This window comes from Tamandua tetradactyla, chromosome 16, assembly GCF_023851605.1.
Source record: "Tamandua tetradactyla isolate mTamTet1 chromosome 16, mTamTet1.pri, whole genome shotgun sequence".
In the NCBI taxonomy this organism is placed as follows: Eukaryota; Metazoa; Chordata; class Mammalia; order Pilosa; family Myrmecophagidae; genus Tamandua; species Tamandua tetradactyla.
The window spans coordinates 44,690,566-44,762,654 of record NC_135342.1 but is presented as its reverse complement, the minus strand read 5'-3'; the positions used below and the strand labels follow the sequence as shown (position 1 = coordinate 44,762,654).

The following is a 72,089-nucleotide window of genomic DNA, read 5'->3' as shown; positions in this document are numbered from 1 at the left end:
AGAAGGTGAGTTGGAAGCTGGCAGGCCGCTTAACAGGCTGTGACCACAGCGTGGACATGGAAAGAGCAGTGGCAGAGGTGGCAGGTGGCTGCATTCTGGATGCATTGTGAAGAAAGAGCTGACAGAATTCCCTAAGGGATGAGACGTCATGGGTAAGGGTAAGAAATAATTGTTAGGAAGACTCTTTGGGTTTTTATCTGAGTATCTGGGTAGAATTGTGTGGTCATTCACTGAGACAGTGACCAAAGGGGCAGGGGCAGGCTGTGGTGGAGTGAAGAGAAGTTATTAAGAATCCTGTTTGACACAAGTCAAGTCTGAGTGCTTGCTAGACATCAAGTGGAGACATCACGTAGTGTTAGACCCACAAACTCAATGTGTCAAAAACCCTACCCATTGCCTCCTGGTCTTCAACCTGCAACTCCAATTTCTACATCTCAGTTAGTGGTCCCACCACCCACCCAGATGCCCAGAATTCTGGGAGACATCCCAGCCTGCAGTGTGTCAACACATCTTGGGGATTCAGCCCAGCCAACAAGCCTCAAACTCACCTGCGTCTCTCCACCTCCCCCTCCTCACCCGGCCGCCTCCTCTTGTGCCAGGACGAGGGCAGTGCTTCCTTGCTGCTCTCACTCTCTCCGGCCTCACTGTCTTCTAAGCCACTACCTATCCTGCAGCTGGAGGCTTGGTTATTAAAGATAAAAGGGGACATTTCAAGGTATCATCCTTCAGCTGATGGTGTCAGATGGGCGTTTTCGAGGAAGATAAGGTGGTATTGCTGTACCCTCACACAGCTCAGAGGGTGTTTTTCCATTGCCACTTCTCACTTGTGTAATGCAGAAACCCCAGATCTTGAAAGCAAGGCCCCAGGTTTGAATCCTAACTCCCAGACTTCTTGGCTGAGTGACTGTGTTTGGCGCGGGGGTGGGGGGGGGCGGGTATGGAATATACCTTCGCGACTGGTAGAAGGGAAAGTATATTATATTATTGATGATGAAGACAAGACAATAGGCAGAAAGTGCCTTGATGCAGGCTGACCACAAGGACGTATGGTTTTGCCCTAGATTTGAGGGGCGTTGTCTAGTCTCGCTGGGCCTCAGTTTCCTCCGGGGTAGAACGGGGATTACTATCTCTAACAAGCGGGATTGTCTGCGGGTGAGATGAGGTAACGTGCCCACACTTAGCAGAGAACCTGATCGCAAAGGGATGCTCACAGCCTCACCCGGCACGGAGCATCCCTGCAAATGCCAAGGGCATACGCAGCTCTGCCAACTACTCCTTCTACATTTTTTGATTGGGAGAAGAGCAATTTTGAGAAACTACAGTCATTTGAAGTCCTCCTTCATTATTAATTTTATAGAGAGTTATTTTGTGGTTCTGGCTTGTTTTTTTTTTTTTTTTGGTAATTAGATGCTGTAAAAAAATTTTAGTGATTTTCTCTTCTTTGTAATTAGAAATAGCGATTAGAGTATCTTTTATATTACATGGCATTTTTCCTTTAAACAATTGTATACATTTTGTATTCTTTGCTTTTCTCCATACAGACTTTAATGAGAATGGATTCATTGTGTACCATAATTTGCTATTATTATAGTGTGTCATGAAAATGAGTTATTTCTGTCACTGAAATATAATGCCCAGTGTAATGTATTTTTTGCGTTGTTGGTGGTGGATTTTTATTTTTTCCCTCTAGGGACAGGGGAAACGTGTTTGCCAAGTTTACAGCCCACTCGAACCTGAAAGGCTGGGGAATGGCAAAGCAAATTCAGGCTTTTTGGAGTCTGGAATTGCTTCCCCACCTCTTTTACCACGAGGGTAAAGCATGAGGCAGTGGAGAGGTGATTTTCCACGTTTCATGGAAAAGCACACATGATTCTGAACAGTTGATTCTTGCAAATGGCACTTGCTCAAATGGCATGGGGAGACCAGAAGCAGGTCGCTTCTAAAGACTGGAAGAAGTTGCAATTGCTGAGGTTTGTGAGGGGACCAAAGTATATCTGGGGTCTGCCTTGCTTCTCCCTGCAGCCAAATGTAACCTCTGCACAGAGTGCACCCACACTGGGGACCACGTGGCGGAGCGCGGCCTCTCCAAGGAGCTTCCTGTGGGCTTTGAGCCCGAGTCACGGCCTGCCTCCTCCCGCTGCCAGCTGCAAAGGGGCAGACATCATCCCACAACTCACATGAGACATGTGCCAGGTGCCTGGGCTCTCCCTAAAACAGCCATCCACACCCCATCCTCCAGTTCGCGCATGCTCTACTCCAGTCCTTGTCAGGGATAAAGATGCAATTTGAACATTGTGTCCAGGTTCTAGGAAGGTGAAGGCCGACAGGAAAACACTGGTACTAGGACGTTCTCTGGGCTGTGACCTCTCGCTGCCTTGGTTAGTGTCCACGGGGTGAGGGGGTGGGCAATGGAAACAGATGATGCCCTCCAAGGGTGTGGGCACCAGCAGTTCAGGGACCACCCCAACCTCCAAGTGTGTCGGTGAAGCACCTGGGCCCACAGGAGCGCTGCCCACTGGAGCTGGCCTCTTTCCACCTGTGCATGAGGGAACTTGCCTTTCCTCAGAGGGCAGATGCCGGGCATCCAGGATGGCAACCAACAACTGCCCTGCCTCTGTCCTGCGGTCTCTCTTTGCAGAGTCTGGCAGCTCAACTCCTTCAACTCTCCTGACCACCCCAGGAGGCAGCCTTTCAGGGAAAATGGGAGAATGGCTGGCCTGAAGCCAGAGTGACATGGCCCCATGAGGATGGGGGTACGTTCCTGGGGGAGTGGGGAGCCTGCTAGGGATGGTAGGAAGGGGTGGGGGCAGTGTGCAGAGCGGACGCTCACCTCTGCCTCCTTAATACATTTGCCCACAGCCAGCCCTGACCCAGCAAGGAAATCAAAGTGTTGGGTTAAGAACCCAGAATCAACAGCAAATTTTGAATCCCAGCTTGCTGAGTGCTGGTCATAATCTTGGGCAAGTTCTGTACTTTGGGGTTATGGTGAGGATAACTGAGCTCACTCAGGGAAAACACCGTGGGTCGGTACTGACAGGCTGTCGTGTACGGGTGCTCAGTGTTGTGATGTGCACATGGGGTAAGTGACTGCCATCCACCAAAACTTGGTTTGCCGCATCCTGGACCTTCAAGGCTAATTCTTCCCGAAGGGGCATCGCCTTCTAAGGAGAGTTTGTATTGGCGAAGATCGTCATGGTCCTAGAGTGCCTACACAGCCAAAGTAGTCAACGAGTGCTAATTCTTCATCTCCTCCTCTCCTCCTGTTCAAGCTACCTTTGCACAAAGCCAAGCTCGGTTACGAAGCTAGATAGAAAGGGTGTGTTGTGTGCTCATGTGTGGTCTCCAAGTATGGTACCTTCCAGTATAATCCCACAGATAGTCGGGACCTGGGACCTGTGCTCCAAGACTCCCGGCCTCCTCAGGCTGGCCCACAGGAGGTCCTGAGCTCCCCCACCCCACCCTTCTCTGCAAGACCCCAGAGCCGATAAGCAGATGAGCAGGGCCCGAGCCCAACCCCCCCAGGGGAAGATTCTCTTAGACCTTTCTCTTCTTGCTTCCCCCAGGCAGATTTGCATCTCTCTCCCCAGCTGAGGACACATATTTAAGCAGGGCCAAAGTGACATTTCATCATTAATACCTAATGCAGTTGCATTGAGTTGTGTAAACACGCTTCCCAGCACAGAACCCCCTCGCGCCCCCTCCCCATTATAATTGTTTTTACTCCCCTAAATTCAGATGTAATTCAAGTCGGAGGAATTGTGGCTAGATTACATCTGCAGCCAGGGAATTATTAGTATGACTTTTTGGCGGTGTGACAGTGATGTTTCGACAATCTATACATATTGATTTAGGTCGATAATAAACAATTTGATTAGCTTCCCCATCCATGGGCTGTCATTTCAATCACTGACAGGGGCCTGGCAGAGTGGAAGAGAGGCTGCACACACAAGTGGCAAGAATTCTCAAAATAAGAAACTCGGTCCTGATTAGGGGCCTGGCTTCAGTGAATTGGACAAGACAGCTCAGCTGCCACGTTATTAACTCCCTGGGAAAATACTCGGCTGGTCCCCAGGGCCAGCCGCATATTCTGATGTGGATCGATAAGCAATCTCCGGTGTATATGGAATTCAGGCTCGAATCATTTGTCTCCGACTCCTTGCTCCAAAGGGAGCCCCGTGGTCCAGGCCTGGCCTGCCACCCCACCCCCCACCCCACCCCACCCCCACACTCCCCTTTTAACAAATGACCCGCCATGGAGAAGGCCAGAGAACTGCTCCTCTTCCATCATGGAGAGAGGCTCTCTCAGGTGGGCCTAATGATGGTAATGGCCTCCGTTCAATGTTTTAGAAACGATGCCCGCCCTGATGCCCTGGGGGTGAGTTTGTGTAAGTGATGGGCACGCCCCTCGATGACAGATGGACACATGTCCTGGTAATGGACACCCCCCCCCAAGCTGAGTGTTCACATGATCTGGCAACGCTTGGATGCATCAGGAGAGGGACCCTTGGGCAGAGGCCTCTGTGGGGAAGAGGGAAGGATGGCTACCACCCTGGGGTGCTGGGACTGGGGCTGGTTCAGGAGGAAGAGGTGACATCAGGGCAGGCCCCAGGCTTCCCCTGGAGCTGGTTTCTTCCTTCTCTGTTCCCCAACTGACGAAGTTACAGAGGGCTGCAGCAAGCCTTAGAGACCATGGGGCATCACCACTTTGGGTTATAAGATCTGAGGGGTGCTGAAGGCAACGGGCCTGTAAGACCACACAGCAAATCCACTCTAGGCAGGGAGCCAGGTCTCTAACTCGCTACAGTAGAGCGGGGAGTATCTCTCACAGGTGGGAAGCGCTTTGGATCAGGCAAACCCGGGAATCACATTGGGGAAGTGAGTTTACCTTTCTCAATCTCAGTTTCTCCGTGTGACAACTGAGGCTAATAAGATCTACTTGACTATCTGTGGTGAGAAGCTAATGAAATAATACAGGCAGACACCCTAGCACAGTTTCCATAGCACAGTGGTTATTCAATAAATAGCTATGTTTAGCATCAGCATGGAATAGTGAGGTGCCGTACACTTTACACATGAAGACGAGGATGGTTTTGTTGTCAGAACCTGCTTTTTAAGAAATGAAATCTTAGAAATCCAATACATGACATGGACAGAAACAGCTGCTCTGCTTTAAGTGGAGGCTGGAGACCCTGCCCACCTGGCCACGCCCCTCCCCCACCCCATCTCCTCCAAATCACGCGAGGGCTCCCTGGGAGCATTCCGGAAACTAGTGGTACAGCGGGAAGCTGATGATACCAGGAGGCTTGAGAACCTGGTTCTGGCCCCAGCTCCAGGACACCCCACCTATTCCTCTCAGTTTCCCCAACCGTATATAATGGGGAGAGGGGTAGGCAGGGCCGTAACTGCGGGCACTTGAGGGCTCAGATTCTGTGTGTCCTTGGAGGAAACGGCTCTGTGATCTGTAGAGTCCCCTCGAACCAATAGTCCTGACCCCAATGCCAGGGGAGCAGAGCTCTCCATCCGGGCTTTAAGGGGAAGTGCCTCCAGGGCCCCAGGGGTGGAGGGAAGCACGTGGGCAGGGCCCGGGGCCCCCATCCCCACAAAGCAGCCTGGATCTCCACCCAGGAGACCTGGCTCCAAATAAAAACAAGCAATATCAGTTAGGATTGGATTTGGCTGTGAGAACCAAAGACTTAAAATAACAGGACTTAGACAAAAGCGGACTTTATCTCTCTTTTACATAAAAGCAGGGAAGTCGGCTGTCCAGGCCTGGCGAGGCCACTCAGCTGCAGCAAGTCCCTGGGGACCCACGTTCCTTCCTGCTGACACCCCAGCATCCTTAGGATCACAGGTGCTGACCTGTGCTCCTGTTCCAAGGTGAAAAAAAGCCAACAGACCCGGGCTCCAGGAAGCAAGATGGAGGAAGGGACGAAACGGACTGGACAAAGGGTTGACACCAACACTTTTTTTTTTAATTAATAAAATTTAAATTTTGGAATAGTTTTTAGATTTACAGAAAAATTGCAAAGAGAGTTCCCGTAACCCTCACAACTGGTTTATCTTATTATTAATCCCTTACATTAATATGATACATTTATCACAACCAATGAACTAATTCTCATGCACTAAAGTCCATACTTTTTTCAGGTTTCCTTAGTTTTTACCTAAGTCCTTCTCTGTTCCAGTTTCCCATGCAGGACGCCACATCTAGTCATCATGTCTTGGCTGTGATAGTTTCTCAGACGACTTTGACTTTGACTTTTTCTCAGTCATCTTTGATGACCTTGACCATTTGAGGAGTACTGGTCAGATATTTTGCTGAATGTCCCTCGAATGGGATTTGTCTGATGTTCATCTCCTGATTAGACCGGGGAAGAAAACCACGGAAGCAAAAGAGCCTGTCTCATCACATTGTAAGCACACCATGGTTATTTTCAGTTTTTGACAATTATGAATAAAGCTGTTATAAAGAACTGCATGCAGGTTTTTGCTATACCAACTTTTTAAAAAAGCTTCCCTGAAACAGCCTTGCAAAATTTCACCTTTATCTCATAAACGGAATTTAGTCACCTGACCATACCTACCTGCAAGTGAGGCAGGAAAATGTAGTCCTTGTTCTGTGTCAGCTAAATGTCAAGGGTCTGTTTCAATGAAAGAATGGGAAGAAAGGATATCGCAGACGACAGACATCTTGGCCATATGGACGTACCAGAGAAGGAAGGAGGTTGCCTGGGGGAAGTTGGAAGGAAAAGAGTGAACTTGAGGTACTGAACCTTCCGTTTTGAGGGGTGCACTTATTTCCTGGGGCTGTTGTAGCAAACGATTATGAACTGGGGAGCTTAAAACAACAAAAAGTCAGAAGTGTGAAGTTTGCAATTAAGGTGTCAGCAAGGCCATGCTACCTCCAAAGCCTTTAAGATGGAATCTGTGCCTTATGTCTCTCCTGGCTTCTAGTGGTTGCCAGCCAGCCCTGGTCTTCCTTGGCTTACAGCTACATCATGGAATCTTTGTCTCTATCACTACATGACATTCTTCCCTGTGTGTCTCCTATGTGTCTCTGTGTCTTCAAATTTCCCTCTCCTCATAAGGTCATCAGTCACTTAGAGTCCACTCAAATCTAGTATAACTTCATCATAATTTAATTTCAACCTCAAAGACCTTTTTTCCAAATAATGTCACATCCACAGGTATCAGTAGGTAGGACATCAACATATCCTTTTGGGAGACACAATTCAACCCACTAGAGGGAGTAGCCAAGAAAGGGTTGGTCAACTGTTACTGAGACCATAAAACAGAACCTTGCGGTAGGGAGATGGGGAAATGTTCAACTCATTAACCCATTCATTCAAAAATAGATATTTTCGAAGATATCTGCTTTGGACCAGACATTTCTTAGGGGGAAAGGTGGGAGTGGTCTGGGGTGCTTCTGAGGTTTACTGCCCAGTAGAAAGATTTTTGTGATGCTCTAAGATATCTAATGGTCTAATGGGACAGGGTGGGAAACTGCTGAGGTTTCTACAAATCCCAAGATCTACAAATGATTCACTTCAGCTTAGCTTTTTAACTGCAAGGTAGCTGGCTCTTTTTGAACTAAAACACAGGACAACTGGATTATGGGGCTGTCCCATTGACATCAGATTTTCCTGCCTATGAAGCCATATCCTTGAGCCATCGTTGAGATGACCACCGGCTGATTTGAGCAGCTTTGTGGGTTTGGGGAGGGCCTCTGATGGAGGCAGCAGTTCAAGTTGAGATTCTACTTGTTGCTTCCCTGACTCTCAAGAACTCCCAAAAATTGTCTTTTTTTGACACAGATTCTCAGGCAGCTGGTGATCACTTAAAATTGCCTCCAAGTGTGGGCTTTAAGTTTCACTTAAAGTAAAATTAAGCACTTTGGAATATTTATTTGTATTAATTTATAAAGCTCTTTACAGATACCAAGTCTTCCTAAATTACCATCTTCAGAGGCTTTCTAAAGTTTTTTTATAACCTCAGAGGTGTTTCCTCCAAAAGTTCATGGTCTGGGGTTAAAGGTGCTCACCAGTATGAAGAGCCAGGCTTAGCACACATACTTCTGGACATTGCTTAGAGCCAGTAAATGCAGAGAGGGAAGCCAGAGCAAGTTACCAGACTGTGGTTCTGAAAGGGATTGGGAGTTCAGCCATGTCGCATTTCAGTACATGTAAAGATTTTACTCTATCCGTCCTTGCTGGAGAGTCTACATTTTTTTTTCCACTGGGACCCAATCATCCCTAGATAGTCCTAAGTAAATAAAGAAAGAACAGGCTATTTCTGACTCTTCAGTGTCTAGGCTAAAATGTATTGTTTCTGCTTCCTTCGTGTTCCATAAGCTCCCTATTAGTACGATAATTAAAGCACCTATATCATTGTGCTTTGTCTTAGTGAATTGTGTATGGGGTTGGCTCCCAACTAAATATAAGCAACTCAAGGGTCTTGAATTTGGTTCCCTTTTGCCTTCTCCATCATGTCCTGCATATAGCACATGGTACAGCGCAGCCCCAAGCCCCAGCTTTCCTGCTGAACAGGTACATGATCCAGGCAAGCTGTTTGACTCACCTGAGCCTTGGTTCCATCTCTGTCCAATGGTGCGAAAGCCCTCCCAGGGTTTGTGTGAGTACTAAATGTTGTTACAGATCAAAATGCACTGCACAAGAAAACATTGATTAAAAATAAAAAGACATCCGTTGAGCATCGAGGGGATGGATTAACAAATGTATGCACGACTATCCCTCTCTGAGACAGCACAGGCCATGAACAAGAAAAGTCTGGAGTTCCGTTGATTTCCATTAATATCCTCAGAGTGTGTAGGGAAAGAAGATGGACAAGCGAGCGTTGAAACGCTATCAGATCCTGTTTTCAGCTCATTTGCTACAGCTTTATTGAAATATGTTCACTTTAGCAGAGGGTGATCGCCCCAAACAGACAACACAAGGGACATGAGATGGGGGCGGGAGTCTTCGGTGGGTGTCTGCTCTGGACGCCGGGCCCTCGAGCGCGTTGGTTCACTCTGGTATTGGAACCGCCCGCAGATCTGATTACGCACGCCCAGCCTACTGATGGATACTTGCCGCCGTACGGCTGCATTGGACTCAATTTATCCCCCAGCACTCATTGTTGCTATTGATTGATTTTTAAATTAGATGAAGGCAATCAGTAAATACCACCCAATCAAGTTCTAAAAACATACAGGAGATTAGACAATTTAAGGTAATCAATGGAAATATTCCTTGATTTGCTACCACTCAATTTTGACCATAAATTACAACCATAACTTGCAAGTTAGTAAGCTATAAAGCAAGTGGATGTGACAAGAAAAACTATAAGAAATGAATAAAGGGGATGAAGCAGAGCTGCTGGTGTTGTCCTATAATGAGACAAAATTACTCTTCCTTCATATTTTGCATTTGTTGCTGGGCCTTGTCTGCAGTTCAGGACATGGAAGAAAACAGATTTGTCTGCCCTTTCTGCCCTTCAAAAAAAAAATTGTTTTTGGTGGGCAGAAAATTCATCGGTGTGGGGGTAAAACATACTAACCATTCTTCTCCCTAACAGATAAGTTTCAACAATAACTGATCAACCTAATTTTGTGGCTGCAAATAAATGTCATGTAATTTTAGGCTCAAAACCCCACAGTTTGTTAAAACCCTCACCTACCTCACAGACACTTTCAAATGCTAATTTGAAAGTCACACTTCTCTACTGTTATTTCCTACAAAGTCTAAAATGTAACAATAATTAAATGTAATTTTAGACCAGAACTTCATACTTTTCAAAAGCTATATTTGACTGATTGTACAATCTGCCCATCTTCCATATTTTCAAGAGAAGCACATTCAGACCATGAACTTATTTTTATTTCCCCACCCAAAGGGCAAGTGATTTAGAGAAAACAGATTTGCTTTCAGGAGCTTACTTTGCAAAGGCAAAGATCCCCTCAGCAGCCTTTACTCATTCATCTGTTCATTCATTCACAGGTGCACATGAACATTGAAAAAGAGACAGAAGGTTTCAGGTTTTCTGATCTCTTTCCTTTTTTGTCACTCCTGAAAGTGCTGTAAAAGCAGGAAATGAATAATCAGACAGTACTGCCCTGCCTATGCCATCAGATCGGAGCTCCAGGGGAGACCAGTTCTTCTGCTTCTCCCTGGGGCAATGAGCAGGATAGGCCTGTGATAGGTCTGTGATGGGTCTCCTCTCCTTCCTGGCTTCCTATGGGGGGCTGGGGGTTTTGGGGGGAAATGACTGCTGGGACAGACAGCGCCTTGTCCTGGTGGGACCTACAGGTAGCCAAGAGTGATGGAATTGGGGCCCGGATCATGTAAGCTCCTGATCCAGACCCCAAAACAGAACTTAAAAGATATCCCACTCCCTAGGGACCATGGAGAGAACGGTACCCAGGAGTCTATCTTTGGGACAGCCTCAGGAATTTGAGATGGTGGTGGGGAGGTCGAGGGGACACACTTCTGAACACAGGCGGATCCATGGAAAGTACTTGGCTGGGTAGAGAGGGAAAGGTTAAAGTTTAAATTTTTTCTGGAGCTTGGGAACTGAATTTTTAAAAGTAAATTATCCTGTCCTCGTTTTTAAATTAATACATGACTGTAGAAAATTTAGAAAATTCAGAAAATTATAAGGTAGAAAATTAAAATCACACGTAATCCTAGTACTCAAAATAATTGCCGTTCTGAGGCATCTCCCTTCATATTTCTTTCCAGCCTTTGGCCTATGTCTATAAAAATAAAGTTAACATGTCTGGCTAGTGCCTGCTTTTTTCATTTAACTATGCATAATAGACATCATCTCATACCATTAAATTTTCCAAATAACACAGTTTCCGAAGATGGAAAATTCTCTGTGGTAATTGCAATACTCGTTAAGTACCCACTAGGAACCAAGTCTGACATGCCTCATTGTGGTCAATCTCCACTCACAGCCCTGTGATATAGTTACTATTATCATCACTGCCATTTTGCAGAAGAAGAAACTATATGCACCAATTTGGCAGTGTTGTGTACCCCAGAAAAGCCATGTCATTTAATCCTGATTTAATAGTGAATGGTGGAAACTCTGATTAGATTGTTTCCATGGAGATGTGATGCACCCAATTATGGGTATGAACTTTTGATTCAATAGAGATGTGACTCCACCCATTCAAGGTGGGTCTTGATTAGTTTATTGGAGTCCTTTAAAGGGGGAAACATTTTGGAGTTGCTTCAGAGCCCACACAGACAGAGATCTTGGAAGATGCAGAAAGAAAATGCCCCAGGGAAGCTGTTTGAAACCAGAAGCCAAAGACCTCAGCAGACACCAGCCACATACCTTCCGGGCTGGCAGAGGTGTTCGGATGCCATCAACCTTTCTTGAGTCAAGATATCTTTCTCTGGATGCTTTAGTTTGGACATTTTTTATGGCCTCAGAATTGTAAACTTGTAACTTAATAAATTCCCCTTTTGAAAGCCGTTCCATTTCTAGTAGATTGCATTCTGGCAGCTCTAGCAAACCAAAACACTGTGGCTGGCAGAATTTGAGAACCATGCTCATGGCAGCACAGCAGAGGCAGGATTGAAAGTCAGGCAGTGAAGCTCTGGAGCCCTTGTCCCAAACCAACCAACATGTGCAGCCACTGGGGCTTTATGTTCAGGACTTTCACACAGATGGAGAGAGCAACCCTTTACAATAGAAAAAGGAATCTAACTTCTGGTCCCAGCTCCTTCCTCGCTACTCACACCACGTTTGAGTTGCTACCTTCTCTGAGCTTCATTTGCCAAATATGCCTTTGCCTAAGAGAATTCTAGGAGATAGCTGGAATTCTAGCAGATACCTGGATCAGACTCATTGAGGGAGCAACTGGTGACAGTCTTGCTCCCAGGAGTGTTGTGATCACCAAGTGAGGTCTTCTCTGCAAAAGTGCTGCACAAACCAGTACCATAAAACTCCTAAAAGAAAATATAGGAAAGCATTTTCAAGATCTAGTGATAGGCAGTAGTTTCTTAGACTTCACACCAAAAGCACAAGCAACAAAAGAAAAAGATAAATGGAAATTCCTCAAAATTAAATACTCCCCTGCTTCAAAGGACTTTGTCAAAAGGGTACAAAGGCAATTAACTCAATGGGAGAAAATATATATCTGATAAGAGTTTGATATCCAAAATACATAAAGAAATCCTACAACTCAGCAATAAGACAAGCAACCCAAATAAAAAATGGGCACAAGACATGAATAGACATTTTTCCAAAGAGGAAATACAAATGACTAAAAAGCACATGAAAAGATGCTCAGCTTCACTAGCTATTAGGGAAATGCAAATCAAAACCACAATGAGATAGCATCTCACACCTACTAGAATGGACACTATTAAACAAACAGGAAACTGCAAGTGTTGGAGAGGATGTGGAGAAACTGGAACACATTCCTTGCTGGTAGAAATGTGTAATGGTACAGCCACTGTGGAAGATGGTTTGGCAGTTCCTCAGGAAGCTAAGTCTAGAGTTGTCTTACAACCTGGCAATCCCGCTTCTTGGTATGTACCCAGAAGACCTGAATGCAGGGACACAAACAGACATCTGCACACTGATATTCATTATTCAGCAGTATTATTCAAAATTGCCCAAAGATGGAAGCAACCCAAGTGTCCATCAACAGATGAATGGATAAACAAAATGTAGCATATACATACAAAGGAATATTATTCAGCAGTAAGAAAGAGTGAAGCCCTGAAGTATGTGAAAACATGGAAGAACCTTGAGGACAGTATGTTGAGTGAAATAAGTCAGACACTAAAGCACAAATATTGTATGGACTCACTGATATGAGCTAATCATAATATGCAAACTCATAGACTTAAAGTATAGAATATAGGTTACCAGGATGTAGAATGAGGCTAAAGAATGGAGAATGGCTGCTTAATATGTGCATAAAGGGGAAGTTTAGAGTCATGTGTGTCAGCAAAAGGAAAGTTGGAGGCTAAAACATGGGAATATATAGCACCGTGGTTCTTGTGATGGACAGTATCTGTGATTAATCGTACAAATATTAAAAAGTTCTTTCATGAACTAGAACAAACGTATGGCACTATTATAAGGAGTTAATAATAGGGGGGTATATGGGAAAATAGTACCTATTGCAAATTATGAAGTAGTGTTAACAGTAATATTTTAATATACTTTCATCAACAGTTACAAATATACCATACCAATACAATAGGTTGATAATAGGAGGAATAGGCAAGGCTAAGAGAAGGATTCGGGTTTTTTTACATTTATTTTTTTCTTTTCTGGAGTAATCAAAGTGTTCTAAAATTGCTCATGGGTACGGGTTCTAGTTTGCTAGCTGCTGGAATGCAATATACCAGAAACAGAATGGCTTTTAACAAGGGGAATTTAATAAGTTGCTAGCTTACAGTTCTAAGGCCGAGAAAATGTCCCAATTAAAACAAGTCTACAGAAATGTTCAATCTAAGGCATCTATGGAAAGATACCTTGGTTCAAGAAGGCTGATGAAGTTCAGGGTTTCTCTCTCAAGTGGAAGGGCACATGGTGAACACAGTCAGAGTTTCTCTCTCATCTGGAAAGGCACACGGTGAACACGGTCAGGGTTCCTCTCTCATCTAGGAGGGCATATGGCGAACACGGTATCATCTGCTAGCTTCTTCTCCTGGCTTCCTGCTTCATGAAGCTCCCCGGGAGGCATTTTCTTCTTCATCCCCAAAGGTCGCTGGCTGGCAGACTCTGCTTCTCGTGGCTACCTCATTCTGCTCTGCTTTCTCTGAATCTTTCTTTCTCCAAAATGTTTCCTCTTTTATAGGACTTCAGAAACTAATCAAGACCCACCCAAATGGGTGGAGACATGTCATCACCTAATCCAGTTAACAACCACTCTTGATTAAATTACATCTCCAGGGAAATGATCTGATTACAGTTTCAAACATACAGTATTGAATAGGGATTATTCTGCCTTTATGAAATGGGATGAAATGGGATTTAGATTAAAACATGGCTTTTCTAGGGAATGTACATCCTTTCAAACCAGCACAGTATGCATGCACAACTATGTGATGATACTGTGAGCCAGTGATTATATACTCAGAATGGCTTGTATGTGAATTCAGAATGTGGGACTTTATCTCAATAAAACATTTAGAATGTGAATTTAGAATGTGTGTGAATTTACCTCAATAAAATTACATGTTAAAAAAAAAAGTACTGCACACACTTTAAAGTGCTGTGCACAAGTGAAGGGTCCAGACAAGCAGCTCACAATGATGTGTGACAATGCTGTAAATCAGAGGTTGCCACCTGGCAGGCTGTGGTCCAGATATGACTAGCAGATGGCTTTCATTTGTCCTGCACAGAATTAAAGTGCTTTGTTAATATTTAGAAGTCAGGAAGTTTCACATAAAAATCCAGATTTCCAGATTCTCTGGGAAAACCAGGAGATATGGCCATCTGGGCCTACATCCCACATGGTGGCCATTGGCTAGAGCTAACTAGTGGCCACCCCCTTTAGATGGGAATGTGCTCTCTGGTGCCAAAGTCCTCACCCCTCCCTTTTGCTTCACACCTGACCTGCTTCATTATTTACCACTACCTGCCCAGCCACAGGGGGATCTGAGTTCACAAGCTTCACAGTAAGTATTTCCTAGAGGTAGAAGTCAATTCCTATCTTTCTAAATAAGCCAAAACTTATGGCTTGGCTGTTTACTTAACACAAGGAAGAGGTCGGCTATGCTGTAACCCTTGCTGCATCCCAGCTGGCCCAAGGTGTAGAAGCTACTTGCATAACAAGAAGGCCAAAAAGCTCAGTAAGATGCAGGTGGTTTCAGGCAACGCAGGTGATTAGTCTGATGAATCAACCTGTGTGGGCATCCAGCAGGCATAGTTATCTGCACAAAGGTACCTGTGGATACCAGTCAGGTAGGCTGGGAGCTAGCCTGGGAAACCCCAAGTGGAAGAGAGATTGGCCAGGAGCTTGTTGCCTCCCATGGCCTCCACCCTCAGAATGAATTTCTACTAGTCCTTCTGCAGTAGAAGGAAAGGTGACTAGACTGCAGTCAAGGCTCATGGTTAGGGCAGGGATGATCAGTCCTACCTGGTATCTGTGTTTCCCTGGCAGATTCTGAAGCATCCTCCTCCCTTGTCTTTCTAATGCCTCACCCCAACCTGGGAGGATGAATAAACTCTGCAGGTGGCTTTCTTGGTGCCTCAGAGTGAGTAAGTGGTCAGCCGAGCCTCCCTCCTGGGTCTCTGGCTCTGGGCTGGCCCTGTGATATATCACAGCTGTGACACAACAGCTGGCTCCACAAGTTGGGGTCTGTGGAGGTGGAACTGACCTCCTCACAGCTTTTCTAAGGAAAAATGCAACATCTAGCAAGGGAATGTCAGCATGCAGGTCCCGAGGCAACTCCTGCCTCAGGTCTGGAGTTGCTGTAACCACTAAGCAGAACCAGAATAGCCATTTCCTCCTTAAGGAGATGAAAAGGCAGGGAGAGAAGCCTGCAAGGAAAGGCTCAAAGACTAGCCTGTCTGCATCAAACCCTGGCCCTGCCCTTGACTCGGAGATACAGCAATTTCCTAACTCTTTGTACCTCCACTTTTCCTACCTGTGGAATAGGTCTGCAGAGACCCATCAACACAGATGGTACGGCAAGAACTAATACTTCCTGAGCATGCCCAGGACACACATTCCCAGTGCCTGGCATGTAGTAAACACCATTTGAGCACTTGTTCAATAAGTTACCTCCTTAGAACCCCATGAGATGGGTTTATTATCACCCCCATTTTATAGAGGAGGAAACTGAGGCATAAAGAGAACTTGCCCAAGATCATGCAGACCATTGGTAGAGTAGCTGAGACCCACACCAGCCAGCATTGCCAAGGGGCTCTGATGAGAATGAACCATGTGAAAATACCGTCTTTGTCGAATCACAATTGGCCGACTATCAGCAATCTCATATGGTTCATCCCACCCAGTGCTCAATAAACTCTCCTGATGAAGATGATGCTGATGATGGAATGAGGGTGTGTCCGAGGCAGCAGGTCTGGACACTCTCAGACTGGCCTCCGCAGGGCTCCTTGGAGGGTCAGGGAGCTTTAGAGGGATTGCCTGGGAGGTGACCAAGAGAAGTGAGCTTTACTTTATCATGGTACGGAACCAAAAGGGCAGACCAATTAATCATGCAAGTTTCTAAAAGTGCTTTTATTTTGCCATTTAGTATGCCAGAGAGATCATTTCCCTTAATGTATACTCCTGGTATTAACACGCCTTAATCCATCACTGGCTGTATTATGAAATTAACCCAACTCTTCTCGGGGCCATACATCATCAGAGGGATTACCTCATGGGTCCAGAGACCCCTCTCCCTGGGCTGGGCGGTGGGACTGCCCCCATCATTTTTTCTCGCCTTCCCTGACAGACAGGCTGGTTGCATTAGTGAGCAGATGGGTCCTGGGTGAAGTGAGCGTCCCCTCCCCTCGCACCTCTCTCTCCAGTAACCCAGGTTTCCAGGGGACACAAAAGAGAGGGAGGTGGTGTCTGCCCAAAGCCATCCTCCCCTCCTCCCCAGATGCCTTCAGGCAAGCCAGGGGCCCTGTCCTCTCACCCTTAAGGCAGGCAGCGACGTTTGGCTGTGGAATCTCACCATTCTGTGACTCATCTTCTCGGATTCCAGGGGCAGGGGGGCGGGGGTGGAAGGCAGCAGAGACATCCCCACATTAACCAGCTAGAGGGACCACTGTGCTATCCATCTGGAGTGTCCCACGCCTGCCCCCAGCATGTCTGTCCCCTGAGTGCACCACGGTCCACCCCATTTTTGCCCCGGGGTGACATGTCTTCTTGAGTTCTCTCTCACTCTTACCCATCCCAGTCTACACACAAGCAATTCTCATTGGCTCTACCAACAAAAAGCATCTCGAGTCCATCATTTCTGCTTCAGCTGCTTCCACCCTAATCCAAGCCAAGATGACAGAGTCGCCCCTGATGGTCTCCCTTTATCATTTCTCGCGCCCCTGCACCACCGTCTCCACAGAGCAGCCAGAGGAATCCAGTAGGGTTCTCGAAATGCCCAGCACTTTGGCCTGGGTGGAGTCACACACATGCGTCATACGTGCACACTTAAGGCACAGACGTGCAGGAACGTTCATGGAGATGTCCTCTACAATGAGTGCACTTGGCTGCTCCCTGAGTGTAGTTAATAGCGCAATTTAAAGAAATAAAAGTGGAAAACCCAAATCAGACCGTGTCGTTATCACTCCCCTGATGAAAATTCCCTAACGACTTCTCTTTGCTTAGATGTGAAACAGAACCCCTTATCGCAGCCCATGTGACCTGACCTGCTGATCTTGCTCAGACCACTTCTGTCCGTACCCCTGGGTCCCTCTTCACCCTCCAGCTACCGCCCTACCAGCTGGGTCTGGGACACACTGAGCCCAGGCCCCATCAAAGCCGCTGCCCTGGGCTGAGCCTCCTGCTCAGGACGCTGCTCGAGCCCTTCAACTGGCCGACTCTTCCTGACGTTCTGGTTACGGCTCAAAAGCCACCTGCTCAGAAGGACCTCCCCACTGAAGTGTCCCTCCCCTCACCCATCACCATCTTCTGTATCACCCTAGTTTATTTTCTTCACTGCACCCAAAGCTATCTGAAATTATCTGCACATTTGCTTATCTGTTATTTGTGCATCCGTCTGTAAGCTCCACGAGAGCTTGTCTGTCTGTTCATCCCTGTCTCCCCAGGGCCCTGCCCCTCTCCTCCTGGACACGCTTTGGCCATCCTGTGTCCAAGGGAATGTAATGTTACATCCCGCTCAGAGGGAAAGAGGAAGGTCAGGGTCGGCCATGGAAATGAACTTGGAGCTGGGACCAGAGCCACAGATGTTTACAATCTCTGCACGTGTTGAAATGAAAAACCCTTTTCAATTCTAGACCCCTTCGTTTTTGGAGGGTAATTCCTAACACACTGCCTGAAGGCTGTGAAACAGACAGATGATGAAGAGGCAGTTGGACTATGGGGCAGCTCTGTGTGCTTTGCAAAGCTTCACGGCTCATGGCTGTCATCTAGAAACCCAGGAATTTAGGCTCCTGGGAACCCTTGTCTTTACATGGAAAGAGGTAGGAAAACGGCACCAGCACCACTGGGACTGGGCCGAGCCTTGAGCTTTCACCCTTCCTCTCCTGGTGAGGCAGCAGGAGGGGGATAGAAGACACACCTCCCACTGAGGCCCTGCCGACACATAAACCAACCCTGGGATTCAGCTGACCCACAGTCTGGCCTTGGTCTCTGCAACACCCATAGAGATGTGGGGCCTGGACTGGGCGAGAGGTGCTGTCTTCAAAATGCAGGTGTGGAGGGATGACGAGCTCGGGCCTCCTCAGAAGAACCCTTAGAGCTTTCAGCAACACACAGAGCTCAAGATGGCCAGTTGGGAGCTCTAAGCTGTGGCATTGGGGGCACTGAGCCCTGGAAGCTGGGGCAGACATTTTGGGTCTTAGTTTAGACTCCCCTAGAAGCAGATCTTAATTGGATGCAGCAGTTTATTTGGTGGTGGTGGTGGGGTGATCTTTGAAGACTAAATGAGGCAATGGGGAAAGCACATCAAGGGGGGAAACCAGCATAGTGCATGTCAGTGAGCAGGTACAGCTGTGGGCAGATACAGCTATGAGCCGCTGGGGTGCCATCCCAGTGGGACCCTCTGAGGGGTCAACAAAAGATGCCTCAGAATCACTCCCAGGAGAACAGGGAAGCTGGATCATGTGTCCACTCACTCCCGCCTCCATCAGCCAAGGGTGTCTGCATGCATAATACACTACCTGGTCATGCCAGGGTTTACCCAAGCAAGCTCCCTTGGTGCTTGAGAAGCAGAGAAAGAGAGGCAGATGCAGGGGCAGGCTGCTGCCTGCCAGGAGCTGTCTGCAGCTGCAGGTAAATTCACATGGGCTGTTATGGATTGAGTTGGGTGGCCCAACAAAGACAGGTTCAAGTCCTAACCCCTAGTCCTGTGATTGTGAACCTATTTGCAAAGGGACTCTGTGAAGATGCCATTAGTTAAGGTGAGGACAAACTGAGTTCGGGTGGGTCCTGATCCCATGTGATCAATGTCCTCTTAAGGAGAGGAAATGTAGACAGAAACAGAAAGAGACAGAGAGTGAGGGGGCCACGGGAGGGGGGCAGAGATTGATTTGTGTCAGCACAAACCAAGGACCTTTGTGGATTGCCAGCCATGCAGCAGAGGCCAGAGGAGAGGCAGGGAATGGACTCTCCCCTCTGAGAGGAAACATAGCCCTGCCCAAACTTTGACTTTGGACTTCTAGCCTCCCAAACCCTCAGACAGTAAATTTCTGGGTTTTAAGCCAACTAATCTGTGGTGTTTTGTTAGTAGGACATGGGCCAAGAGGACCCAGGACGTGGCATCACAGCATCTGCCCCCTCTGTGGTCATGGGCTCAGGGCACTTAGCCGGAACCCATCTCTCTGGGTCAGTTGCGGCTACAGATGCGTCCCATGGCAGTCTTCCTGTGTCCTCCAGATGACTCCATGAGTCCAGAGCCAAAGGTAACTGGCAGCAGCCAGGCTCAGTGGCCCTCCCCACCTGCCTCTGCCAGGTCTCATCCATCAGCCCCCCAGTGTCTGCAACTTACGTGTTGGGTGGATCAATTCTTAAAGAATAATCTTCATGCCCACTGATGGGCAGGCATCTCATTTCATCCTCATCCTCGTCAACAGCAAACACCACTACTTTTCCCTTTTCCAGAACAGGAGACCAGGAGGTGCAGCAATTTGTCTGTGAACTGAGTCAGATATCTGAGCTCTGCACAGCCGTGTGGAATGCCCTCTTACAGCCGAGGCTAGGAAACCATGGGGGGCACATGGAACCCAAGGAGACCGTTTGCCTCATGTGCCTGAGTTTAATCTAGGGCACCCATGGACCACACTCACCCTCTCCCCACCAAGGTCAGATCCAATCAGGGCCCACCGGGGGTCGATGTCAGGGTTACACATCCCCTTCTGGCCATAAGCCTCAGAAGGCTCAGTCAGAGGGAGGGGGGAGGGCCTGGGCCTGTGGTGATGGGCCCTGGGCAGCCCCCTGACAGAGGGGCAGTGGCCAGACTAAGGCACACCACCTCTGCAGACACGCCCTGCCGCTGGCCACAGCTCAGGACGTCAGCGCTCTCCTGCCCTGGAACTCGGCCAGGCAAGGGAGCACACACGAGCTTGGCATTTGCCTTCCTCCCAGGGCTGAATTTGACTGAGACAGATGGGGGTCATTACCACGTTCCCTTTTCTACATCTTGACCCTGCAGCTCCCTTCACGGGAGGGGGCAGGGTCTCAGGAAGTGCCAGGAAAGCTGCCTGCGTGGAGCTGACAGCCACACGTAGGTCAGGAACGTGATGTAAGCAATGGGTTGCTCTACAATGAGCCCCCTTGCAAGGACAGTAGGTCGGGCTGCTCTCCCCGGAGCGGCAGGAAAAGGCTCGGTTACAGATTAATGGCTGATGTTCAAATCCTTCTAGACAAATTTGTTGGAAAGCCAGAAACCATATGATGGGCAGCAACACCGAAGGTCGACGGGCAGCCAGGCTGCATTGTTTTTGGAACAAAGGGCACGAATGTGGGCCACTGGATTTTGTAACACAAACACCAAGCTGACTTGGGAAGGTGGAGCCAGAGAATCTGACAGAAGGGGGCATGTAATAAAAACCGCCCTAGGGCTGGGGACGGGGATGCCATGGGCTGGGGTCGTGGGATTCCTGCAAGGGGAGCAGATGAGTTGCTCCTCCTGGGAAGGGTGGGGGGGAGGATCTCCTCGGACCCATCCTAAACTCTCACTGTGACTGGGCCACGCTCCATTGTCTCTCCCTGCCTCAGTTTCCCCCATCTGTACAAAGTGTTCACCGTAAAGCAGCACAAGGCATGGAGGGGAGGGGCACTTATCCCCTCAGGTGACAGTCCAGATAACAGAATCTTTTATCCCCAACCCCAGCTCCCAGTGCCAAAACCTTCCTTTTTTCTGGCCGAAATAATGGAAACTTTAAAAAATGTTTCACAAGGCATCTTGGAGCCATCAGGAGCCACTTCTGATCTCCTGGCTGCAGCACCTGGAAGTATCAGGGCAGGGCTCAAATACTCATTGGGCCATTTCCTGGCTTGTGACCTCCAGCTCACCTTTAACCCTTCAGGTTCCTGGACTATAAAAGGAAAGCAAAATCTCCTAGAGGAGCTATGCCTGCAGGGATTCAAAATGAATGAATGGATGAATGGTGAATGAAGAGGAATGAAATACTTCCAGTATGTCTCCACCGTGGTGCCTTTGGACTTGTTTCCTTTGCCTGAAGCAGTCTTCCCCCAAACCTTTCCATAGCTGCTCCTTCTCACCTCCAGCCTTGGCTATCCCCAGCCACGCTCTCTAACTAGGGCCTCATTATTTTCTCTCTCTCAGCGTCCTTTCACAAAATTTGCATTTTACACATATCCATTTGATTGGTGCTCTACCTCTCCTGCTATCTTCAAGCTCTTGAGGGTGAGGACTTTTTGTATGTTTTGCTCCTTACTCTACAACTCCCTGTGCCTATCACAGAATGGATGGATGGATGGATGGATGGATGGATGGATGGATGGATGGATGGATGGATGGATAGATGGACAGATGGATGGGTAGATGAAGAGCAAATGAGGGAGAATGCATGTACAACTTCTTTGGAAATTAAGTGTTATATTAATGCAATACACCACTGTAAAACACTAGTTCCAGGCCCTGTCCTGCTTTATAAGCATCCTTATCTCCAATCATCATATGCTGTTATCCCATTGCACAGATGTAGAAACAGAGGCTCTGATGAAATTGATTAACTTCCCAAAGAACACAGGGCCAGTAAGGGGTAGAATTCCAGCCCAGGTTAAGTCTGCCTTAAAAGAGTACACTCGTCCTACTATATCCCAGTGTTCTCATCATTAGCACAAATGATTGTTTAGTGAAGTCTTGTGGCTACCAACAAGCATACAGCCTGATGCCCCTAAACTAAATAGCCCCCAGACTAATTCCTAAGTTAATTTCTTCTCTTTGAAGCTTAATGGGTATTCTTTCTCCGGGTCAGTTTTCTTTCTGGATGTTTTCTAGGGACCCACCTCTAACCCAATTCATCTCTAACTCATCACTTCTAATCACTTCTTATATGAAACCAGTTCCTGTTAAAATTGAGTTTATGGTGGAAGTCAGAAGTTTCCAAGTAGGGAAGGACTTCTGTGAATTAGTTGCAACTCCCTTTGATTCCTCTAGAGGTCTTTTCTTTTTTTTTAAATTCTTCTTGGTTTTAGGAGGTAAATCCAGAAAGTTGAAACTTGGGGGCTTGGTAATATCAAGATAAGCAAGAGCTGTCTTGTCCATTTCACAGGGTTCTTAAGTAGACCACGTGTGATAATAAACATGAAAGCACACTGGAAAAATATATAGGGATTTGACACAGCCCATCTCTAAGAAGCATGCCTCTTGTTACTACTATTTAACATTTACTGCAAGCTTAATATGGTGTCAAGGACAGTGCTTACATTTTACTGCATTTTTCCATTTAATCTTCAATGGCCCTCTGAGGCAGCTACTGTAGATATGTCTATTTTATAGAAATAAATGCCAATTCAGAAAGGGTGAGGAGCTGGCCTGATCAAGACTGGCACTTGACTTCTTTGACACAGAGCTGGAGCACTTACTACTACAAGTCTCATTGCAGATACCCAAGAATCCTTTAGAGGAATTCAACACAGGCTACAGACCCTGTAGAACTCACTCTTTGGCAAGAGTGGAGGCTAAGCTGTCCAAAAATTTAAGACTAGCTTGAGAGGCTTGTGGTTATGATCATTTATGGCTGAAATGATGAATGAAGTGAGGCTGAGGAGGGAAGGTCACACCTGTGTCCCTGTCTTCCAGGAAGAGGAAGCTGAGAAGGAGATATGGAGGAGGGAACAGCATCAGGGGTCCCCAGGTTTTGCAGTCATCATGTTGGCCGGGGGTTTGTGAAAATGCTGATGGCTGGGCCTTACTCCAGACCAACCAAATTAGAATCTCTGGAGAATCTGTATTCTTAACAAGCTCCCCTAACCCCCCAACCCCAGGAGAATGAGATGATGAGCCAGTATGGGAAATTGCTGGTGTGGGAGAGAAAATATTTAGGTTTTGGATCTGAACCTACAGGTGCCAGCCTGGCTCCAGGAATGACAATGGGTCATGCGACTCGGAAACCCTTCCCACTGGGGTCCAGCCCAGCTCCCAGCCCTATGCCCTTTCAGCTGTGCTTCAAAGATCAAATGAGAGAATGTCTGTGAAGGGTTTAGGGAACTGGAATGGGTTATATCGGGTCAATGCATTTTTATTCAAATCCTCAGGGCCTCAAATCACCTTCTGTTGGGACTCATAGTCACCTTTCCAAATGTGCTGGGTGCCAGCCAGACTGAGTGCTCCGCCCTTCTAGGCAAACATTCGGCACAGGGCTGCCTCTGCACATTTGTTCAGGCTGTTCCCTCCACCAGGACCGCCATTCCTCAAATACCGTATCCGTGGTCTGCCAAGAAGATGGTGTTTTTCTCTTTTCTGAAACTTCAGTAGTATGTAGAATGTTCTTCCTGGTATCATATAGATTTTGCCTTTGGTAATAATTCTAGGTGGATATGCCTTGCACCTCATAATGCAATTGAAATCCTTCAAGGCAGGAACCTTATAGCCCAAGCATCTTGAACAGCCTGGCACATGATAGGCGTTTAATAGAGAAACTGGACAAGTCCAGGCACTTGCCGGGGATGTAGTAGAAGAGCCTCACGGACAAGTATTTTGACCAAAGGACCTTCCAGGCCCCTCTTACCCTGATATTTGGACTCTGGAATTGTTGGATGAATGAATGAATGAATGAATGAATGAGTCTATTGTAAGCCCTTCCTAGAACAGACAGAGGCCTTGAGGCTTGCAAAATAGCAAACAGCATCTCCCTTAGGGAGCCAGGAGAGAAGGGCCGATGTTCTGACACTACTTCTAGAGGCTTCTACAAGTCTCAGTGTACAGCTGCAGCAGGCCTCTGGGAACCCTTCACTGGCCTCCACTGTACCGATGCCAGTTTAAAGGGCATTCTGAACCTAGGATTTCTTCCATGTCCTCTGACTGTGCATTTCTTCAGAGCAGGCTGGTGGGAGGTGAGCAAGGTAGCCAAGAGCTGCTGGGTACCTTTGAATTTAGTGAGTCAGAGACTACAGACAGAAGGACCAGACTGCTGGAAAGGGGCCCAGGGGGCTTGGAGGCCCCATCCTGGGAATCCAGACCTTTGCTTCAGTAAGGATGTCACTGCCACTTCAATACCATTTTCTCCACCTTGCTAGAACCACAAAGTGTCAGAGCAGGGAGAATTCAAAGAGATGGGTAATCCAGGATCACATACTCAAGTGCATTCAGGACCAGAAAGCTAACGAACATGCGTGACCGGACCAGGTGTGTGTCTCCAGGGAGTATTTGGCCCATGGACCTACCAGGAGAAGGGATTCTCTACCCAGTAGTCAGTACCTTTAATGCTGCATTGAACAACAAGTACCCGAAGGGCCAGATATCTCTTATCAAATAATCTAGTTCTCTGATTGTCCCGATGGAAAATTTAACCCCTAGACAGAGATGGAGCCCACCAGGATGAGAATCTAGCACAGCCTATACCCCGACCAGCATATTTTATGCATTCATCCATTTGGTTATCAAACTCACCAGGAACCAGGCAGGGATAAGACCCAGATTTTGTTTCCAAGAGTTCTGTATATCTGGATATAGAAGAGCTGAAAGGACCTTAGAGAAAGCCCCATTTTATAGGCAGAAAAACTGAGGCCCATGGAGGGGGAGAAACGAGTCCAAGCTCACTCAGAAAGCAAAGAGCTTCAGGGAGAACAAGGATTAAGCTGAAATGTGACTTGTTTGTATGTTGGCTTTTAGGGGTGGCTGCATTCATTTCATTCAAGCAATACTTTGAATGCAGTAGGTATCGGATAAATACTTGGTTTTTCGATGATGGCAAACTCAGAGATTCTTTTTGGACCCCAGCAGGCTGGGAAAATACTCTGTGGGCACCCATTTAACCCTGGGAAGGTTTCTCAGTGATCGACATGATTTTCCCCAAATTCCTGAGCCTTTTCCTTAGGGTGCCAGATCGTCATGACCCCTTTCAATTCATAATGAGCGTGGCATAAACAGAGCGCCGCTCAAGGTGAGTCATTCATTAATCATAAACAAAGCAGGCCCTGATCAAGGACACATCAACCCAAACCATAAAAAAAAGGGGGGGGGGGGGGTGGAAGGGTTGCCCAATCTCTTTAATATTAACCACATTATGTTTTTCACATTTGAGTTCTGAGAAAGATTGCTCCCCACTTCCCGGGTTTGTATGAACTCAATCCAAAGTCAATTTCTCTTGAATTCATGGGCGCCGGCTGCATGGGTGCTGAGAGTGGGATGAAGGACTTTGGCCCGAGGTCATTCACTCTGGATGGACGCCCAGCCGGCACGACCACCTGCTGGTGGCATGGAAGGGACCTTGTCCTCAGTGCCGCTTTCAGTATCCCCTGACACATATGGGGGGAACAGCAATGGTCAGCGTGAGAACCCGTCCTCGGGGAAGACACACATCTCATGGGGGTAGAAGCAACCAGTGCCATGCCACTGGGTCAGTCGCCATGTGTTGGCACCACCGGACTGTGGCCAAGAGGGACCCCTTGTATTGAGGAGGTGAGATGAGACAGTCTTGCAGGGAGCATGGATGTCCGGTCGCTATAGCCTGCAAAATTACATGCACATATTTTTTCTCCTTTGCTCCTCCCTGGGGTTCCCATGAGGAAGGTAGGTCAGGGAATGTGAGCCTCATTTTAGAAATGGGCGACCAGGCTCAAAGAGTGGAACAATGCCCAGCAGAGAGCTCTTTGCACTTCCCGGCCAGTCTCCCTACCCAGCCTTGGAAGCCACAGGGCTGGGGGCCTTGGGCTCTTAAGCGGTCGCTGTCGTTCCACGACTGAGCTCTGTCCCTCCCAGGGCTGCTTGTGTTTGCTCCAAAATGTTAGACTGTCTGGCCTGGTGTATAACCGAGCTGCGCGCCCCGCGTGATGCCTGAGCATCTCTCCCCTCTCTGGGCCACGCTACTCTCCAGCAATGGGCTCCATTGTTTCTCCCCAGCTAGGGAGATAGCTGAGCTCTGCAATGCGCCCTGATGAGGGTGCACAGCTCCCTGCGAAGGTGGCAGGGCCCGACTGGCATGGGCACGCCCCCTAGGCAATTTGCACAGCATGGGAGCACTGTAATCCGAAGGTGAAATTCAGGAGTTTGCCTCCCAAAAAAGCCCAGAGATGGAGGGGAAAGATGGGAAGATGAGAATAAAATTTGACACAAATTACCTGGTGCCTGCTGCAGTGGAATAGGGCAGTGGGAGCTGCCAGGGAAAGGCTGGTTGGTGCCATTTCCGTAGAGCAGGGAGAACGGCAAAAGGTGGCAGTGGGAGGTGGGCAGCCCCCGTAGAACCAGAGCAAGCATCGTTTGGAAATCCCGGGATGTTAAAACTGGAAGGGCCCTGAGAGTTTTCCTGCCTAAGAGTTTGGGTGTGCAGGGAGGGCTAGGTGGGCTGCAGAGAATCTCCTGGGAGTCTACTAAAAATGCAGACAACTGGGTCCTACCTTCAGATTCACAAAGGCCTGGGTGCCACCAAGGTGGCCGTGTTGTTGCTCAGGGTCAGGCACGACTCTGATGCAAAAGCTGTTGGAAATCACTGTTCATTTTAAACAGGGGGAAAATAAGCTCAGGGAGGAAAAGGTTCTTGACCAAGGTTCCACAGAGAGTCAGAAGCAGATCTTTTAAGAGTCTCTTGATTCCTTCCTCCCTCCCCACCCCCCCTTCTTCCTTCTGCCCTCCTTTCCTTCTTGCCCTCCCTCCCTCTTCCATTCATGCATTCATTCAAGAAACATCGGGTGGGTGCCTGCTATGTGCCAGGCACTACAGAGCCCTGATCCTTCACCTGCTGGAACAAATGCCCTAATGTGAAAGACCAGCATTAATCAAATCACCACACACATAAATGTGAAAAAAACAGCCTGATCGAGAGACAAGATACACAGAAGCCCGAATAAGGAGGATTGAGTATTGAACAGAGAGGCCTCAGTGTCCTTCTCTTGTAAGATGGAGCCTCTTCACACCTGCCTCCCTCTCCACCAGTACAGCTCGCAAGGGTGTGAGCAGGGAATGGATTTTGCAAACATAAAAGTAACTCTACAAATGCTGGGCTTATTCTGACTCTGATAGTCACTCAATAAATATTTGTAGATCTGAATTGCCGAATTGAATTATTCTACTAAAATAAAACAAGGATTAGCAGGAATCCCCAGCAACAACCCAGTGTTCATTTAATTTTCCCATTGTGCGTAAGATACAGGCTGGTCCTGCCAGATCCAAACAAAGATGAGCAGAGAGACTGCCTTCTACACATCCCTGGAATGAAGAGCTGGAAGGACCTCAGATGTCATCTGGTCCGTATCTGCCCTCAACTTCACAGAATCGGAAACTGAGGTCCAGAGGGAGAAAAGCTGTTCACTGTCACACACAGAGGGAAGAGCTGACCCGGGGCCAAGAGCCAGACCTCCCCAAGTCCCAGAGCAATAGAATAGGCAATAGACAGACCGAGAATGGAAATACAGTGCCTCTTTCCCAATAGTTCCAGCCAAAATCCCAGGGCTGACTCTGTTGGACCACCTTGAGTGATGAGTCCTTCTCTGAACCAGTCACTTTGGCCAGGGAGATGGACTAAACTGGCTAACAAGGCCTAAGATATGTGCCTACATCCCCTGGAAGGAGATAGATGTGACCCTATCTGGGTATGGAAGGAAGAGTGTGGTCCCCTGGGCCTCAGTTTCTGATTCTGTGAAGTTGAGGACAGATACGGACCAGATGATATCTGTGGTCCTTCCAGCTCTGACATTCCAGGGATGTGTAGAAGGACATGGCTCGAGTAATCAGATGTGAGGAGCATCATTCTGTGTGCAGAAAGTTGGAAACATCTTCCATGCATAAGTGAAAGTGCTACTGTAGGTTGAGCCCCAACGTTCTCAATAACATTTCTCCACAGGCCACCGCCAGGAGTACATGTCTGCATGTAGGGATCAATTGCTTTCCTGAGCCCGGCATTGGCTTCCATCTTGGTAAAAGCACCTCTATGTCTCTTGGGGAACCACACTCTCCCTTCCATACCCAGATAGGGTCAAATCTATATCCTTCCAGGGGACATAGGCACATATCTCAGGCCTTGTTAGCCAGTTTAGTCCATCTCCCTGGCCAAAGTGACTGGTTCAGAGAAGGACTCATCACTCAAGGTGGTCCAATAGAGTCAGCCCTGGGATTTTTGGCTGGAACTATTGAGAAAGAGGCACTGTCTTTCCATTAGCTAAGCTAGTAAATGTTAGCCTGATACTTCCAGCAGCTATCTTGCTACTAAGCCAGGAGCCTTTCTGTTAATGAAATCAACACAATGGGAAAAAATACCATGAGGCGAGGAGAAACTGAGTCTTGCTGATGTTTGCGGGGGTGTTTCTGGGTGTAGCCAGGCCTGTGGATGTGTACTCTGTACTTTTCCATTATAGGAGTCAGTCAACTCCCCACAGGTTAGTAGTACGGCACAAGCAGCCACCAAAGGTTCGTGCTTCCTTCCTTAGTGCAGAGTTTTGCTAGGAAGCAGCTGCCCAGTCAGGAACTATATTTCCCAGCCTCCCTTGTATCTAGGTGCCACCATGCAGTTGAGTTTTGGTCAATGAAATTAGGGTCAGAAGTGAGCACCAGTTCCACACAGATTTCCCATGCACTCTTTCGCACTCTCTTTTCCCTTCACTAACTAAATGTCAAAACACCCAGGATGGCCTTGGAAAAGCTACCTGTTGAATATGTCATCAGCCTGAGTCCCTGGATGGCTGTAGGGAGCAGTGGGGTTGCCTCTCCCCTCCCACTGCCAACTGAACTGAGGTGAATGAATTTCCATTGTGTTAAGCCACCAAAATTCTGGGACTTGTTTTTCATAACCATTAGCATTTTCTTAGCTAATTTACCTACTGTATCAGTCAGGGTTCTTGGTCATAAACAACAAAAATCAACTCTGGCTAATTTAGACTGAAGATATGCCATGGGTACAAGAGAACCAGAACTGGGGACTTCATTGTTCAGAACAATTTCCAGACTTATGCCCCTGGGGATTGGGCAGAGTTACCACCGTGGCCACTATACTTCCAGAATGGATTCTGCAAGGTCCCTGCTTCTCCACATCTGATGGTATGTCTGGGACAGGTATGTCTGATTGGTGAAGCCTAAAACATGTGACAATTCCCTGGCTGCAAAGGAGGCTGGAAAAGTGAATGAATGGCAGACAGGCTTTGCCTCAGAAAGTAGAGAATTCTCCAAACATGGAAGGGAATCCAAATGTAGGACAGCCAAAAGGGTTGACAAACATATGTTATAGCTGGATGGAGATGGGTTTTTGACACTGGAAGATCCTGACAGCATGTGCTTTTAATATGTTCCAAATTTTGTATGAAATAAGATGGAGGCATTTTCGAGAGAATGTGCTAAGTATTTAACAAATATATCTTATATGATCCTCATAATGGCCCAATAGGGGTAGAAACTATTATCCCCATTTACAGATGAGGAAACTGGGTCTTGGAGATGGTCCTGCAAGGATGAGATGGAATCTTCTCACTCCAAGAACAGTGGCATGGGATGTTTCCCAATGTAGCCCGGCTCCCGGCTTGAAACCTTACTGGGATTCAGATGAACCTGGAAAATCGGTGGTGGGTATGTGGGCAGCTGCAGAAGTCTTTTTTCTGGAAGACTCAGGAAAGAGGCTATCCTGAGAAAGGGGACCAGGTAGGATGAGCTGATTAAGGAAGAAAACCCTGGGTGCTGGGGAAAGAATTAGGATTCTGAATATGATGGGTCAGGGGAAGACTGTGGCTGAGACCAGTCTCCTGGCATGGCCTTGAGATTAGTGTCAGAGTCCTGGCAGCAGGTAAGCCGAAGGTATAGACAAAAAAACACAAAAAACAAAAAAATCACCTAAAACTTCACACAGGAGGTCGGACCACAGGTGCCTTTGCTTTGGGACCCATCTAGCAGGTGGGCATCCCATCTTTCCCCACTTCTGCGCAGACCGCCATGAAGCTTTGCACCATGAAGCTCTAATACATTGACAGTGGGGCACAGGGCAGTGGTTGCACCCAACAGGAGACCTGCTTGGAAACAAATGGGAGAGTTCCCCTGAGAATTCTCCAAAAGACTTGGATAGGAAGAGATTTACACAAGGAGAGAGGTCCTGTGGTAGCAAGTAGGCACAAAAGACAATGAAGCGTGACATCTTAATGTCAGTGTGAACTCCATTGGTGTCCCAGGCTGAGGAGTCAAGGGAAAATATACTGGGTGTCTTCTGTTTGCCTCTCCAGATCCCTTCTCCATCTTTCCATCCCCTGTTTTGGGCCACAGGGGCTGAGATGTGGGGACTTCTTCACTGGGTTCCCTTGCCTTTGGCTTCTGGTCAGACTCAACCAATGAGAAGCACACGCAGGAGGAGGTGAAAGGAAGCCAGGGTATTTGTGCCCCTGCTGTCTTCTAAAGAGTCCCACCGACTGACTGTATCGCTCCCTGGTCCCCTGGCCAAGGTCACAGCTCCCACCAGGTGGCTACCTCCATGTAGCCCTCTATCTCCAGGTTCTATTAACTACCCCCTCTCCTTGATATTTCAGGCCTGGGGCAGGCTACAGTGCACCACTCTCACTAGCGTCAGGGGGTTCTCCATCCCACATGGGTTTCCTACACCCTGTCCATATCTTTGATTACACCCTCCTCTTAACTCCCAGATTGAGTGGGCTACCTGTTTCCAGCCAGGACTTTAACTGATATGAGGAAATATGGATTCCACTAAAAGATCCTCTGCTTCATAATTAGAGGAGGCAATATCATAAAGAGTTGGCATCATCTTTTATTTTTATTGTTTTCAAACAGTCAGGTACACCTGCACCAGATCATTGTTGAAGTTTTTGTAGACCCCCAGCTCCTGGTAATCTTGTGCAGTTCCCATTGTCACTTTTGGGTCCAGTCCAATTGGCCTTAGATCTGTCATTGTTGGAGAAAAATGTCATAAACCAGGAAGTTCCTACAAATCACCAAGAGAAAATGTCATGGAAACAGCTATTCCAGGGGTGAAAAATAGTCAAGAAAGCCTAATCCTTTAAGGCACCAAGAACGATGTGTAGGCCTAGCTATGGACAGGGCTTTCTGGTATACCTGGAGTTGAGCTGTGCATGAAGAGTGGACACCTGCTGTTTCTCCAGTGACCCAGCCGTTGACCCTCATTTGACCCAGCTGCAATTAACCCAGGCTCAGATGAGCTAGATGCAGTGTCTCCCCACCCCCTCACCTCCCAACCCCCAATCTGACCCACAGTTCTGCAGCCTGGATCAAACTCTGAGGAGTCTGAGTTTGGCCTAACAGGACAGGGAGTGGAGGGAACAGGACTGCTCCCTACCCACCTTCCACCCCAGTCAGGGAGGAGGGACCGGGAACACACTCCAGAATCAATAAGCTCACATTCATTGGGCCTATTTTTAGGACAACAAATATGCCCACTCCAGGCTCCCAGAAGACGGACTCACTGCAGCTCTGAATCTCCTCCCCTGGCAAAGGCCAAGAGCCCAGGCCAGCTTTTCCTATCACATCTCCAACTCTGGCCATGTATCTCTCAGGGGAATGTTCTGATCCTCTGATTGACAGTCCGGGTAGCCTGATTTGGGGACTACTAACTTCCAAAGACAGTGTCCCAGGGCAGGAGCCATTGGGCTGGACCCTACCTCCAAGCAGGGCACACGTGTAACAGCTGGATGTCTTTGGGATCTTAGTCCTGGCCTTAAAAAGAGATCATGTGCTCCAGCAGCCAAGGCTGAGCTTCCACCTGCTCGGAGATTTTTGCCCATCAGTTGTGTCAACTAAGCAAGGACAGGAGCTAGAGCCAAGACAGGAGTAATCTAAAAGAAAAAGAGAGATTGATTTTTGACTGAGGGACGTGCCATAGGGGCTCTGTGCACGGCTATGCGAGCTGTGCTCTGCACAACTGCAGGAGGCGCCGTTCACCGCCTGGTCATCAGAGACGGGTATCGCCACTGTGATGATTTTTCTGGCAGATGGCAGTAATTAATGGAGGAAGGGCCACTTGTCCCTAATTCATCCATTTCAGCAGAACCCAGGCCAACTCCTGAGATGCCAGATCAGAAAGACTGTTAGAAATGCAGTGATGGAAAATGTTCCCTTCTTCAGCTCTTGAAAGAGGTGTGACTCCTACCCTGGGGGCCCCATGCCACCGTGGGTCTTCTGATGTGGCCTTCCCTTCTCCCTCTCCCCTTATCCCCCACTGTCTCCCAGTGCCCCACGCAGACACAAACAGGCCTCAGGACACCACTCCATAAATTCTCATTTCATTGGGGGCCTAGCAGATAATAATTTAAAGAACTAGTCACTGCTTGCAATTAAGCACAGAGAAAATAGATCAGGCCCATAATTTATGTCTGTGCAAGGTTGGGCTGGATTCGTAATTAATGTTTGCTCCCTTTAATGAAATACTCCAAAGGTCTGCACTTCTGTCATTCATGAAGGTAATTTTTCAATTGATTAGTAAAATAATACTTGAAAAGTAAATGCACCTGCTTCTTCTCCGAAATGTCTCAGTCAACCGGACACACTGGTTGGAACGCTAAAAAAATACCAGCCCAATCCAGAGGAGACCAGGCTCCCACACCATCAGCATTCCAAGCGCCCGGGAAGAAGGCAAGACGAAAAAGTAATTAGAGCAGCCGCAGTGACCAGAATCCCTGGGTGGCCCGGGCTGCTGAGCAGCTGCGGCCATCCTGTCTGCTGTGGAAGGGTCAGGTTCCAGGGGGAAGAAGGGGAGCCGGAGACAGGCACACCAGAGACCCCAACATTCTGGTTTTTACAGCCCAGGAGCCCAGTAGGGAGCCGTGCCCAGTTTGGAGTGGGATTGGCTAGGGCACGGGGCGGAGGACAAAGCACGGAATAGATACTGTTCCTGAAGCTTCACTGTCCAAGGGTAATGGGTTCCTGTTAAAGGCTATTTAAAACAGAGATCCACGTTTTTACATAACTGGTGGATAAAAGGTTTGGCTGCACCTACTCTTGAAAACTGAAACTAAAAGTTATGCAAATGATTTCATTTTACCTCCTATGAAATAAAAATATATGTAATAAATGCACCGCAGTGTTCACTCTTTGAATGAATAAAGTGAGAATTGAGTGTTGATCTTTTTCAGTTACGTTTTGGTCAAAATTGTGTACCGTCCTTTCCCTTGTGTTAGGTTTCTTCACAGTATAGTCACAAAGAGAGTGATTTGGGCAAAACTATCCTAAGCCTCTATCAGTTTTCCAAAAGTCCATTCTGAATCTGTACAGGATTTGATTATCAATTACTGAACAGAAAACCCTTCTTCTGATGTGATTCTGGCAGGTCCTAAATTGCTGATGGCCTGAGGTAGGAGTCCGGGACCTCTCCAATATCACATTCACAGACTTTGAGAGCTCCTGCATCTTTAGGAACGTCTGCTATTTCTCTTTGCAGCCAGTTACATTTTTAAAGTCAAATGTTTGCCAAAAAAAAAAAAAAAAATTGTTTGACTAAAGCAATGGGGTGTCACTAGTGACAAGAAGGCTCTTCAAGGCAGACTGGTTTGTTAAGGGGTCAGTTCATTAGTAAACGTTTCCATCCGGGCTGGCGACGCAGCCTTATCTGTGCAACTTCGCGCCTGTGGGGTCCGATAACGAGGACTCTCGTGGGCATGTTTCCTGAACTCTCTGGACAAGTTATTTGGGCTGAATCTTAAAAGAAGGTCATTTAAGATTTTCATGGCGATCAACAGAAATGCAAAAGCTGATTTAAGCAGAAAGGGAATTACAAAAAATATGTCGGAAAAGTCACAGACTCACTGTAAGAGGTGGGAATGGAAGGTGGGAAAGGGGCAGGTGCAAAAGAGGCCAGTGGCCATGGGGCGCTCTACCACACTCAGTCCAGGGGGAGGTCCCTGTCCCACCACGCGATACCAGACGCCACAGCTCAAACCACGTTCTGCCAGCACTGGGCGGTGGCACTGCCGACGCAGCTCGATCTGGCTTCCTTTTGTCACTCTTCCTAGTTTAAATTGGTGGCAGATGCAGCTCATTGGTCAGGTCTAGGGCACGTGTCTCTGCCCGCACTGCAAAGCGGGAGACAGGAGAGTGTCGGCCACGTGGGTGTGAGGTGGGCTCTGCCCCCCAAGCCTCACATACAGGGGACTCCTCCAAAGGCAGGAGGGTGCTAGGTCTCCCCCAAGGAGAGAGTGAGAGAGAGCCTCTGCAGGTGGGATCCATTTCAAACATTCCCTAATCCTCCTGTCTCTGACATTCATTGAGCCCCTGTTGGACCAAGCTCTCTCACACACATCCTGTCCCTTAACTTTCCTTTGTGAAACAGGATTATGATCCCAATTTCCAGACAAGGAGACTGAGGCCCAGTCAGACAGATTAAAGCTCCCAAGTTAAGATTTGAAGTCTGTGTGGTTTGTAATTTAGTTGTTGTTCTTCATTCTAGTACTTCTGTCCCTAAAGACATTCTTGAAGAAGGGTCCTTGGAGGGTGGGGTCAGTTCCATGCCTGATCTTGTGTTCACTGGAGAGGAACCCAGGATTCTGGGTGCCTGTCTCACCCTTTGGCCATCAAATTCATAGCTGATTTCCTGGCACCTCACAGAGATGCAGGCGTGTCATCAGAGCTCGGTAAATAACTTTTCTCATTTTTGAGACACATGAGGAAAATGATAGCTCCAGTGCTACGATAAGTGTTAGCTATTACTATTTTATCTAGATTTTAGACCTGGAATTACAGCCAACCTCAGCTAATTCTCTGTCCCCCTTTTCGGCCCCCATTTCCCTCTTCTGTAAGATGGGAAGACGAGGCTGTATCAGAAGTTGCAACCTGTGGCTCTTTCCTGTGATTCAGCCACAGGGAAATTCTGCTTGGCCTGCGTGGGCCCTGGGCCTCCACCTCTCCCACGGTCTCCCCGGCCGTTCACCTTGGCACCAGGACGGTTGTTTGTTCTTACACCTCTCAAAAAATGGGAAAGCCAGAGACAGGCCAACAGGGCTGCACATTTACAAATGAAATGAGGGTCGGGATTTGTGTTCCCACCTAGTTATCTCCCTCACTTTGTACAAGGCCTGCCCAGCCCCTCCAGACCCTGAGTGCACGGAGTCAGCCAGCCGGGACACGCTCTGACCCGTCCAGTACAAGGCCACCAGCCACCTTAGATTTAAGTCCATTAACATTTCAGTTCCTCAGTCACCACGTTTCAAGTGCTCAAAAGTTACTACCGGTGGTGGCAGGCAGGCAGTGCAGGATCACAGAGCGAATGCACAGCGGCAGAAGGTTCTCGGGGACAGAGCTGCCCTCCACCACTGCAGCACCCCCTGCGGTAAAGCTCCCGCGGGCTGCCCGCCTGTCCCTTTCAACCGAGTAGCCGGCCTGGTGCTGGCTGCCGAGCTGCCGGGGCAGAGTGACCCAGGCCTGGGCCCTCCTTCCCCACGCCCTCTGGGGCCCGCCACCTCCCCCTTCCCAGATGAGACTAATCTACATCCGTAGCGCCTTTTCTTCACAGAACAATGAGGAGCAGCCTGGGGAAATGGCTGCATCTCCTTTACCAGTGAGTCCCCTAATAGGTGGAAATGCTTGATTATTTCAAATGAATATAATTACAAAATCCTCTACTTAGAGTAATGCTCCTCCTTTGTGGGAGCAGACATCTCCTTTCTCTCCTTTTCTCCTCCTCAGAGGCACTTTGCTGCTTTGAAAAGTGAAATTCAGTGGTTCGGGCAGGCAGGACAGCCGCACCTCACTCTGCAGAGGGCAGAACAACTTTGGAGCCACGAGGTCCAGGGCTGCTCCTTCTCGGGGTCACAGGATGCTCTAAGAGGAAAACCACCAGACCCCGAGGCTCCCAGAACATTCTCCACTCATGTGCTGACCCCAAGTCTTACCTTCCCACAATCCTCTGGCTGCTGCCCCTCTCCAGCCACCGCAGCTCTCCATGCCCTTGTGCCTCCCTGTTCTCCGGGGAGCCATCTCTGTCCACCCCAGCCCCCAGGGTCCCCCCACCCCCACCTCACCCAACTGCAAAGTCCATGCCCTCTGCTGACTTGCAGCATCCAATAAATACCCTTGATTATGTTATTGCGATGGCAGCACAGGCTGTGGGATCAGACTGGAGTTGAGTTCGAATGCTGACACTCCTGGGTGGCAAATTAATCACTTTCTCTGAGCCTTAATTTCTCCCCCCTTTAAAAAGGAGGTGTTATCCACCATTCATAGCAACACCTCTGCATATGTACCAGGAGAATCTGCCCCCGGGGCCTTAGTGATGGGCCCAAAGATGGGCCGAGACTCCTTTTCTGGATGTTTGGTCTTGGAACAAAAGAGCTCCATGTGGTAGTGAGGTGTCCAGTGCTCTACAGCCTTGTTCTCAGCAGAAGAGAACACTGGCAAAGCAGGAATGAGCAAGAAAAAAGCCAAACACACAGAGGAGCCAGCCGTCAGCCTGCGAGCCGATGCAGGGGCCGCGGCAGTTCTGTTCACTCCTGTCTGCCCAGGTCCTGACAAGGCACCCAGCCCAGAGCAGGTGCTCTGGGAGTGCACATTGCCTGGTTGAGAAAATGGGAAACTCATGGTCCTTTGTCCTAAGGCAAAGACGTATCTCTGTCCTTCCACCCAGTTGAATGTGTAGTCCAACTCAGAAGCAACCCTTTTCAGCCTCAGCTAGGTTGCCTTCAGCTTTTGTCACTTGCGACCCCTGGAGCTCTAACAGTGTGGCTTCATGGAGCCCCCAGGCCTTTCCCACCTTGTGCCAACAAATAAATGTGCACGAGGGTGAGGTAGGGTCTTATGAGCTTCCGTCCACCCTTCATCTTCCTAGTTTAAATAAAATAAAAGTGATGCAGGAACTTAGCAGAGCCTTGCTGCAATACCGAGGCAGAATTCAGAGCCCTGGGCAAATGGTAATGGCTTTCTCCAGGGCAAGCTCTCATTCTCCAGCCTCCTGAGACCATCCTGTTTCCACGGTTGACATCTTTCCCTTTCTTCTGCTCACACCAAAGGCAATTTGCCCTCTGAATGGTGTCATTTGCTTCCCCCACCAGAGCAACCCTCCTCGGGAGAAGACGTGGGCTCCAGCAAGATGCAAGCCTTGCTACCGCGTTCAATGACACAGCTGAGCGAGAAGCACTGTTCCCTCAGCCCTGCCACCTCACCTCATTCCAGCAGATTCAAGGTTTCCTCCTTCTGATTCCAAGTGCTTTTTTGGATCAAGGACATCCTCAGTTTGGACTGACACCCCCCATTAACCTCATCTCTCTCTCTCCCAGGCACTCTCTGTGTGGACTCATTTCTTTCCTTTGCCATAGGCACCTCCCCACCATTGCAGAACCTTGCATACATGTTAAAATGTTCAGGCATGAAGGATGTCTTCTGCTGCTCTGGGGTAAAGTGCGGTTGAGCTTTACCACCAATTTTGCTTGAGGAATCTGAGGCAGTGTGATGTGGGAATGGATCTGAGTTCAGATCCTAATACCCAAGGTCAGTGACTGTTCAGCTACTAACACTGTCTGGGCCCCCATGTGGAAAGTTCTGGGAAGGTTGTCCTTCCCTCACCCTCCATTATCTGGCAGACCTGCGTGTGAGGCACCACCTGAAATCAAGGAGGACTTCCTGGAGGAGTGGTCATTTTTCCCAGCAAGCAGCAAGTAGGATTTGAATACTCTTGGACGGGGGGAGTTTGGAGGGAGAAAGGAAGCGTGCACACAGGTGAAAGGAACACCATGAACAAAATGAGGGAAGCACCTTCCTCAGCAGAGATGTCAAGTCCAAGAACCAGAGATTGTCTTTCACCCCAATTTTTATTGTCAGCAAACTGCAACTAGCTGACCAGGAGAGCTGATGAATTATCATTCATTGTTTCATTCATTCATTCATTCATTCAGCACCTAGTTATTGAGCCAGGCCCTGATCTTGGTACTAACAATACAGAGGTGAACAAACAGACACTAAACAAAGAAATAAGACAATATCTGAACCGGAATCTGTGCTGAGGTGGGTGAGAGGGAAGGTGGGGGGTAGCCAGAGGGGGCGTTCTCTGAGGAGGGGGCATTTGAACCAAGATCTAAATGCAAGAAGGAGCCAGCATCCTCAGAGGGGGTAGAAGAAGAGAATATTCCAGGCAGAAGGAAGAGCCGGTTAAATCTGGAAAAAGGAACAGCTGAGTACGGTGGGCCACTGGAGCACGTGGGCAGAGGTGAGAGAAGCAGGTCAGAGGTCACAGGTCAAGGGGTCTTGCAGGCCTGGCCAAGGGGTTTTGAATTCTATCTTCTGTCTCCACCCTGATGAGGAAATAAATGATTCTGAAAGTTATGGAAGCACACGTCTCCACCTAGAAAAGGGCTCGGTAAACAAACAGGGGTCTCCCCTTGTGTTTGTACAGATCACAAGCTAAGAATGGTTTGGACATTTTTAAATGGTTGTTATGTAATTACCAAGACAAAATCCTTGATTATGCCTCTTGACCTGCAAAGTCTAAAACATGTACAATCTTGCTCTTTCCAGAAAAAGTTTGCTGATCCCTGGCCTAGAATGATAAGCGATTCCTCTCTAGGAATGTACAAATATGTTTACAACCACAAGGGGGAAAAATGTTCCTCTCTTCCAGGAAGAAAAATACAATAATGAATGAATATTTGGTAAAAAATGCCATCTTCATCAATATCCTCATCAACTTTCCAACATGCTTTGTGGGTGCAGAGAAGAATTGTGGGCCTCTTCCTATTTCATCCCATGTCTCCCAACAACTTTTTACCCTCCATCTCCCAGTTCCTGGAAATCCAATTTCCTATTTACAACCATGCTTATTAAAAGCAAGACAGTGGAGACCGCCCAAAGATCTATTTTTATCATAACTGTTTGTAATGGTTAAACCTCAACAACTTAAACACTCCATACAAAATAATGCATCTTCAATAAACTGAAATATTAACCAATCATATGTAATGGTTCATTTCGAACAAATGCAGAGCTCAAAGTCCTTGGGGCATCATAGAAATTGAAAACCGTATTGACGGACTGGTCAGCCCTCAAATTATGCTGCAAGAGGATGAAAAAGCATAGGAAAAGTTCTCATTATGGCTCTCTGACATTAATTTGAGCATTTTTATATGTGTGTCCTATTAAGCACTTTAAGTGCTTTTTGATAATTGTGCTTTGTAGTTTTTACAGCACTTCAGCCTATTCCCAGTTCAATTTCCTCTTTTATCCGATGTTTGAAATATTGATTTCTGACAGATAAAAGCAAACCTTATAATCTCAGCAGCGAGCAATAAGTGAGTGGGACGAGGCTTCAGAATGCATCGGGGAATGGTCATATTTGAAACAGTCTTTGTTTTATTACATTTCGTCAACAGAATTTACTTACTGCTTGCTGATATTTATGTAAAAAGCCCGGCCGCTGAGAGGGCTGCAATATTGCCAATTTCAGCTCTACTTTTTGCATTTAGTAAGATAAAAGAAGCCTCTCCCTTGGAGCCCAGTGATTGTAGTGGCTTAAACTGCTGTCAGGCGGCTCCAAGTAACTGTGATTTATCTTCTTCAGATTGTGCCGTGTCGTGGCTGCAAACTTTCCTTTCAGTTTTGCATTAAAAAACTGACAGCCCATCAGGACGTTTAGAGAGGCCCCTTCCGGACTTCACGCTGGCCCCAGCGGAGCCCCCTGCTCTGGGAGAAGCGCAGAGAAGCGCGGGTTTCTTTTCTAAGCTGGAAGTGGCCTCAGCGATCACACTGTCCACCTGTCCCAAAGCGCGGCCTGGGGACCCCCAACGGCACTGAGATTATTCCAGGTGCTGCACAAACAGTTTTTTTTTTTTTTTTGGTCTATTTTAATGGTACTTTTCACCAACTCATTCAGTTCAACCATTGCTTATTGGGCAGTGCTCTGGGCTCTGGGGGTATATGCTGAAAAGGGTGGCAATTGCCTTACTCTAAGGATTATCACATTCTAGAGCCAGTTCTCGAAAGCTGGGGGGAAGCGGACATTGGGCAATGGCTGGACACACTTCTGGTTGTCACAGCCATGGGTATCTGGCTGGCAGAGGCCAGGAATGCGGCTCAGCATCCTACAGTGCAGCCAGCAGTCCCACAACAAAGAACCATCAGCCCAAACGTCAGTGATGCTGAGGTTGAGAAACCCTGACTGGGTGGAAAGAGACAATCTATAGGGCAAGGAAAAGGCAGGAAGTAATAAAGGCAGTTAAAACAACAAGAGACTAGAAAGTAGGTGATAAGGCTTCCCTGGGAAGTCACATTTACCTGAAATCTAGTGACAAGGACCCTGCCATGAGAAGATGTGAGGAAAGGATGCTACAGGTGAAGGGAAGAGCCCGGGCAAAGGTGAGACGGCAGGGGTAGGCTCAGCTGTTTGGAGAACAAAGAGAAGGCCAAGGAGGCTGGGGCCAAGCACCCCCACAGGGTTTAGCCAAGGTGGGAGGCGCAGGCTGGAACAGCAGGTAGAGAACAGATGGAGGAGCAGGGATGTGAGTTTGAGGCAGTATTGGCAGAATTTGCAGACGGAATGTGGTATAAGAAAGAGACCAGGGATTCAAGAATGTTGCTGGTTTGGTCAACGACAGGTTTATTTTAATATGCATTAGACACATTGCTTAAGATGAAGATAAAGTAGTTAAGCAAAGAAAGTAAAAGCATTACGCAGAGAATCATTAAGATGATGCATACATGCAATAACAATTGTGAAGGCAGCAAGTGAGTGAGTAGAGTTTGGGATGAGGAAGCAGAAACTAGAACACTAGAATCAAATTCATTTCCCCGTAGCCTAGGGGGTAAGAGCATGGGCTCTAGAGTCAGGGCTTGTTTTTCTCTAGAATTTTAGAAGACAGTCCAGGGACCCACCAAGCTCCACCCAAACACCATGCTTAATTGCAGCCTCCCTTGGACCCTGTGGCCTGATGCCTGAAATCCTCTCACGGGCCCACGCTGTTATTCATTTAACAAATATTTGTTGGGCACCTCCTACATGCTGGTCCCTGTACTGCACATTGGAGACACAGCAGAGAGCAAAACAAAGTGAATGCATGGCTGCCTTTACCATCTGCTTAGAAGTCTCTGGTCCCTGGAAGGCTAACCACAAACCTAACAACTGTGGACCAAAGGGTAATAGCAATCAGGATTGGCTAAGTTATGTTGCAGTTATGAAAACAGAAAATCTCACTGGCTTGCACAACAAAAGCTTAATTTCTCATTCGCTGTTCATGTCCATTGCAGGGCAGCCAGGCTCTGCTCCAGGAGCCAGGTGGCTGGAGCAGCCAGCATCTGGAGCAATGCTAGTCATGGGGACAGAGGTGGATCCTAATTCTCCCATACCTGACACCCATCACAGTTTCCATTTTATGGCCAAAGGGAGTCGTATGACTACACCTGAGTTCAAGAGGGTAGGAAAGAAAAACTAAACATCCCAGATCAGCCCTAATGTCCAGCACAGCACTCCATTCCATGACAGGAGAAATGAAGGTTTGAGATGAGGGGATGGCAGAGTGAGGCCCTCTGCCCTGGAAAGGCTTCCTCGAACCTCTGAGCTGCAGAGCTGAGGGCCAGGGTCTCAATCTGGAGGCCCATAGGCAGCACCCAGCTCATGGCACACTTGGCTTGATTTATGTAGTGTTGATTGGTTTTTAATTAGCTACCAATATTTTTAAATGGGGAGATTTTGCATAAAAATCCAATTTATGGCTTCTCTTTACAAAATCAGAAGAACTGGTATGGTAGACTGACTTATGCACACCCCCCTCCCCCCAACAAAAGGCATGTTCTGAATTTTAATCAGCATTCCTGTGAGTGTGAATGAGTGTGAAGCCAATGTAAATGGGACCTTTTGAAGAGGTTATCATTAGTAAGGTGTGGTCCAACTGAATCAGGCTGGGCCTTAATCCATTTCACTGGAGGCCTTAAAAAGAAAAGAAACCAGAAGCTAGAAGTTGGAGAAGACCACACAGGAAGAAGTCAGAATTCAGCGGAAACCGGAAGAGCACAAGGAGAAAGAGATCAGCATGTGATGGGATACAGAGATGCAAGCCAAGGTACCCCAGGAATTGCAGCAACCTAGCACCAGAACACTAGAGTCACTGGGGAGAAAGAGAGGCCTTATCAACACCTGGATTTCCAGCCCCCAAAACTGGGGACCAAAAAATGCCCACTGTTTAAGCCAATGCATTGTTTGGTATTTGTCAGAGCAGCCTGGTAAACTAAGACAGCTAGCCACAGGGGGGTTGTCATCCCACAAGGCAGCCACCATGGTATGCCTCTCATCACCCTTTTACATGACCTGTCCAGCCCTTAAGCTTTTTTAACCCCAGGCCTAATTCATTACACAGATGGAGGAAACTGAGGCACAGAAATCTGCTCAGATTACAGGTCAATTCGCAGCAGGCTCAAGACCATAAACTAGTCTGGTGTCTGGCTTCAGAGGTTGTTGGAAAAGAAGAGGCTGAGAAAAGTGTGTGTGTGATGGGGGGACGAAGTGCTGGAGGCAGGAGAAGCAGGGTGGGCCGTGCAGATGGTTCTAGCAACTTTGTCATCCCGGCATGTATCTCTGTGATGCTCCGTCTCCCCAGGCATCGAGCAGAGCATCACTGGCCCCAACCAGCCATGCCCAGAGTACCCCAGGTTCCACATAAGACAGTGACAGCTTCAACCCCAAACCTGTTCAAGAATTGCCTGCAAACCAGAACCAGACATGCTTAGAATTTCAAAGGGGATCATTAGCATTTTCCATACTGGCCTGGTTATTTACAATTCATTTGGAGAAGTAACCTCAAGACTGGGTTCCTCGTGGAAGTGGCCTAAGGGTAAATCTACTGAGGAACGGAAGGGGGAACTGTGGTATACACGTACAACGAACTACTGAGCGGCTGTAGGAAGAATGAAGTTGTGAAGCAGGCAACTAGTGAATGAACCTTGAGGACAGTATGTGGAGGGAAATGGCTGAAACAAAAAGACAAATATTCTTATGCCGCACTCATATGGACAAACTATAATATACAAACTCGGAGAACTGAAGTCAAGAGCATGGGTTATCAGGTTAAGGCCCATTGTAAATGTCCCTAGATCGTAAATTCTTACAGCAGTCATATATATTCCAGAGTTGTAACTACTATTTCTAAATTCTGAGATGCTGAGCTATTTGTGTATAATCTGGTCGTTTCCTGGAACTTTGGGTATCTGTGTGACACCTGAGACTCAGCTAGGGTTCTGCAGCTACAAAAGTCAACATTACCCCATATAGCAACTGTTACAAACACTGAAAACATGCTCAGACTTCTATTAGAGATATGAATGAAGCTGATCTGGATAGGACTAAGGTAGATCAGACTAGGGTAAAGGATGATACTGACTATATATATTTATTTTTTTTTTGGCATGGGCAGGTACCGGAAATTGAACCTGGTCTCCAGCATGACAAGTGAGAATTCTTACACTGAGCCACTGTTGCATCTATTGACTGTATTTTAAAACTTCAACTTCTGTTTGAGACCAAAGGAAGGGATGTTTATTTGGTGCAAAATTTATATTTTTGGTAGCGCATTATCTAATTTAATTTGTACAGTCAGTTTATTTGAATACCGTAATTACATGGAATCTTGACTAGGGAGTGAGATCTTGTTGGTTTGTACAGGTTAGGATGATGCCCCAGCATCACTGGGTTGAGAAAGCCTTCTTGACCAAAAGGGGGAAGAGAAAAATGAGACAAAATAAAGTTTCAGTGGCTGAGAGATTTCAAACAGAGTTGAGAGTTTTTCCTGGAGGTTATTCTTATGCGTTATATAGACATCTCTTTCTAGTTTATTGTAGTGGCTGGAGGGAAGTACCTGAAACTGTAGAACTGTGTTCCAGGAGACTTGCTTCTTGAAGATGTGTGTATAACTATATAGCTTTTACAATGTGACTGTGTGATTGTGAAAACCTTGTGACTGTTGCTCCTTTTATCCAGGGTATGGACAGATGAGTAAAAAAATAAAGACAATGAATAAATAAATAAGGGGGCAGATAAGGGGTAAAAAAAAAATTGGGTAAATTACAATACTAGTGATCAATGAGGGGGAGGGGTAAGGAGAGTGGGATGTATGGGTTTTTTCTTTTTTCTTTTTATCTCTTTTTTTGGAGTGATGCACATGTTCTGAAAAAGATCATGGTGATGAATTCACAATTATATGATGATATTGTGAGCCACTGATTGTATACTTTGGATGGGCTGCATGGTACATGAAGATATCTCAGTAAAAATTTAAAAAATAAAAGACTGGGTTCCTCAATAATCCCTCAAAACAGAAACCACTGGCAAGAAAAACAGGGAGAGGGGAGGAGAGAGAGCCTGTATAAGTCCTGCTTCTCTTGCACCTTTGTACCTGCCTGGTGAGGGAGGCCTCCATAACTTCCACATGACAGAGAGGGAAACTGAGGCTGCGAGAGATTCTACGATGTCCCCAAGCTCATAGGAGTAGGTCCACATCAATGGCCGGGCAGCCCATCAGATAAGCTAGGCCAGTACACCTGACCATTGCCTATAAAGGTGTGACATCATGTTTATCTTAAAGTTCTGGAAGTTCTGGAAGCTCTTGTAAGCAAACAGTACAGAAGCCACCAATGCTGCAACCCACTCTACACCAAAAACAGGTGCAAACTCGATGGTGGAGTAGGAGGCACCTGGAAAAGAGAGGGAAGAAATCTGCCCCATCCTCTAAGACTGTACCACCTATCAGGACTTAGAGGAAGGAAAGTTCAAGTGCAGAAAATGATGGACCCTAGTGTGCCCCTGTGGCCTCCCAAATGTCCGCCCTCCTCACTGTCTCCAAACAGGCTCCCTGAAGGTTTGCTTGCTGATGACTTCAAGGCTGATTTCACAAGACCACTGCTCCCGGAGGGCTACAGGCCCCTGTTCCCTGCTGTTCTCAAAAGAAAGGGAAGTTTAGCTGTGAATAAAAGAAGGTTGATAATGTTGATGTGTTACGAAATTGGTCATTGCTTCTTCTTCTTCATCCTTGCAGTACCAGTCTTACAAATAAGATATTTTTAAATTCAGAATCTGTAGTTTAATTTTTTTTGACAGTTGCATAGTTTTTTCAAGTTACTTATATTCGATGCAAGTGAGAAACATTTATCTTTTACAGTAGTTGTAGAAAGCTTCCTTTTTAAAAATAAATCAATTTAAATCATAAAGGGAGACAACATAAAGAATACTAAAAAGTGACTATCAGTACAGGGCAGAGATGGCAAAAGGGGTGGAGGTGGGACCCAAAATACAGCCTAATCCAGAGAACTAATCTCTAATATGGGGATTCTTAAGAACCCTAACGGGACCCTTGAGTTGCTTGAGAACTGGTATTATGTCTTATTCCTTGTTGAATCCTCAGTGCCGAGTGCATAGCATGTACGCAAAATTGCATGATTAAAGGACTGGATGGATGAAGGATTTAAAGATACTAAAACAGAGGTATCAGCAACGTAACAAGCAGGGTGCTCTGAGTTGAATTTTGTTCCCCAAAAAGATATATCGAAGTCCTAAACGTCAGTACCTCTGAAGGTGGCTGTATGTGTATAACAATTGTTGTGTATAACAATTACCACATAACCTGTGAAGGTCATTGCAATTGGGATTAATTAAATTAACAGAGGAGAAGATGGCCATGCAAAGGTGGAGGCAAGATGGGAATGATGTTCTACAAACCAAGGAAAGCCAAGGATTGCAGCAAAAAACAGGAGCTGCAAGAGGCAAGAAAAGATTCTCTTCTACAGGTTTCATGGGAGCATGGCCCTGCTGACAACTTGATTTCAGACTTCCCTCCTCCAGAATGACAAGAGAATACATTTCTGTTTTAAGACACTCAGTTTGTGATATTTTATTTTGGCAGCCTGAGGAAATGAAGGGGGTAAGGGAAGAGTTTGAGCCATACCAAGAATGATAGATTCCTGGCAATTACATTGTCACTCTGGATTCCAAGACCATGATAGACATCACTAATCAATCACGCCTCCAATTTCCCCTGATCCAGAATGCAGTCTCAGAATCCTTCTTAACACAGCACTCCAGGCATCTTATTAGAATTAGCATACAAGATGAACTCTGCCCTCCTTTCTTCTACTTTCAGTCCTAGGTTTGGTTTCTGGAGGAATAGGATATCCTCTTCTTCAGGTCTTCCCGTTAGTCATTTGAAGGTAATTCTCTGTTCCCTTATCTTTCCTCTCGTGCCCTTTTGCCACATCAAATCCACATTCAGTTAATGTTTGTGCATATAAAACATTAAAGGCATCCAGTGAAGGCAACTTAGGAAGAGCTCAGTCTGATTATTGGACCTAGCCCACATTTATATGTCATTTGACCCACACAATGGCTTTTAAATTATTTGAATTGGAAAATATCACATGAAAATCCGAATTTCCTAAGTCTCTTGAAATCAGGTGAGTGGCACTGCCAGACCCACATCCCCACACAGAACAATTGGTTGGTGGAAGATGCAGCTGCGCCTGTAAGCAGGGCTTCTGGTTCCACCCTTAGCCTTGTTTTCATTGCCATCTGTTCTCATATCTGCACTGCTGCGTTGCTTATGGAAGAGAAAGACTCCCCTACCCTGCTCATCAGGATAAAGGTCCATGTGCTATGTGATTTTCTTATACTAGATCTGTCTCACTCATATGAACTCTCTGGCCCCTGGAACCAATGGAATAAATGTTATTAATTTCAAATATATGCAGAGTTGATACACAGCTAATAATTACCGCATAACTTTATCAGATAAAAAAATACTGAAATAATTCTGTTCTGCAGGATTCATTATCACTGACCTGAGCCCCTGACACCCGCTGCAGCGGTCAGGAGGTTAACCCCTGGCAGTCTGCTCGATGCCTCTTCTGATTGGTGAGTGCCCTAGCCAAACCAGTTGCAACATATTCTGTGTATCACCCCCGTAAGCATTCAACAGTTATCCGACTTTGGATTCCCCCAGAAGCAGACCCGAGACAAAGATCTGAGTGCAGATCATAAATTGTGGAGGCATGTTAAGGGGCAAAAGGAAGAGAGCAGGGAGGTGAGACCAGGAAGAGAAGGAAAGTACCACCATGGGGTGTGTCGATGGGGAGGTCACCGCTGCGGGCAACAGAAGCACAATCCTGCGGGGGACTTCTCGGAGGCTGTGTGCTGCACACCCCAGAGCTCCAACGGAGGAGGTCACAAGCTGGGGATTTCCCCACCAGCTCGGCCAGGGCTCAGCTGAGAAAGCCCAAAGGCAGAGAGGCGCAGGTGCTTCGCAGGAAGCTGGAGCAGGCAGTGAACCATGAGGGCCCAGGGGAAGGGCCCCGCCGTGACAGGGTCTACTGCGACAGCAACATCCAGTTAGGCTGTAACCGAGAAATCAGGATTTACGGGATGATTTTGATTACTGAATCATTATATAGATATTCCTTTCTGCTTTCTGGTATATTGGAGTGGACAGAGGGAAATACCTAAATTGTAATCCAGCTGCCTTGATCTCTGATAACAATTGTATAGCCCTTATCTTCTGCCCCTGTGATTGTAAGAGCCTTGTGACTAACCTTCACTTGTACCCATTTATCCAATTTTTCAACTTTAGAGTCCTGTAATCACTAAAGACAGCCCCTAATGTCTACTAATGAAGGGTCTTGGGCCAGCCCAGAACTAACCCACCCCAAGTCCAAAGTTATCTTGATAATTGGGAATGGATCTAACTAAAATGGGCCCGCTTGACATGTTCAGTAGCTCAGACTTTAACCTGCAAGTCACCTATACCTCATTCTGCCATTGTCTTACATACGTTCTGTGACTAAGCATGTAATCAATCTGTGCATGCCTAATAATTAGATCACCTCCATTTGCATCATTTTGGACCACTGTGCTCATTATCCTAAATCTGCCCATCTTTTCTCTAATAAAACTATATGAATCACTGCAGTTTGGGGAGACAGATTTTGGGTGGATAGACCATCTGCTCTCCTACTACATGCCTAGTAATAAACTCTTTCTCTCTTTGAAACTCCAGTGTCTCAGAAATTGGTTATTGAGCACATCAGGCAAAAGAATCCATAACCTTTGTCCAGTAGCAAGGTTTTGCTGGGCACAGCAAAACTGTTTTCCAGGTGGGTGGGCATTCCTGAATCTGAAGGTCTCCTGAAAGCAGACTCCAGCTGAGTTTTTTCCCCAGATGGGCTTATACAACTGAAATTCCATAACTCTCTGACTCCTGGAATGCCTACTTAAAGGAGATTTCAGGATTTTCCTGGAAAAGGGAATTGATAGTGGAGAAACTTTCAACATTCTAAGAAAATTTGGCTCACCAAGATACCATCGACTCATTGCTGGCTTCCTACTAATCTAACCATCTTCAAATTCCCCTTTGCAATTACTGCAATCAAGTTATTATCAATCATACTATCAATTGCTTGCCCCACTCTAGGATGTAGGTTAAATATTCTTGTGTCGGTGGGATGCTGCATCCTAGATTTCATTGAAATCTAATGACTTTCATCTTCAAAGAAACCGTTTGGATCTAGTGCTCCGCCCCCACCCCTGCTGGTTTAATTACAGCACTTCACACATTCTGCATTCTGAAGATAAACACTCTGTTCAGTATTATCCCAGTGAGATGCTTTTCGAGGGGTAATGCTACTAAAGTGCCTACTCCAGTGAGACAGTGGCTCATCTCCCCACCCTTATGGACATGGATCTGCCAGGAAGCCTCAGTGTCCCCCCAGCAGTGATCTCCCTCTGTGTGCCAGGTCCCAGGCATGTGCTCCACCAGCCAGAGCCTGCAGTGACCTGTGTTGCAAATAACATCAGGTCATAATTAGGCATGTCTGAAAAATGGAACATTTGGGCTTTTCTTCCCAAAGCATTTTCATATGTTTAATGCTTCCCCAATGTTCCGAGCGCTTACTCAACATTAATTTAACAGATCTCTATAGAATGTCCATCACATGCCAGGTGCTGGACACACAGCAGTGAACAAGGCAGACACGAAGGACCCCAACTGTACAACTTCGACAATCTGGGGAGAGGCAGACCATGATAAACAAGCAGATCCAATTATAAAACAATCACAAATTAGGATTAATGAAAGGGAGAAAAAGAGAGGCCCAAAGTGGAGAAACAGAGAAAGGAAACTCGTTGAGGTGGTGTGGCAGAGAAGGAGTGCCAGTTTAGGTCTTCCAGGCGCAGACATCAAGGCAGGTGTGGATGTGCAAGAAATTTATTGGCGGGACACCTGTGAAGCATAAAGGAGAAAGGAGCAGGAGGCAGCAGGAGAAGCTTCAGACTGCGATGCATGCCTGACACCTTGGAGAGGAGAGAGAAAGAGAGATTGGGTACAAATAGTCTCTGATTGCAATGGAATTCTGAGAAATAGTCTCAAATTATGAAGGATTGGCTCAGGTTAATGGGACGTTCCTGGACAAAGGGGACTATCTGCTTGGGCAGGAATGTTCTGCTCTCCCACCTCCAATATATGATAAACAGACTAGGCACAACCTGGAAAAAAGGAAGACTCATCCTGGTGGAACATCCTGGTGGATCTTAAGGTGTGGCAGCTGGCAGCTGCTCCCCGCACCAGGTTCTCTTGAAAGGAGAGCTGTGTGAGGTCATTCCATGGCCACCACAGTCCACCCCTTGACTGAACACCTTGGCATATTTAGGGAATAACTCTTCCATGGTTCCTGATGGGAAACATAGAAGAGGAAAGTTAGTGGGGTAAACTAGAGCCCCTATTGCCACAGTTGCCCCTATTGCACAGTTGGTCTCAGGATCATAAATGGCATTCATCCTCTCCCTCCTCCACTCTCCACTAAATTCCTCTCACCCTCAACTATCACCACGGCAGGTCTTGAAGGTTTACCGGGCATGTGACCCTAGCCTACATTACTGAGAAGTCTGGGCCCTTGGAATCGCACATTTCTCAAGTTGGGGTTGTTGCACATGTCCATTCACAGTTACAATGGGGCACTCTAGTGGATCACCTGGGTTCACACATATTCCTCTCTATCCCCATTGTGGAGCAGCAACCCTAGCTGTTCTTGATGATGGCCATCATGATGACTTCCGACCTGCTGGTCCCTGAACACAAAGTGTCCAAAGTACCCTGGGGCAGCCATAGCTTTTAGCTCAATGGAATTCTTGCTGTGTCCCCTGGCAAGTGTTAAAACTAGAAGCTTTAAACCTGACAGAGTTCAGAGTTGAGAGGATGGAAAGCACAAAGTTCTCCAGTGGGTCATTGAGAGTGATGATAAATGGAGCTATTGCTACTTCTACCCTTTGGTTCCTAGACATATGTATTTTTCCCATTGCGGAAACAGTGCCATATAGAGATGGCTATTGTAATGCACACATTGCATCTTGGAGGAAGGCACCCCATCCTTGTTGCAAGTTGCCACTTTGGTAGTGCTTTTAGGAGACCATTCTAGCATTCTATGAGGTCAACTGTTTCTAGATTGTCAGATACAGCCAGTACACCCTAAGGTCATAGGCACACTCCTACTCCTCCTTCACTATGAAATTGGTCTCCTGGACTGATGTTATGTTGTGTGGGATTCCATGCTTGTGGTTCTAGCATTCCTTAACTACCTGGACAGTGTACTGATTGAGACTTTGCAGACAGAAAAGGCAGATCCATACCCAGAATAGACAGCTACCCTTATAAAGTTGAATACAGTCAATTTGCCACCAAATGCCTCATTAGCCTCCTTGAGAAATAGTTCACTATCAGGGGCTCAGTGTTGGTCTACAATTCTGATCACCTACACATTCAGTGGCAAAAGTAGCTAAATCAGCCCTTCTAAATGCAAGTACATGATGTTGGACCCATGCTAACTTCTATCTCTTCTACCAAACCCATTCTATTTATTCATCCATCCTGCTGGCTCTAGGGGGATAATCATAAAACTGATCAAAGTCAACTGGCTGAGTCACTTTCTTTACTTCATTGCTCAGTGTATCTTCTGTGGTGGATAAATTATAATGGGAGTAATGTGAATACATTCTTCACAGTTCATGCCCACTCCTATATGCCTATCCACATGCCTCTACCCAGACCTCCTTGACTCCAATTCTCTGACTCTTTTACTTCCAGGACCCCGGCCAGTCAGTCAGATAACAAGTCTCCTTCCAGGAATCTATAAATTCTGACCCCAGGCACTTCTTGTTCCTTTGAGAGGTATTTTTACTGGGTACAGAATTCTAGGTTGACAATTTTTTTCTTTTCATTCTTTAAATTCCTTGCTCCATTGCTTCCCATTTGCAGCAAGAAATCTACTACAATCTTTAACTTCCTCTGAATACAATATATCTTTTTCTGTCTCACTACCTTGAAGCTATTTTCTTTATCATTGACTTTGAGTAGTTTGATTATGATGTGCTTTGCTGTGATTTGTCCTGTTTCTTATGCTTCAGTTTTTTTGAGCTTCTTGGATCTGGGAGTTCATAGTTTTCATCAAATTTGGAATTTTTTTCAGCTATCATTTGTTCAGAAACATTTTTGGGGGGGTGCAAGCATAGTTCAGTGGTAGAATTCTCACCTGCCATGTGGGAGACCTGGGTTCGATTCCCAGCCCATGCACTTCCCAAACAAACAAACCAAAAACCAAACAAACAAAAGTTCAACAAATGGTGCTGCAATTAAGGGATACTAACATGAAAAAGAATGAAATGTGATCCCCACCATACAGCATACAAAAAAAAAAAAACATTTCCTGTGTATTCTTCTCTCATCTCTTCTGTGTATTGTATCCAATGCCCCATGAATCTTGAGGTTTTCCAATCTGGCTGGTGGAGATAGGCACTATTCCTGATCCTGTTTGAGCATGGGGTAAAGTTCTCTTTAATCTTTTCACATGGTCTTTTTTTCCATCCTTGGGCAATTTCTTCATATAATATACTGATTGGCTTTCTGCTAACTACTCAAAGAAGACCCTGCATGGGGTTGAGAGCTTTCTTTCTGAGCACATCTCTCCTTTCCATTACTCTGTCCTTCAAATTTCAGTCACCTTTATTCCCCAGACTTCAGCTCTGTGTCATCAACTGAGGACTCCACCTGGGTTTCCCTCCCTATACCATGGCCTAAAAATTATCTCAAGGTAGTAAACTGGGTCAACAGTAGGACTCGCTTCATTTGAGTCCCATTTCTCAGGGATCTCTTTTTTTCATCACATGATGTCTTGAAAAATATTATTCCATCCATTTTGTCCATTTGGGGTTATTCCAGATAGAAGGATAAATCCAGTACTTCCTATTCCATCTTGACTGGAAAAAAAAGTTCTTCAGAACTGTTTCTCCATTTTTGCTTTCTTCTGCTTGTAGGCATTAAATAGCCCGCTTCTTGTCCACCTGAGTCTTTTGTCTCTAGGGACTCTGTTTTCTGGTATTCATCTCCTCAGTTTCCTGTAGTTCCAGTCACCAGAGCTGCACTACTGACCTTGCCTGTTGTTATGATAACTGTGGCCCTCTAACTTCTGAAGGTCTCTATTAAATCATCCCCACAGCTATAAGCAAGCCTTGCTCTGTTACCACCTCTCCTACCAGCAGCTATGATCTGCAGAGTAGAGCCAACACTGAACTTCTTAGTAAGCTGGAGCCTCTCTCACCAGGGCATTCTTGATGTTATTCGTGAATAATGTGTTTTCTGGGCCTTCCAAAGGAGCATAATCTTCTGGCAGTCTGCTCTTAATAATATCACGTGTCCAATTCCCTCAGTCTCTTCCTTCCTCTGACATCTGCTAGGGCATTTCTACTTCACTTCAGCATGGGTCATTGCTTGCTCCAGGCTTCTAAAAGCCTCCCTGGCAGTGACCTTTCCCTACATTCTGGAATCTTTGTCAAAGTATAAAATCCTGTGTTCCAAGAAAGTGCCCAATCCAATGAATTCTTGATTATTTAGTCTTATGTTCTGATCTCCTTAATCAAACACCCTATCCCATCCCAGGGGTGCTCTCCTGACTCCTGCCAGTATGTGTTTCTAATCATTGCAGCTCCATCAGAATGTAATCTATCTCCTCCCTTATCAGACCTGGCATGTCCTTAGCTGGTTTATACTCGGATGGTGTTAATTTATTTATATAGAAATTGAAGTATATCATACATACATAATAGAAGAGCACAAATCTTGAGTGGAGAGATGAATGAATTTTCCCGGAGTGTACCAGCACCCAGATTGAGATACAGAACAAGACTAGCCATCCAGAAGCCCCCCTCATGGCCCCTTCCTGTCACTGCTCTCCCTCCCAAGGACAACTAACGATCCTGACTTCTAACAACATAGATCAATTTTAGATCAATGCCCGGTTTTGAACATTATATAAGTAGAATCACACATTCTGATTTTGTCTGGCTTGTTTGACTCCACAGTGTTTGTGAATCTCATCTGTGTTGTTATGTGAGGTTAGAGTTCTCTCATTCACATTGCCATGTAGCATTTCACTGGATGACTATATCAATTCCTTTTACTGTTTATGGGCATTGGTTTCTTTCTAGTTTTGTGCTATTGTGAATAGCATTTCCATGAACATTCTTGTACATGTCTTTTGTGAACATATGAACACATTTGTGTTGGGTGTATACCTGTGAGTGGATTTGCTGGGCCATAGGGTAGATGTATGTATATCAACTAAACTTTTGAGACAAACTGATGAATGAGACTCCTCCCTGACTATAGCCCCATATTGAGGACAATGGGTGATAAATACACCATATTCTATAGATACAGAGTGTGCAGGTCACACCCCCTCAGAATCCCTTAAGAGATGGCCAAATAGGTCCTATGAGCTTATCCCCAGCACTCACTCCAGTCTACACAAGAAGAAGAAGAGCAAAAATTTGAGAAAAATATGAGGAAATAAGAAAGTCATCTGTTTTGAGTGTTGTCAGCCCAGGCAGAGAGCACCATGACTTGTGGGAAGCAAAGAAAAAGGATGGGACGTGGCAGCTCACCAGCCACTAAGTCATGGGAGGTTTCCCCAGACTGGGTGCAGAGAGCTGCTTGTTCCCCTGCCCACCTTGGCTGGTTGCTTGCTGAGCTAGAGAATCTGTGAGTCCCACCCCATTGCTTACAGTGATAAGAGAAGAACAAGATGAGAACTAACTTGGGAGTGTGAGCTTGGGAGTCAGCAGCACATGCCAGGCTGAGTTCCTTCTAGAAGCAGACCCTGAGATGAGGAATTGACTGCAAACAGTTTTGAGAGGTGATCCCAGGAAGCACTGGTAGGGAAGTGGGGAAATAAGAGAGGGATGGACAAGAACCAAAACAGGGTGCATTAGTGAGCAGGCTGCTGCTGTGGACAACTGGGGCTCAAGCTCATTGAGGACTATATTGAACACACACCATATCCCACCTTGGGGCAAGGAGGTTGGGGTATTTCATCTTAGGTTGAGGGCTGCTCCCAGGGATAGCACCTTTTCTGGCACATTGAGCCAGACCACAGCCAGAGAATGCCCTCAGGAAAATTCACAAATCCTGGCCATATAAATCACGGAGGGGCTACAGCTGGGCTACCTGCGTGTGCATACAGACTAGTGCCTGCTTCTCACCTTGAGAACTTTGGAGTCAGGAAGTCGGTAGGACAATCTAAGTGGCAAGGTGGGGAGAGAAGGCAGCAGCAGACACCCTGAACCTCCTCAGTGTTGTGTAGCAAGAGTGTGTGAGTTTCCTGTGAGCCAAATATATGCCAGGAAGGTAGCTGGGCTCAAGATGTCTTGATGGTACCATGTTTGGCAGGTTGTGGGTTATCCCCTCCCATGAAGAAGAAAAGCAAAAGGAAGGTTCCAGCAAGTCAGTCAGCCATCAGGCAGCCCATATTCAGAAACCCTGTCAACACAGTGGTCTCTCCTGAGAAAACCACGAAGCCCCTGAGGGAGTCAGCACGAGGTGCCACGTGCTGATGGTATTGATGGCTTTTTACAGAAGGCCAGTGAGCATATTTGTCCTCTCACCCCAGGGCTCCAACACAGGAGATGGAATACCCAGAAACAGCAGACAAAAGGGGAATGAAGAAGGAAGAATGCCAGACAGACTGTACTCCTCACCCTTCCACACTACAGCTCAGATCAGGCTGAGACCAGGGGAGGCAAAGTGATGGGAAATAGCTGCAAGACTGAATTTTAATAGAAACCAAGCTGTACATTTTAATATCTGAAAATGAGTCTTAATTACTAAAATTGACAGGAAAGCTAAACAATCTGCCTGAGATATTGACAAAAGATGGGGGAAGGAAGTTGCGGCAGATTGAAGGCAGTAGTGGATGAAGACTGATTCATAAATCAGTAACACTTTGGTTCTGCCTCTCTATCCCTCTGTCTGGAATGGTGTGTCCTTCAGCCCACCCAAAGCAGAATCCATTCTTTCCATCTGACATAGGCTTTTCAGCCAGGCATCACTCCTTATGGGGAATTACACTTCCCTCCCATCTTAGAAGCCCTTCTTTATTCATGTTTCAGATGGGGTTTGTTATGGTTTGGGTTCTGTGTCAACTTGACCAGGTGATGATGAGCAGTTATTTAGTCACGAGCAAGTACTGGCCTAACCATTACTGCAAGGATATTTTATGGCTGCTTAATAAACCAGAAGGCTGATTTTTTAAATCATCAGCAAGTTGATTGAATCCATGGCTGAGTACATCTGCAGTAGGCCAAGGGGAGTGTCTTTTGCAATTAATGATATTTAATCTAATCAGATGACGGTTTTAAGAGAGAGGTCAGAAGAGAGAATCTCCCTCTCTGCTTCAGCCAGCCAGCCTCTCCAGGGGAATTCATTAAGACCTTCATTGGAGCTGCCGGCTTGCAGCCTGCCTATGGAATTTGTACTTGTATAGCCTCACAGTTGCATGAGACACCTTTATAAAATCTTATGTTCATGATATCTCCTATTGGTTATGTACTTTCCCTAGAGAACCCTGACTAACACAGGATTCACCCAACCTGCCAGGCTTAACCATGTCTCCCAGGTTTGGACAATCAGAAGACCCTACACCTGGTCTGCGATTGGTGCAGGGATGGACAAAAAACCTAAGAGACCTAATCAGAGCCCTCCCCTGTGTTGTTTATGGGAACTATCAAGAGATTCACAGGGTGTAAGGGCCACGCAACCTAGAACAGTCAGGGGACACCTTTTCAGCCCTACGTAGAGAGCAAGCTAAAAAATGAGGCCAACGCAGGGGGATCCAATACTGAGAGATGGACAGACAGAAATGGGGCTGGTACCACATTGCTGGGGGACCACATATGATTTACCCTGAGCTTTTTGGCTATATGAACCACAAAACTTTTTCTTTTAATTTTCTTTACCCAGGTTGAGATGGGCTTTCTGACCTTTGCAGTAGAGTTGGGTGTGCTGGTCTGGAGTTGTTATGTACTACAGAAAGGCCATGTTCTGTTTCCTAATCCAATCTCTTGGAGGTAGACCTTTTGATGGGACCTTTTTATTAGGTGGATTCCTTGGAGCTCTACCTCTGCCTATTCAAGGTAGGTCTCGATCTACTTAACTGGAGTTCTCTATGAAGAGAATAAAGACAGAAAACAGAGAGACAGAGACAGAGAGCAGAGAGTTAAAACCAACTGAAGGACGCAGAGGAGAGAAACACCAAGGAGATGCTAAGAGAAGACCTGCAGGACACAGAGAGCTCTGAGACGTGTCCCTAAGAAGTGAGCAATGACACACAGAACCTAAAACCAATGGGACCTGGGAGCAAAGGACCAACTTACGCCTTCCCATGTGACAGAGGACCCCTGGAAGTCATCAGCCTTTCTTCAGTGAGGGTATCTTGTTGATGACTTAATGTGGACATTTCTATGGTCTTAGAATTGTAATTTGTAACTAATAAATCCCCACCGAAAAAGACAACCCATTTCTGGTGTAGTGCATTCTAGCAACTTTAGTGAACCAAAACATTGGGCTAATGCACTCCCCTTCAAGGCCCTGATCATGTCTCACCTCCTCCCAGAGCATTCTCAGTTTATGCTTCCAATCTCCCCCTTCTCACAACACAAACTGCACTGAGCATCTTATAACAACTTATGTTATCCCCTCACATGCCATTTCATGATTTTTCTAACCATTTCCTGGTTTCCTCATCCCACACCCCTGTTTCTGGAGGGCAGAGGAGCTCTCTGAAACCGTTCTTGGGGGTGGTCTTAGGCTCTTAGTAATTCTAGGACCCTCCCATAGGTAGCCACTTGTGATCAAATCATCAGTGTACTGATGACAGGTGACCTTCCTACCCCACCCCCAGATGTCCACTCATAGTCCCACTACAGAGCCCACAAACCCAGCTGCAGCTTTTTCCCTGGTCTTATTCTAAAATTCAGACTTGCCATAATTTCCCTTTAGACTTTGGGAAAAGTCTCAAGCCAGGGAATGTCCAGAATGACATCACTTCTCCGGAACACCCGGACTCAGTTCACCAGCACCCAAAACCTCTGTTTGATATTAGTGGAAACCCCTGGATGGGTTGAGTCAAGTGCAAATCACTGCTGGTGCCTCATTCAGCTTTGTTGCTTCCCTAACCCTATAAGTGTTGGCGATGGGAAGTGGAAGAAGAGGAGAAGGAGGAGAATAACAAAACCTCCAGGTCACTGTAGACTGTTTGTTGAGAGGACACAGTACCTCAGAGTCCCCGGGCTCTGGGTTTGAGTCCTGGCTGTGCCACCATTTGGCTACACATCTTCAAGCAACTCCTGTTTTCTCCCTAATCTTCAGTTATTTTGACTCTAAGATGGGGAAAACAATAACCTGGCAAGCTGAGTATTATTTTGAGGTCCAAAGAAGATGCTGTATGGGAGGGGTCCTTATAAACTAAACTTCTGTGCATGTGCTGGTGCTCTCAGTGCCTTCTCTTGAAATCTCTTTGAAGAGTTCTTAACCTTCATTGAGATTTAGCATAGGGCTTAGTATTAGAGGCAAAATCAGGCTTCCTTCACCCTTGCTCGTCCTTACAACCAAATGTCAAGTCCCTCAGAAAGATGTTCAAACCCTGAAGAAACCACTGGGTTTGACCATATGTTCTGCAGTCAATAGCATCCCCTTCAGAGATGGAATCAGAGTACCATGGCTCTCTCACCTGGTACCCAGGTGAACAGGGGAGCACTATTTCATCCCATCCTGGAGGACTCTGAAAGACACAGCTACCCAGAGGGAATTATTTCGGAGGCAATGACAAAACATTCTGAAAATAAATGAGGAGACTGGGAATCCTTTTTTATACATTCCCCATCCCTATCTATTCCTGTTGCATGTTACCAGGGAAAGGATCTGGGGATTTATGTCCCTCTTTTCCAGCAGTTTCAAGGAGGATTGGCAGAGGTAAGCCTAAGCCACCATTGGGCTGAAAGAAAAGCTCTGGGTTTCCCACTGTTTCTCTGAGTAGCCAGAGAAACTGCAGTTATTTCTTTAGGTTCATATTCACCTCTTTAATGTATTGGGCCTCACATCAAGTTTCATTTCCTCACCCACAAATGGTCCCAGGGCAGGGATGCTGTCTGGACAGGTGGAGTCCTTTGGTGCAGGAGAGGGAGTGTTGGCATATGGCAGCAGTTTGAGGGTATTGCCTGGACTCACTTTACAGATGGATAAGTCAAGGCCAAGAAAGTCTTCAGATTTCTGGTTTGCTCCTCTTTTTGCATGGTCAGTGTTTTCCAAAGTGTTTGGAAACCTGAGTTGCTCAAAGTTTCGCCTACGATGATGCTGGTTCATGAATTGTTTCATATTGTTTTGTGCCAAAATAAGTACAGAAATTGAGGGTCAGTGTTTAGAAATTCATATTACACTTTGACTGCCAGAGTACCCAAGGGCTTGATCAGTGGACTTATTTCTTTGAACAGGGCGTTCAGGGGAGCTGTGTACTTGTCATACCTATAAACCATGCTTTGACTCCTGGTGGATTGGGGATAAAATTGAAAACTGCTTCTTCAGCACAGATAGTGTGAGAAGCGCTGTTTTATGGGGACTTGAGTGATGTGAGAAAATTTAATGATGAGCATTTTTTAGCGATAACAGAGACTTACTTCTTTTCAAATGTTTTAGAAAAATGTATCACTGACACATTAAACCTGTGAGTTTATGAATATTATGGCTTAGCATGAAGGTAGAATGGGTATTTAAGCCAAAAAATTTAAATAAGACAACTTTAAAAAAAGAATGTTAGCAAAATAATTGTACAGTTGCTCCATGAACAGATATACCAAATCATTATAAAGCTAATTTTGTGAATGATAAGCATAAAGAGCAATATTCGATGCCAAATATATTTGCTGAAAGTTAAAATCAAGTTTCATTATAAAAGCTTGGAAAGAATAATAGCAAGTAATAACATTTTTCACTGCAATGTGCTGAACGCGTTCTCGTCTAAGCTGAATAACCTTGTCAGGAGAATATTCTGGCTCCCCATTGTGCAAGGAAAACAATTCAGGGCAGAAAGACAAAGGGACTCAACTTTGGTCATGTCAAGCAAAGCCAGAGCTATATGCTAGAATGGGATGGACATTGCTTGGGAAAAAGGAAAATCCTCACCTCTGGTTCTCAGGGAATGATTCTAGGAAGAAGGCAGTGTGGGACAGATTCTTAGCAACTTTTGCTATGAAGACACACTTGCCTCATGCCATCAGACAGCACTGGACGTATTCTCCCAGGGCCCAAATTAAAACTGATTTGTCTGTGAGTCCAAATGATTGGCTGCCACTGGTCTGGGCTCCACTTCTCCATCCGTTCCTTTCCTCCCCCACTCTGGGCCCTGACACCCTATTGGAGTCGCCACTCTTTCGAAAAGACTAAAAATTGCTTTATTTTTCACCGCTAATTTGCCAACAAGCTCAGCCGTCAGTCCAGTTGGCCCGAAATGAAATTCTATAATTAGACAAAAGCCTGGGTCAGCGACCTCCTGATTGCAATATCTTGTCTCTTTTGTCCCTTTCTTCCACCACCTCGCCCATGGGACGAAATTGCTCCGGCTTCTCAGGCGGCATCCCGAATGAGGTGGTATTGGAAACCAGTGAGGCATGGCCCTGTGGAGGTGTTCATAGCTTTGCAATAATTTACCCATTTTCATTTTGTTTGATTTCATTAACACCTGGGTCTCAGGGGAGAGTCCAGTTGGGAAGGGAGAAAAAAACAAGTGATGTCAGTTGAAATCGAGTGGTTATCACCACCTTGTCCTGAGACACCGAGGGAGTGTGAAATACCAGGAGTGTCGTCAGGTCCCATCTTGGTGACAAGGGATGTCTCTCTGTGGGCACACCTGCCTCTCCCTTGAGGCGTCTTTCCCTGTTCCTTCTCAGCCCTTCAGGCCCCCTTCTCTGCCTCACTGCATTAGCACCGAATTAGAGCATGGCATGGGTCCTCTCTCAAGGAGTCAGCCTTACCTGTCTGTTGACCCAATGCTACTGGGGCATCCAAGCAGAGTGGCCAAATGGTCAAGAGCTCAGACCAGGTGGGTGCTAATCCTGGCTCCACCTCGAGAATGGAGTTTCACCTACAAAAGCCTGGCTTCCTTGTAAATAAAGTGCTGATGGCACCACCTACCTCACAGGGCACTGCAAAGATCAGGTGGGATGCTGGGTGTGGAGCACCGGAAGCCCTGTATATTGTGAGTGCTCAGAAAAGGGAGAAACAGCAGTGGTAATGGTCGTCGTCCTCTTCTCCTCTCCCCATGGATGATGTGATCATCTCCATCGTCGCTAGCAGATCCTGCATTCCAGCCTCAGCAGGATCTCTCCAAACAGAAGCCAGGCCCAGAGTGAAGGCTGAAGTGTTTGCTGGGGGGACTCATGGGGCGAGGAGCAGACAGCTCTGCGGACCTCTCTCTCAGCTTCCCCCAGAGAGAGCTTTTGATCTAATATAAGTCACATTACAGACCTGCGTACCCCACCCTCTCCCCAAGCCACAAGAATTCTGGGTGACTTGGGGGACAGCGACGGAGTAAAACTCACTGACCAGTGAGGACTGTTTGGGGAGAAAACCCACCACAGCCGGAATGAGTGTGCATATCCATTCTCCCTGTTTATTCCCCAGGTCCCTAGAAGGCATCGCCAGGGAAGACAAAATGGCAGACAAAAGCCATTGCCATTTTGCCCATGACAATAGCAGGGAGGGGGAATCATTACTTTAGGGTGGAAAGGTCTTCCAGATGCCCCCAGCCCCCCAAATCAACAAGAGCATTAGAGGCAAACCCTTCCGTTGTTAAGGAGAGGGTAATGTTAATTGCGGCTGGCATCCACCTGCTCTGTGTCATTCCATCCCGAGCAGCTGCTATGGGTGCCCCTAGCCCTAAATGCCCCCACCCAGTCTGGTGTCAGGGTTCCAGACTGCAAGCATCATTAGTTCATAGGCTCATAGGCTGCGAGGGAAGGAACCCTGCCACCTGCTCTTCCTCCTTTTTCCCCAGCTTGGGAAAGGACCCATCCAGACACTGTGATACCAGAACCCCGGCACAAGCTCGGACAGCAGCAGAGGGAGGGAGAATGCCATCGGTACCTGCCAGGAGACGCCCTCTCTCATCAGGAGGTCTTCATTACGTGCAAAATTCCGCATGCGCCAGAATCCTCGGGTCCCATGTCAAAAGTGCAGATTCCCGGGCTCCACACCAAGATTTTCTGTGTTAGGAGGATGTTGTGAGGGCCAAGAAGCTGCAAGTTTAACTAGAGTCCCAAGGCTTTCCTAAGGGGCAGGTGTTGGTGGGGAGAAGGTCCCTCCTCCTACTTGGAGAAGCGCAGTCTTAGATCCCAGCATCTCTTGGGCCATCTGGCCACATGAGGGGGTCCATTCAAACCCCCTGAATCATCTCTACATCCTGATAGACCCTCACCCCAGACATCCTCCTACAACACCACCACCTCAACCCTGAGGCTGAGGCACCCAGTCCGGAGCCATCACTGGGTTCCTGGGAAAACCCCAGGGCCAGGGTGCCCCCAGGCTTCCCCCCGCAAACCACACTCACGCTGCCCAGCTCAGACTCCTTCCTATCCTTTTGTACACACCAAGTTCAAGTCCACTTTCGCACTTGCTCTTCTCTTTCCTGGTGAGACCTTCCCTGGCTCTCCCGTCTGCTCTGGACCCCTCCCAGGTCCTCTCCATCACATGACTCTGCTTTGCTGCTTTGTTTTTTTTTTCATAACACTGAAATTTCCTGCTTGCCTGTCTCCCTTATAAAGGAAGTAAGGAAGTTTGCATCCCTTGTTCTTTCTGTGCCTCAGTTATCCGTGAAAGGGGGATAATAATATCACCCAACTTTCATGACTGTTGAGATGATTAAATAAATTGCCAAGCACTTAGCACAATGACCCACGCATGGTAAGCACCATACAAGTTGTGGTTTTATTATTAGTATTAGTTCAGGGCTCTCCAGAGAATCAGAACCCACAGGAGATACAAGTGTGTATGTACACATGTGTGTGTAGCCATGTGTGTGTATATACATGTGTGCAGATATATCCTATGTACACATGTGTCTACAGATAAAGAGAAAGAGTTATTGAAAGGAACTGACTCACATCATGCGGGCTGGCAAGTCTGAGTTCATAGGGCAGACTGAGGGCTGGAAATTCCAGTGAGACTGATGTTGGGGTGTTGAGTCCATATGCCTTAGGCTACAGACTCAGCAAGAAGTGGAGGGTACAGAATTCCTTTGGTCCTGGACCTCGCTGTTAAGACCTCCAGGTGGTGGCATGAGGCCCACCCATGAAATGGAGGTCATCTCCTTTACCTAAGGGCAATGGCTTGTAAGGCTAATCCCAACCCTGACATCCTCCACAGGGACAAGGAGGCCAGTGTTTGCCCAAACAACTGGGCCCCATAAGTTAGCCAAGTTGACACATAAAATTAACCTTCACATCATTTATATTAATATTATTGCTTTATTGCTTCGTTCTCAGCATCTGGAACTTCACTCCTCCAATGTAAGCAGCTGATACATATTTTTGAATGAACATACAAATGAATGAATGAACTGAGATGCAGAGGGTCTGAAAAGTCCCACCCCTGTCTGCTTCCTGAGACCCAAGTCATCCCCACACCTCCCGGGCTGTAATTACCCAATCACCAGAAACCCAGCCCCTGAGGGCTTCGCACACAGCAAATTTTTCAGAGATGAAAAGCTCATTTGTTAATAACCACATAGCAATATCTAAAATTTTGGTTGCATTGTGAGGCTGGGTGCCTTCCCCATTCACCAATGACAGACCACTTAAAAAATAAATAACACATATAATTTAGGCAACTAAAACAAATAGCTGTGTTGGCTTTCCCTGGGAAAATATTTTCACTATTTCCTCGAGGCGTCCCCATGGGTGCCCCTGCCGTGGCCTCCCCTGCTGGGATGCTTTCTCAGCAGGCAGCCTGGGAGTGGAGCTTGTAGAGCAGTGGCAGGGAGGAGACCTCGCCCATAGCCTCCCATAGCCCGTTCCTGGTGAAGCCAGGGTGCTGTCCCCCTAGCTGGGAAGGGGGAAAACCTCTTTCTCACCCCACCCTTACCCCCACTCTCTTTCCTCTTCCCAGGAGAGAGGGGCAGACAGGCAATGACATGAGCAGAGTAGCTGGGTGTGCAAGGCAATAGGGACTAGCAGGGCTTGTGGTGAATACAAGAGCAAGGGTCTTTTCCAATGGACAAACCCCACCAATTAATGCTGTGTAACGGTATAGGGCTGGTGTTACCAAATCTCCCGATGTCACAAAAGAAGCCATCCATTTGGATTTAAACTGCTAACTTTCTAATGGCCTCAACAGCCCTATTGTTCTGGCCCCTTGTTGCCTCTGATTTTGTCTCTTACTTCCCTGCCCTTCACTCATCTGACTCAGGCCACACTGGCCTCCCTACTATTCTTGGACCATACCAGGCACACTCCCACCTCAGGACCTTTGCACTGGTGGTACTATCTGACTGGAACATTCCTCCCCCAAAACAAACATATGACTTGGAAGGCCAGTGTGGCTGAAGCACAGAAGGTGAGTAGGGATATGGCAAATAATGGGGTCAGAGTGGACCCCAAGGACAGCCAGATCATAGGCAGTGAGGAGAGAGATTATAAATACGCAGGGGGGTTTTAGTTGTCACAAAGACCAGGGGCATTAGCAGCACTTAATGTGCAGGGTCAGGCACGCCAGACTCCCTGAAATGTGTGGATAACCCTCCAAACAAGCAACTATCCCTTCCAGTGTCGCACCAAACATCAAGGTAGAGGAAAAGCCTAGTTTTGATGTTAAGTGTGTTGAGTCTAGCTTTATTACACGTTTAGTACAAAAAGCTTGGTTTGGTTTTGTCTTGCACAATTCTACTAAACACTGAGCTTTTTAGGACTGCTGCCTGTGTGTAAATCAAGCAGAGATCCTTCTCTGCTGCGTTGGAAGCTTTCTGAGGAGTTGGTCCCCGTACGGGACCCACACCACTGAAAGCTGTGCCACTAGTGGGGTTGACCCACAGACAGAAAATCAGCCGGCGCTTGTAACATCATATTCACAGGGAGTCTAAGTGTGCACACAAGCTCTGATACCTTCGTTTTGTCTTTCAGGATAGTTGAGCTGCAATATGTACAAACTGGGATTACTATTATTTTATTATCAATTAGTTTCCTTTTAATTCTTCAGTAGTATATAGTTAGGACACCATATGGTTTATGTGGATTTATTTAAATTGCTTGTATAAATAGGTTCTGCTACTTATGAAGTTCATTTCAGCACAGTGGAAAGAGCATGCTGATGCACTTGGTATTTAAGAAAGAAAAAGGAGAGAAAATTTGTCCTGCTGGGCTGAGTCTCCTGTGCAGAACCTTCGTACTCACAGTAAAGGACTTGGCTTTTGCTTGGCCAGGCTGGGAGCCCTGGAGAGTTTGGGGCCCATCAGTGCTGGCTCTGACTTGCATATTTTAGAGGTCATCCAAGAGAAAGGATGGGAACAATGGCAGAGGTGGAAACAAGTAGAGCTGAGGGATGAAGACTCACAGGTGATACTAAGGTTTTGAGCTGAGTTACTGGAAGGAAAAAAGTGGACAATTTCTGAGTTAGGGAAGTCTGGGGTTTGATTTGGGCATGAGTCTGTGCCCCTGGGATAGAAAGAGTCCCCTGACTGATGTCAGAGCAAACTACCCACCCCACCTCCAAACAATTGCTGACCCTGGCAGTGTCACATAGACTGAGCATGAGATTTGGAGTCAGAAGACCTGAGTTTGATCCTGGTTCCAAAACTGACCAGCTGTGTGGTCCTGGGAAAGCCACTTAACCTTTCTGAGACCTGGTTTCTTCGTCAGAAGAACAAGGAGATAACCATACCCACCTTGAAGTGCTGCTGTGGAGACTGAACTCAGTATGAGCAAAGTATACTGTCACAGGAGATCCTTTCTGTGGACAGTGACATTGACCTACAGCTTCCTTGCTTCCTCAAGTCCACTTAAGCAATTCTCAAGAACTTAAGTGACTCACAGGCCCACCCTCAGCTCAATTTTCAATTTATTATCTATACTTGGCCCCTTTCCCTTAAATACTTAAGGGGTCTTTCAAAAGTGCACACCAGTTCACACACCTACACCCATGCACATGCAAAGGAACAAAAAGGAAGTAAAGAAAATTAAGAAAAGGACAAGATCAATCAAATTTAAGAATGAATAGCACTGCCACAACTGGGTACCATCCTGGGCACAAGTTCCCCAACAAACAAGACAAAATGGGAAAGTCAGCTATTACTGCATAACAAACCACCACAAATCACCTGGCCTAAAACAAACATTTGTTACTCTGCACAAATCTATGGGTCGGATGGGCAGTTCCCTAAAACAAACATTTGTTACTCTGCACAAATCTATGGGTCGGATGGGCAGTTCCATGGGTCTGGGCCAGGCTTGGCTGATGGTGGCTGGGCTCTCCTATACACGTGGTGTCAGTGGGAGGTGCCGGGAGCTGGGGCTCTGGGATGGCCTTGACTCAGCTCTACTCCACATGGTCGCTCATGGCAGGGGTCCAAGAGAATGAAAGCTGTAAGACCTCTTGAAGGCCACTTCTGCTAGGCTTAAAATCTGTTCAACATTGTCTCTGCCTCATTCTATTGGCTCAGGCAAGGCACAAGGCCAGCTCCGATTCCAAGGATGGGAAATAGATTCCATCTCTTAATGGGAGGAGGGAAGAATTGTCACCACTTTTTTTACAATTAACCACGAGGACAGATTACATCCCTCTAGTTATCAGAGAAGAAATACAGCAGTTTCTAGGTGCACAATGGTTCCCCTTGACCAACTCAGAGAAATGTTCCCGCGGGGCATAGTCTCACAGACACCGCACTGGCTTCATTTTTTTTCAGAACAGCTATCATTTATTGAGTACTTATTACTTGCCAGACACCGCTAACTACTTTGCATTTATTTGCTTCAAAAAAAATGCAAGAAGCAGCGTTTGGCTCTTAATCATAAGGACTTTAGTTGGTGCAACGATGGATAGTGACGGTGAATCCGTGGTCATCTTTGTTGTGGTTCTTTTATTGCTTTCTATTTGTGCAAAGTGACATTAGTTCTCCTTCTTATGGTAATGATATAATATCTTCCTTTTGAAACAGATCAAGTCTTTTTAAAGAGGATCATTAAAGAATTAAAGAAATAGCAATGCAGGCAGAGCATGACCACAGGAAGGTTCAGCAGAGGTCTGAGCAACAGGCTGCTGTTTGGGGAGCATAAGGAGTTCTCTGTTTTATCCCCTGATGTGCACATGTTAGGATTTCTATTTCACAGATGGGGAAACTGAGGACAGATGGGGCCTATGGATGCTCAGAGCCCAAAATGCTGCCGGACATGCCACTAGTTCAGAAAAGGCTCTGTGGCTTGTATCAGGAAGGCCAGCACATGGCAGAGGCCTGTGGTCCCATCTGTCACCAAATGGGACCCGTGGGGCTCCCTGGGTGTTCACTCCCCTGCCCCCCTACTCTGGGCTCTAAACATAATGAAGACCACGGGGCTGGGGATCCAGCAAGACACACACAGAATTTGAATCAACTAGAATTTGAATGAGAATATTCCCTAGAGACCCAAGCGAGATGTCAGACTGAGAGCGCCAGGAGAAGGAGGTGAAAGCGCGGTGCACAGAAATCGAAATCGCTCTACGCATAAGAGACCCAGGCTTACACGGGGTGCTGAATGAATTAGGGGAAAATAGATCCCTCATGGGAAAAGGACAGAGGAGAACTCTGTGCCCCCGGCACCATTGCAACTCGCCTCCGATTGTGATGACAGATGCTCTGTGGGCGCCAGTTCTGCGGTCGAGGATAAGGCCCAGGGTGGGCCCGAGGGGTAAGAGGGAGGCAGCAAAGCTCACCCTGGCTGTCCACTGCCAGCTCCAGACCACACAGGCCTCCAATCTCTCATTCGGGGCCCGGTGAACAACACCAGTGAGTCCCCTTGGCCGCTACCCCGTGTCTGATATCGCTTGGAAGTTCTTCCTGGAGTCTGGCTGCCTCTCTCCCACTCCTCTTCCTAAGGGGCATCATGCAGGAGTCCTGCCCCCCCAAGCAGGGGCCAACTCAGAGAGCCCACGTGACCATGTCAAAAGCTAAAGGGTCTTTGGGGAAAGAGAGGTGGACGGTAGACAGGCCAAGACATTTTTGGCTAAGGAGCAGGACACAGACGCCCAGAGCCTCTGTTTGTTTATTCATTTCTTCACATGTTCATTCATTAACGACACCGCACCCTGTACCAGAGAGACGCATGAGAGTGGATGAGCCCCAGGCCTGTCTGTGAAGAGTTAGGGGAAGCCCCTGTGTCCACCCTCCTGGGCCCACCCGGAGGGCAGTGGGGAGCAGGCTGGCCATCAGCCGGGCTTTGAGGCTTGGACCTGCCTTCTGGGCTATGCAGCCTGGACTAACCCCACTACCACTGGACCCTAGTTTTCCTCACCTGTGGGTGAGAAAAATAACCAAACCTACCTCAAAGGGATTTTTGGAGGGTTAAATGAGATGATGCGAGTAAAGTGCTTCAAACAATGCCTGGCCAATGGTCAGGGCTTCTTTTTTGTTGCTTTTATTATTATTTCTACCCTTTTCCCTAACACGTACCCTGCCTGTGTCCAGCCTTGGCCTGGCACTGCTCCACGCCCATTTCATGCCCCTGGGTTTTCTCCACCACCTGGAATGCTTCCTGCCTCCTCCCAATCCAACCCGTGCCTGGGCCGCCACTTCCCACCTCCTCCAGGAGGCCCTCCACACAGCTCCAGCCCGCCACCCTGACCCATGCAGCTGAGCCCCAGGATTCTGCAGGGACTGCCCCTTCTTCCTTTGTGGGGGCAGGGGACCCGTCTCCTCTGCTCAAAGGGTGACCTGCCCTTTGGGCAGAGCCTGAGCACTCCCCTTTTTCATACTGCGCAGGTGTGCCCTGGCTTGGTGATGGTACTCATTCCAGAAAACAGCTCCAACCCTTCCTTTTCTAAAGCAGTGGTTCCAAAGTGGGGGTGGGGGGAGGGGTTACCCCTCCATCCTGCCCCAACTGGGGGCATTTTGCAAAGTCTGGAGTCATTTTTATTGTTATGCTTGGAGGGAAAGGGGTGCTACTGGCATCTAGTGGGTGGAGGCCAGGGGTGCCACTAAACATCCTAGTGCAATGCAAAGAATGATCTGGCCCCAAATGCCAGCCCTGCCAGGATTGGGTAACCCTGCTCTCAGGAAGCACCTGCTATAGTTCAGAGAGCATCAGCTCTGGGCCTGGAGAATATAGCTCTCAGGACTGCACAAATCCCAGCCGGTGCTGTCTCGGCTTTGGCAGCTCCCAGCACTGAGAGCTGTGTCTGCACCGGAAATGAAGCTCCCGCTCCCCACCAAAGCGTCCTCCAAGTCCCTGCAGGTTTGCATGAGGCAGTTGACCTGTGACTAAGGCCAGCTGAGCTTCCCTTGTTCCCGCCAGGTGGTGGCAATACCCCATTAACCGGGAGGCCTGCGGGGCAGCACGGAGCAAGGACTAGAGGGAGTGAGGGCAAAGCTGGAGCATCCTGGGGTGGGGATGGGGCTGAGCCCTGGGACCAATTATGACAGCCGAATGCCAGCATCTGCACGTCTTTCTCCGCATCCAGCACATCCGGCTCCTGCTTGAGTCATGTCACTTGCTCCTAGTGTGGGCCTGGGAGGTATCATTGTTCCCATGACCCAGATGAGGAAACTGAGGCTGAGAGAAATCAATTTGCCCCAGGTCACCCAGATGGTAGATGGAGGAGGAGAGGTGGGATTTCAGATTAACTGAATTATGGTTTGTATTGAGACCCATTCCATGCAGGTACAGTGAAAGTACTAGATGGGGAATTCTTAACCTCGAGGGAGCCCAGAACCCTTGGAGAACCTGAGCTGAAACCCGTCGGCCTCCCCCACCCTGATCCCACCCCCACCCCCTCCCATCCCACCTATCCCCACCCCACCTCAACCCCCGCTCCCACCCCTGTCTTAGAGCATCTGCCACACTCACAGGGTGGGGGACAGATGAGCCGCCTGAAGCCTGCAGGGAGCTTGCTTCCTACAACATGATTCCAAGGGAATCTCCTGAACCCCAGTGTTAAATGTATTTTTGCATCTAAACCTGGTGTAGGCAAAATTTCCTGTATAGGGCCAGAGAATGCAGGCATATCTCGGAAATGTTGTGGGTTGGGCTCCAGCTCACGGCAATAAAGCTAATTTCACAATAAAGCAAGTCACATGAAAGTTTTGGTTTTCCAGTTATGTTTACACTATGCTGCAGAATATGAAGTGTGCAATAGCAATTTATCTAAAACGCAATGTGTATACCTTAATTAAAATGTGACAGACACGACGGGAGCACATGCTGTTGGAAAAATGGTGCCAATAGACCTGCCTGAGGCGCATAGTTGCCACCAACCTTCAATCTGTAAAAGAACTCAGTATCTGCAAAGCACAGTACAGCAAAGCAAGATGATACAAGGTATGCCTGCTTATATTTTTGGTTTTGTAGGTCATACTGTCTGTGTCCCAAGCATGCACCTGGTGTTGCAGCATAAAAGCAACCCTGGACAATAAGGGAAAGACTAAACCTGACTGTGTTCCAGTAAAATTTTAATTACCGAAATTCACAGACAGAGGCCTGCCTCTGGCCCGCAGGCTGTAATTTGCTGACTCCCATCTAAATAAAGCCCGGGGTCCAGGGGGCAGTGTCTATAGTGCAAGTCCTTGCCTCTCAGGAAACGGCACAGCCATGTCTGGCCTGAAACCTGGTGTGGTGACCCGGTTTCCCACTTGTATCACTGGGCACTCACCTCTTGACACTGAAGGCTGCTTACTCCAATGCCCTACTGCCCTGTGGATCGGCACACAGGGGTGACAGATGGGGACCCAGGGTCCTCTTCCGTCAGCTGGGAGAACTCTGAAGCTGTGTGCTCCACCCTGTCTCCCCGAGGTCCCCAGCAGGAAGAAGCTCCAGTGACCCAAGGTGGTAACTTCTTGACGATGTGCCATTACTGTCTGCCTTCACTTTCCTAACTCACTTCCCCAGGTCCTTGCTGGTGCTTCCTGGGATCCCTTCTCAAATAAGCCATTTGCACCGGAATCCTGGTCTCACGATCCCCTAACCCAAGCTAAGACATCCCTGGGAATCATCCCTGGCTCCTCTCATTCTCTCTCACCTTACCCCCAAACGATTAGCAAATTTCAACCACCCCACCCAGCCCTGACATCACAAAACCCTGACAGTTCAGCCCACTCATCGCCTCCGCTGCTGCTTCCCTCCTCCCCACCCCCCAGCCCAAGCCAGCTGCCACCAAACAACAAAAGTCATGTCAAGTTCCTTCCCTACTCAAAACCCTCCTGGGACTCCAAACACATTTAGAATAAAATCTCAAGTCCTTACAAAATACTAGATGAAGACCTTATAGGATCTGGCTCCTGGTCACTTTTCCAGTCTTTTCTGGCAATACTCTCCCCCTCATTCACTCTGCTCCATCATTCCGACCTCTTTGCTATTCTTTGACATTCCAAACACATCCCTGCCTCAGGACTTTTGCACTGGCTGTCTCACTTGCTTAGACCGCTGTTCCCTGAAATATTTGCCTGGCTCCCCACTCACCATAGTCAAGGCTCTGCTCAGACTGCACATGATTAGTGCGGCCATCACTGTCCACTCCCTGAAAATCAGATCCCTGTTTTTCCCTCTCTCCCCTCCACCTCCTGATTTTGCTCGTGCTTGCGTGTTATACATTTATTTGCTTATTTGGTTTTGTTTGGGTGCCCCAACTAGAATGTAAGTTGTCTAGGCTTGTGTCTGGCATATGCTAGTAACTCAATGAGTATTGGTTAAGGAAGGAAAGGAGGAGAGAAGGCATTAAACTGTCTAGGTTCAAATAACAGTAACATCTGTGATGGGATTCTTGTGGGGTTCAGGTGGGATAATCTATGTCCTGACAGATAGTAAAATGTTTAATGGGTGCTGCCATATTTATCACGGGGACCCCCATGGGTCCTCAATGTCCCCATGAAATGGGGTTGTTGAGAGAATTAAATGAGGCAGTGAATGTAAAGTGCTTCGCATATAGTAAAAAGCAGTGGTAATTTTTAATTAATATGTACACACACTTACTAGCACACACCCACACATACATACACACATACTCAGTCTATGAAGGGCTATTCATTTCCAGCTTCCCCAGAGACAGTCTCCACAGGGCCCGAAATTAGCACAGATCTAAGACCTTGAAGTCAGTAGCTGAAGAACCATCAGCCTCAGTCTGCCTACTGCCATGCTCGTCACCTCTGAGCTGACACCAGCACATTTATTCTGGGGATCTTCTCTTCCCATACACTCTGCAGCACCTGGTCTCCAACAGACAGGCAGTCCAGGGTCCCTTACAAGCAGACCCACGCAGGCATCTGAGCCCCGGCTGCTCCCCTTCCAGAGCCCAGACCACCACGCTGCGATGTTGCTCC

At 47.2% G+C, this 72,089-nt stretch overlaps 1 long non-coding RNA gene across 1 annotated transcript; it reads right to left on the bottom strand.

Annotated features, from left to right (window-relative positions):
* Nucleotides 1-31,012: 31,012 nt before the first annotated feature.
* On the bottom strand, nucleotides 31,013-70,793 carry LOC143660290 (uncharacterized). The gene is made up of 4 exons (XR_013163920.1): nucleotides 70,427-70,793; nucleotides 61,685-61,803; nucleotides 31,889-32,062; nucleotides 31,013-31,194 (listed from the first exon to the last, which is right to left on the bottom strand). It is a non-coding gene; the product is annotated as an uncharacterized LOC143660290 (long non-coding RNA).
* Nucleotides 70,794-72,089: the final 1,296 nt, after the last annotated feature.